The 57,442-nt window shown below is 41.0% G+C and overlaps 2 protein-coding genes, 1 long non-coding RNA gene and 1 other non-coding gene across 4 annotated transcripts; 2 read left to right on the forward strand and 2 right to left on the reverse strand.

Moving 5' to 3' along the window:
- The first annotated feature begins 7,962 nt into the window (after positions 1–7,962).
- Trnai-uau lies at positions 7,963–8,035 on the forward strand. Its single transcript has one exon. It is a non-coding gene; the product is annotated as a tRNA-Ile (tRNA).
- A 13,864-nt stretch (positions 8,036–21,899) lies between these two features.
- Positions 21,900–26,136, forward strand: LOC119723845. The gene is made up of 2 exons (XR_005270588.1): positions 21,900–23,276; positions 24,694–26,136. It is a non-coding gene; the product is annotated as an uncharacterized LOC119723845 (long non-coding RNA).
- On the reverse strand, positions 24,984–46,240 carry LOC119723842 (coiled-coil domain-containing protein 39-like). The gene is made up of 20 exons (XM_038194721.1): positions 45,854–46,240; positions 43,657–43,776; positions 42,558–42,704; positions 40,469–40,627; positions 40,173–40,265; positions 39,275–39,403; positions 38,502–38,693; positions 37,366–37,469; positions 36,413–36,740; positions 35,753–35,917; positions 35,102–35,239; positions 34,174–34,290; positions 33,607–33,746; positions 33,195–33,270; positions 30,442–30,601; positions 29,597–29,775; positions 28,623–28,754; positions 27,737–27,853; positions 27,010–27,113; positions 24,984–26,486 (listed from the first exon to the last, which is right to left on the reverse strand). Exons 1-20 carry the CDS (start codon positions 45,944–45,946, stop codon positions 26,306–26,308), a joined length of 2,874 nt encoding a protein of 957 aa, XP_038050649.1. The 5' UTR covers positions 45,947–46,240; the 3' UTR covers positions 24,984–26,305.
- A 911-nt stretch (positions 46,241–47,151) lies between these two features.
- On the reverse strand, positions 47,152–56,942 carry LOC119723844. Its single transcript, XM_038194722.1, has 2 exons — positions 56,605–56,942; positions 47,152–49,421 (listed from the first exon to the last, which is right to left on the reverse strand). Exon 2 carries the CDS (start codon positions 49,412–49,414, stop codon positions 48,710–48,712), a length of 705 nt encoding a protein of 234 aa, XP_038050650.1. The 5' UTR covers positions 49,415–49,421; positions 56,605–56,942; the 3' UTR covers positions 47,152–48,709.
- Between the last annotated feature and the right edge of the window lie 500 nt (positions 56,943–57,442).

Below are 57,442 nucleotides of genomic sequence, written 5' to 3' on the forward strand. Positions count from 1 at the left end.
GTCATGATCGTGTTCATGACCAGAGTTAAGCATGTTGGGTTTAGAGGCTTCATGCATGTGTGTGGTTGACTTGGTTTTCTCCTTCAACTTGATGATTTTTGTGAATTTACTGCTTCCTGTGCCAGAGGTGCTGATAATCCTCTCATTCAAGGAATTCATATGATTTTAATTTAGCAAATCATAGCCATGAGCAATGGCTAATGAAGAGACCAGGCAAAATTTGAAAATTTATTTCCAAAGTTGCTAATCCAATGCAATCTGTTTCTCTCCTCCATGCCTAATCCTTCATGTCCATGCATTGGTGGTGTAGGCAACTCTAATTAAGTCTAGCCAGGAACGACTCGGGCTATATTGTGCTCATCTATACGCTATGAGGTCACTGGTAGGATTGGAGTTGTGATGGCTTCTTTTTTTCTCTACAAAAACTTTGCTGCAATCTGTTAAAAGGCTTGCACTCTGGTCATGTTGAACTAGCTGTAGAGTTCTTTTCTGGAATCATGAAGCTTTGGCAATAAGTTGGCGTACAAGATTCTTAATTATCACTTGCCTGTGGCATAGGAGAGTGCAACCTTTTAATGAGCACAAATACTCCTACATGTATCTTCTGTTAAAAAAAACCCCCAAAACAGGAGGATATTTGGTTTTCATTTTATATATTTTTAATTAAAGTCCAGATTTATTATTATACATTGATGAGTTTGTAGATTGTAGAGGGAATTTGGAGGTAGGTAAAGATTCTACAAGATTGTGTCGTGTTGAGAGTTGCCATCTTATGATGATAACCAGATTGCATTACCATCAATAAATAGCACCATCAAGCTTTCTGTGATGACTGCTTCATGTTACATTGTTGACCGCCAATGAAAAAAGTACAAAAGGCTTAAAATTATTTCCCCATGTACCCCTCCAGATTACCACCTGAATCGACTAGCCATTCGTTAGCAATTTCTGCTAGATTTCTATTCCAAATGGTGCGATGAATAAAGTGTCTTTGTTGGGCTCCGCACAAATACCAGCCATAAAGGGGACCGATGACCCAGAGTCTAGCGTCAGATGAACCCCTCATGTGGAAAAATGACTACAGATTTTTGGCCGGTTATTAGAAATAATTTCTGCAGATGGGATATGAGCGTAGTGCGACTTGTCAAGGATGTTGGGGTCAAGAGTCAGCAACGATGGGGTCTCTTTGAAAGGCGTCTCAAACGAGTGACGATAATTCGCAGCGATTGCTGGCGTGGCATTTGCATTAATTTCATGGAAGGAGTCCATTCAGTTATGTTGACGATGATAAAGACAGCAGAATCTAGGCCACAGGTCTCGTCCTTGCTAAAATTACCGGGAAAAAAAATCTGCTGTAAGTCAGCCAGACCCTTTTTGAGTTTACTTATAAGACCTACAAGACTGTTTGATCTAGCAGACTTTCAAGCCATAATCAAGTCCAATCAAAAACTTGGAGAGGATCCAACTTGTATGTTTGACATTTGATGAATATCACCAAGTGATACTTCGTTTGTGAGTGACTTATTAAAAAAGAAACAGGAGGAACAACAAAACAAAGAGTGGTTATGCAGATGCCAACAGATGCGAAAGAGAAACTTTGGGAAAGAATGGTGGATGTAGGAAACGGGAGAGCTGGAAAGATTTACAATATATACATAATTATGGGTCTTCCATTTTTAACACTTCAAAGTTATTTTTTTTATTTATAGGTAAACTAGCAAACAAGCAAACTGCAGTCCCCCACTAAAGTTAAATCTGTACAAATGATGACAGTCTAAAATAGTCTCATTTCTTTCTATGATATAGGTGATATTTCTTAAATTGCCTGTAATGGATGTTGCATAGAAAGTGAAGATTGAAATTGAAATTGAAGTTTTCCAGACATCCACTCTTTATTCAACAAATTAAAAAGTGGTGTTAAAAGGGCAAGTGCTGTATAATGAGGAAACTAGTCTGTAGGCGGAATTAACACTTTTTAGCAGGTCATCCTATGATAGCCATAAGTACGTGATGACAGTTCAACTTTTGACAAATCCACAGCTGCTGCACTGCCTGGCCCTTGTGCTCCTGGGGAAAATGAACAGGTTTTCTTGCTTTTGGTCGAGAACAATTTGAAAAATGCCTCTAATCCCTGACTGATGAAAGGCGACGGCTGCAGATGATGGCAAATCATCTTCGTTTGGGCCAGCGAGGCCTTGAACGCACATTACATGTAAAGATAGACGTCAGAATCAAACTATTTTCCATATTCTCCCAGCTGTCAACTTGTCTTACTCTATATCTGAAAACCATAGTGATGCATCAAAGTTTTGGCATTTATCATCATTGGCATTTTTGAATGGTGATTAAGTTGACAGTGTATGGGACCAGCTTGATTGCATTATGATCGTAATTCAATATTGCAATCATTTCAAGAAAAAAATGCATTTTTCTCATGAGTTATATTATTTTTTTGTTAGCTTAAAATGTATGTTTTAGACAGATTTCTTCCAGCAAAAGTTATCCTGGTTTCCTAAGGTTTTAATCACATGTTTAGACACGGGTAATGATTATTATCTCTGTGCACAGGCCAGTGAGGGGGCTATATACACCAAGCAACTTGTACTGTCTGCTGGTTGCTGCATTCTGATATCACAGCAAATAGTAGTTACAAGCACCTGATAATTCTACTTCTACCTTAGTTTCTGTTTTTCAAAAGAAAGTAACCGTAATCACCCCCACAGTACATGAACAGTTGACTCTCGTTAATACAAACACTGTTAATACATATTCTGGTTATAACAAACATAAAGCCTGGGTCCCAACTGCTTTATGTGCACAATGAATAGGACCGGTACTCCACTTAATACAAAATTCTGATATAACAACATTTTGGCTAGGTCCAGCTGAGTTTGTATTAACGAGAGTCGACTGTAATTCATATTGTACATGAAATCTCAGTAATTGTAATATCAAGGATTTGCAGCTGGAGAGCCACAGCTGTTATCATAAAGCAATTGCATGCAATCCCAGCAATTCAGTAGAAAGTGGCCTTAATTGTAGTCTATCTCCACTGTCTATGTCATGATTGTTTGCAGGAGCACCTGTGGCAGTTGTTTTCATGACTGTTCATTCAGGGTCAATAGAACATGGCTAGATGAGACAGGAAGAGATTCAGATTGGCTGAACAGGTTTATTTCCTTACATTTCTGTGATGGCTCTTCTGTGATGCAAAGTTACTGTCAACTATGCATTTTGGATATTTATGCCCTTTTAGAGAGCAGTTCTTCTCACACAAGATGACAAACATTGCACAATACTTTCTTATATGTATGTTCAGAAATGGGTAACTATATCTGGTATTTGGGGGTAATAACAAGGTGCTCACACAAAGTGTAGCTGTGTTGAAAAGACCAGAGAGTCACGGTGCTCTACCATGAACAGGTTACTTCTGAGTTGAGGAGATGGAAACACAAGGGTTCTAAAGCCAAAAACTGGCATGAAACCTAAAGATTCATGGTGTCATGAGGTCTTCTGCATTTTCAGTTTATCGATCTATTTGTAAGGGGTAATATCCTTTTAAAAATGAGTGTTTGGTGAATGCCACGAACGATGCACATTATAGCTTCGGACTTCAGCACACGTATGTTTTACTGGTAAAAGAGTATGTACACACATGGGATTTCTAAATGTACATAACTGTAGATATTCTATTTTGATGAACCACAGATTTGAATTTATCCAGAAAAAAACTTTCACAGAATGTAGTATGTGTCAGAGAGATTTGTTTATCGTTGGTTAGTGAGAGGAGAAACTAGAATTAGCCTAGATTTCTTCAGCTTGTAGTGGTAGTATCACAACTGACAGTGCGCCACTTGATAGTCTAGTTCATTATTTCAAGTGATGGTATTTCTATGACCTGTAAATTACTACTACAATAACCTATTAGGCAATGTTTCATTATAAAAACAGTTTTTTTAAATTTTATTTGATTAAAAAAAGTGAATTTGCACTTAAAGGGAATATACAACATATGCTTTTGCTGTAATTTTCAGAAATGGATGGATTTAGGGGGTTAGTATTTTTTATAGCAAACATTATTACACTGACTTGTTTGAAGTTTTGTTTTGTAGAAATAAAATCATATTCGTGTACTCTGGTTCCCTTTAGCTGGCTTGTACCTGTTCATAGGTGTGTAATCGATTACAAACGAAATGCGGACTAACTAAATATGGTTAACTGGGGGCAGTATTGGAAAAAAGTCAGTTTTTTCCCAGTGCTGTTGGGCCGACCAGCATTGGAAATTGATACAAAAATACCACTTTTCTTGAAAATGACAGCACACCAGGTGCCATGATTTTGCAGGATGTTTTAGACAGTCATTCACTAACAATTCAGTAAGGTATTTGATAATAATTTGATAGTTTTCTTTTTTGATGTTTGCAAATGTTGTATATTCCCTTTAACAACTCACACATACTTGTTCCGTAATTGTGGTCCCATGGTACTATGGGGACGGAAGACGCTATGGGGACAGCAGAAAGTCCCCATATAACTTGGTCCAATTTGCCTGACAATAAAAAAAACTTCCCTGTAACACGGTGATGGCCTGCCCACCCAATCTAGCATGGAGTGTAAACATTAACAGATTTGAGTCCACGGATTGAAACTTCAACAGGTTTTGTTTTTAACAGTCAATTTTAGACTTCGAGAATTGTTGAGTGGAAATTTATTGAGTGCAGTTTCATTTGTAATTAAAAAGATATATATACTTCAAAATTCTCATGTGTTTTCTGATCAGTTTTGGAGAGAAGTACGTCGTCGTTTTTTGTTTTTGAATGATAGCACATGTGTAATTGTGGACATCTTTCAACTAATAGAAACGATGTATATATCCAAGCCAAGTAATAGTGTGTAACCATGGTTCCAGCCATTTCAAAATGTAGGCTTTGGCCCAGTTTTCTGTATACACCCTGGTCACCCTGGTCTGGACAAAGAGACTGGTCAACTACCAAACTGACCGTCCATCCACCAACTGATGACAAGAAAGTAATCAAAAGAGAAATGCATGCAGGCCATTTAGCCCACAGGTCTAAATATTTAATTTGGTGCCCACTAACCTTTGGCTCTTATTTGTAAGCATAGCCATATCTATAAACTGGCCCATGTAAGGAAATGTGCACAGTGATAGCTCATTCCAGATGGGACAGAGATTGAGATTAAGCCTTCAGATATGGTTCTTAATTGTGGCAAGTTGTGGTTTTGTACTTGTGAACTTTAGATACACTTTTCCCAATTACTGGCTCACGTTCATTAAGTGGGGTTCCAACCAAAAGATCCTTATGGGAATTGCAGGCTGAAATGAAATTGAGAAATGAGGTTAAATCATCTACAGCATTTAGCCAAATTGAAAAGAAGAAAAAAAGATTGGCCTACATAAACGAGAGTGATGGAATTCTCAAAATGACTCAAACAGCTTGTACAATTGTAAGAATAATTTGTAATGCTTCAGATGAAAATGATATCCAGTGAGCTTCAGTAAGATCGATTTTGCTATGGCATATGGAATGACATGATTTGAAATAGATTTGTCATCAAAAATGTCAGCAGAGCATATTTCACATTCGGGTTGTTTGAACAAATTTTGTCCACACAAAAAGAGAGAGTGATGAAATTCAAGGGCTTTTTAATCTTACATCTCCTGGGCTTGTTAATAGACACCCGTCCAATATCGTTCTTTGAAGTCTGGAAGAAAGTAACCAGAAATAATGGAATGAATCGGACAGAAATCCTGTGGTCCCATGGCACCTGGTCATGACAATGCCCTGCATTCGCCTCACAGCATGGCGGAGAATCACTCACAAAGTGCAATTATACACCCCACTGCAGCCCTTTATGCCACCCTCCCTGCCGACCTATAAAACACCTTGCCTTAACCCTGACGCCGCCTCCTGAAATTGGGCAGGAAAGAGGGGGAAAAAACCCTGGCTTTGGTGTGACAAACACACCGACTGACACCTTTCTTGTGAAGTGTGCCGATGAAAGTGTTTAGCAGTTCAGGACCAGAGATTGTGGAAGGTGTATAGGAGGTGTTGAGGTTAAGCCACAGCGGTCCTTGCTTGAGAGTTATTGGGGAATGAGTGTTTGGTATTAACCACCAAGTGGGTTATTTCCACAGCTGTTTTAATCGATGGGATAGTGCGGCCGTTGAGTCTCGTAGAATGCTTGAACGGTTGAGGTTCCTCTTATTCCAGGCTTCACTAATTCTCTCATCGATTGCCCTGACACCTCTACATAGTGACACTGAATAACATCATGAACTTGTTCATTTCACTTCATTTGGTATCTGCATCCATGCGCCAGCAATGTCGCTCTTGTAATTGCCACATGTGCCTCAGCATGTACTTGGCTGGCCAGATTGTATACACAACACCTCGGAAGTAATGAAATGTTTATTATACACTCATACACCTCATAAAAACTGACAGCGGCTTGCGTGTGCAATCCGAGCAGAACAACATTCCGGCATCAAAAATCAATTCATCCCAAGTATCACCTGAAATTAAATTTCTGTTGGAGTCCAAGACTGATGACAAGGTTGGCAACTTTATTAAGTATTGGTGGTAGAAGGTTCACAAATTTACTTTGGATCAGAAAGCAACAAGATCAAGAGTTACAATCACTTACCAGTCACAAACATCATCGGATTCTCACATGTGTTGATCGAAGCAAGTATAGCAATACTTGATAAATGATACAATTTGTAATCATAGTTGCTTAGCTTTGCTACAAACAATTCCCATTGCTGTTTTCAGTCCTGGTACTTTTGTATTTGTGGAACATTAACAACTACGGTCATAATAATTTACTTGGATGAAATATTTTAAAGCCAATGTCAGAACTTTCTGATTTCTAGTAAGGTACATGTAGCTTACATTGCTATAGTTGTGGCTCTGAGTATGCCATCAATGTTCTCCTATGCACTTCACTGTAGAAGCTATTTATTACCCACAGGTATTAGCGGATGAGCCCTGAAAGGTTCTATTGAACAAGTAGTTCAACTACAGTGGTCTGATAACAATGCATATGCATTTATTCTATTTTTCTCAGTGATTTTATAGTGGTACATGTATGTCATATTTCTTTGCAGTCAGCTAAAAGCATGAGGTTAGTGACCCATTCATTTCCATAATATCCCATCAACTGATGCAGGAATGTTTGATATATCATGTTCAGTACACAAAATGTTCTCAGTAGCAGTATGGGGTAACATTTTTTAAATTTTAACTTATTTCACCCATACTGTCGTAAACCCACACTATCCCCCCCCCCCCACACCTCCATGTGGAATATTGCACTCATAGGACCAGGTTTCTTTGAAGAGAAGCTACAAATACGTATATTGAAATTTTGTAACAACAACATATTGTCTGTATACACATGCACAAAATTACGATAAAATGACATAATTGTACATGTGTTTTTGTTATTGCACAAGAAATAATGTGTGTATTGTTGATGAGCCATGGTTAGTTTGTCCTTTACTGCAATTAGTCAATATCAGGAACAGCTTGATTGCCTTCCCATTGTTATCTCAATGTATACCTAGTTTGTGTGTGCAGTCTAATCACGCATTGTTCTTCTGTGCACAGGCTTGGATGGGAAATTTATGGAAGCAGCAAAAATCAGACAATAAGGAATGATTGGTGGTGGGATGTGTGGTGAAGACAAGTCACAGACATGTTTGTACATGAAAACTGTCATCAATGGAGACACTGCAAAAAAACTTGTACCTCAAAGTGTCATTTGGATATTTTAAGTTTTGTCCAAGTAAAGATAATCCCTCTATTTATGGTTCCTGGTTGGCATTCATCTAAGCGTTGGCACAAAGGGCACTAGGTTGCCGAACGTGCCATTACATCACATCAACAACTTCATCTAAGCAAAGATGGTATACTGTTAGCAGAGATGGCAACATTGACAGACTGGATAGCTCAGTTGGTAGAGTGCTGGATTTATAATCCAGAGGTCCTGGGTTCAAGTCCCAGTTCAGTCAATATTTCTTTGCCATCCATATTCATTAAATTATCAGCATCCTTTTGACTGTATTGAAGTAATTTGAATTAAAATTTAAGTAACTGCAGGTCCTAACGTGATAGATTAAAGCTACAGTCCATCATTTGTAATTTGTACATTTTGTTCGTTTGAAGCAACAAAAGAGTTCAAAATCTAATGAAAGATACTGAGCAACTAACCTGATGAAGTTTCAGCTAAGCTTCAGCTGTACATTCCGAGAAAAACAGCATTCTAAGATCTCAATTTCAAATCCAAAGTTACTGAATCATGTTTTGAATTGTTTTGAATTGCAGCTATACGCGACGTCGCGCACTGATCCGACGAATTATAACAACCGCGCGCGCGTGTGCGTCGTTCCAATACTTGTGCGCGCTGCGCTGAATAACAAAACGAACTACTAATTTAAATTTTCCTACGGTGCTTCTTAAGAATCACCATTGGAAATGCCTTCTTTCGTTGATTACTTCAAAATGACAGCTTCCCAGAAAGAATAATTTCACAGGGAGTTTAGTCCCCTTACTATCTTTCAACCAAGTTTGTTTTTCAACAATAATTACGCCAGTTACTTTTCGGATGGCTGCAAATGATGGACTATACCTTTAAATGGATTTAGAATAGGTTGGTGGGTTTCTTCGTTGATTGGTTGTTTGGACGGACTACAGTATTGAGTCTTATGGGATGTTGTGCACTTTATTTTGTGCTTTGGTTGATTGTTCCAAAAAAATTATGAAACAATTTTTTTTATAAAATATAATTAATTAAAGCATGCTGTGATAAGATTAATCATTACAGTCTTTGTTGTAATTCAGCAAAACATATGATAAACTGAGACGCAACTTTCACAGTGCTAGTTCTGTTTGTTGCTGTGATATATTGCCTATTTTCTGTCAAGAGGTATTGCAAAAGTCTCTTTCCATTGAGGCAAAACTTAAACCTTAACAGAAATCATTCTCAGAAACTTGCTAATTCGTGTAGTTCAATTCAATTGACAGGCACTACTCCAGATGCAGAGAGTGCCTTTTGAATCTTTGTGTTGGCGTTTGTTGCTCATTATCACATTGAAACACTTTTTGGCTTTTCCGCCTTTCAAATCTTTTGGCTTCTGACCAAAAGGAAATGTGGCACGTGTGATTTGGTTATGTCATTATGCCAATTATCACACCTTTTTGTAGTTTATATTAACTTTGTCTGTCGACAATTGCTCAGTTAGTCCTTTATTTTTAAGGTCATGAGAACTGATTTCAATAGTCTAGCCTGAGGAGTTCAGATCATAACTGGGTCCTGAATGATGATTGTCCTGGTGATTTCCATCATGAGATGCTCCTGGCTGGAAATATTGTGTCCTGATGTTGTGTTTGTTGTTGATTAGAGCAGACATTAGGCAGTTGACTGCTGCACATTTGGAGTCTTATTTCATTAGAATGGGGGCAGTTAGTGGTGGTGGGATGAGGTGTTAAAATGAAGAATGGGGGGACAAATCTGCAAAGTGCACCAACCTAAATTACAACAGATTTTTATTTTACCATGGCTTGAGATGTGGGGCATGGGTTATTAGAAGAAAAAAAAAAAGGCTGGCATCCTACATGAACAGGTTTTTAAAACTGAAAGTGGAAGTGAGAATCGCAATACTTCAACTTCAAGACACTTTTTCTATAACTACGTTGTGGTATTTTGGAAAAGAATATTTTTTTCATACATGATGATTTCCTGCAAAGCATACTTCAACTTATATTTATAATACAAGAGCACTTTATTTGCCTTCATTCACAGGTCATTGACAAAGCCAATTTTATATATTAATTTACATTCATAATGAAAATCAATCGTATATTGATTTTTCGATGTAACTAAATTTTGTAGGAACAAATAGGTATAAAATGTATATTATAATACTAAATGATAAAACTGTTATAGTCCAAGAACTTCAGAAAGAAATCAAATCTAAAATATTCTTAGACTAAAGTTTTAATTTTAGTTATGTTTGAAATCTATTTTCTTAAAAAAAAAGATTTCTAGTTCTCTGACTCCAAAATATAATTATGGCACATTGTATGGTAGGTTTGGCATGCTTCAGCCCATGAAGACATTTTAATCCTAACTGATTTTTGTGGGTTGACCTAAGTTAAAACACAAAGGAAACTATACATTTTTGGAAGTCTACAAATGTTTTTCTAGTCCAGAATCTAAACAGTTTAAGTATTTAGTTGAGTCAAATAAAGGATTTGAAACGGGAAACTGCAGGAAGACTTCTCATAGCCGCCTTTCCATGTGCATGTTTTTCATCCTTTTAGTGTCTTTTGCATGTCTGTTGAATATTCATGCCTTATTGTAAACCTCAAGCCTCACCACACAGACACAAAGCTGACTGAAAAAAGGGCTTATGGAAAGGCGGCCGAAGAGTGGTCATTAATTTGTGGACACGGGTCACTGTTTGTGGAAATAGGTCACGTGTGTTGCCCAGAGTTTCCCTTTCAGCAAAGCCATTGATATTTCAATTTGTATATTTGATAGTCCTGAAGTAACTGGATGTGTAGAATCCATTGATTGAGTTCCTCTTTGTGTAATGTCAATCCTTCCAGCTGTGACATTGTTAGCAGTAGTGGGGTCCTCACTACTCAGCCTAAACCCACACAGAAACACTGATCACTTATGTTATCTTGAATGCTAAGTCATTGAGGTAAGAGCCTCCAACAAGGTGCTCAGCCGAGTGGAAAAACGCTCAAAATGCACTTTCCCTCCAAAAGCTTCCTAAGTATAAACGAGCATAATGCCTGGATAGATTATCCTCCTCCAATGAATATATTAAGATCCCCTACTAACAAGATCCCAAACCATTATTCTGATTCGGGGAGGCACATTGAGCCAGTGTTGTTTATGTCCACGTGTCACGCACCCAATTGAGTACCCGTGATCCCATCTACCAATTGGATTATCCAGGCTATAATACCAGATGAGGAGCAACCAGAGGTTCTCTCGTCCAGCGCCGTTCGTTATTGCCGGAGCTGAAATGAAATTAGGCTGCATGGAAATGGGATTGGATTTGGCAAGCAGGCAATGCGCAAACGTCTCGACCTTGCCGCTCAGTCCGGTTGGTCTAGCCCAATCAATTTAAAACCTTGATGGAGACAGGATCTTATGCTTGATGGCAGAGATGGCTGGCTGTGTCTTCTATCGTTGTCAAATTGAATCTTCACTTACTTTCCTGATACTAATTTCCCACAGCACATGTGCTGCTGGCTTTTGTGCTGCCTCATCCGCTAACTTTCACTCTCTTTGTCAGGTTCTTAAATGCTGTGATGGGATTTTGTGAAATCCCTGTGTTTTCAAAAACGCAATTGAATACTTTGCATGTATTTTCTTTCACAAGGGAGACATTGATCACAGCAGGTTTGGTGATCCATTTATGTTTGCTGCTGGTAACCAAAGTGATGCTTACTGCATTTTGTTAATTGGGCTTTCTACTGTATGAAATTGTCAGCCTCCCGGTAGGTCCCCAATATTGCTTACTTTCAGGTCCTGGGTTTAGCTTCGAAAATAATTAAATCTATTTTGCTTATGCTTGTGCGATCTCGTTTCTGTTGTTTTTTGTGTTTTGTTTTTGTGTTGATTTTGTGCGTTTGTGTGTGCTCTAACCTTGCATACTCTTTGTGGACCAGTGAACAAAAGAGGTCCACAGGATGCAGGAAGTGTGAACGTTGTGTGGACTTGCCCACGTCCACACTAGGTTTCCCCCCTGTGGAAAACAGGTTTAGCGCCATTTTGGGGTTAAGATTGTTTGTCGCAAAATGAAGAGGAACACTCAAGGAAATCATGATAAAAAATAATGGGTTGAAAGAGTGTTCACAGTGCTAAAAACGATTTTTTCCCCAGTTTTTCTTAATTACATGAATTCAAAGGAATGTCCACAGTAGGTATGGAATGTAAATATGTGTGGGCAGGCCGTCACTGCGTTATGGGGGAGTTTTTTATTGTTAGGCAAATTAGTTATGGGGACTTTCTGCTGTCCCCATAGCGTCTTCAGTCCCCATACCAGGGGACAACACGTGTGTATTCCCCACAGTTACAGAACAAGAATGTGTATACATGTGGCTTTACTACAGAGGACAAACACACAAAGGGAGAACAAAAGATCCTTTCAGTCCTTTGTTGTAAACGGTCCTCGATCCTATGGTTATGTGCTTAGTCTATGTGAGAGTGTTAGATTACAGGGACAAAGGGAAACACAAAGCATTGTCCTAGGGCGTATAGAAATTCATGACTGTTGGTGTGTGTGTGCGTATTCATGGTGTAAATCGAGGACACACATGTGAAGCATCATCGAGTAATTGAGGACAGGTGTCATATCAGAGACGACCTCTATTAGAAAGATGTACAAAACCAATGGGAGCTAATGTGAAAAAGAATAAACGAAAAAATGATGATGAGGAACAATAACAAATCCTTGATTTACACAATAAACAGACGTGTGTGTATGGGGGAGGGGGGGGGGTCGAGGGGGCCAACTCTACATGTTAAAAAAAGTCACTTATTCCACAGGCATAACAGATATACCATATATGATTGTACATAGACTGCACGGGGCTATAAGTAATTTGGGCGATAGTAACAGACACACACAAAATGTAAGGTTTGAAGAAAGGCTTGTGCTGCTTGAAAGTATAGACTTTTGAAGGGGCCTTTGAACTGACATAAATATTCATGTTTGTTAGTAATAGCCAAAAGGTGTCTTATCGCAAAATACATGTCATTCTGCAATTGACTCTAATTAATAAGGTTTCTCAATACAGAGGAATTGTTTTAAACAGCAATGTGTTTGTTGTTTTTCACAATTTATGGTCATTTAATTTTCACTTGTATTGATTTTTTTTAGCAGCCATTATGTGTTGCATCAAAGCAATTTCCTACAGTCCAATAACTATAGGACGAGGCTGTGAAGAATGGTAGCTGGTGGGTGATGTTTGCAGCCTCGATGCCCAATCATTGTGGTCACTGCCTCTTCATTGTGCTCAGACGATGACATTTTGCAGACAATAAACAAATAGACTGTCCCTCCCAATATTGCAATTAGATTCTTTGTATGGCAGCACTGTGCATCAGCCTGTGTCAAGGGTACTCTGCCCTTCACCGGCCCCAAAACACCCTCATAATTGATGAAAATGCAGATTTTATTTACTACAAAAGCACATCGCAATTTTCTACAATTACTCATGCAGGTGTAGTTGCTTGGCTGAACAATTGAAAGGTCTGAGCCCGATCCATACGTGTTAGCTTAGCACCATTGATCACTCAAATGTTCCAACTGCATACTCGTGAGACACTACTCAACCACAATCAACCTGTCATATTTTAGTGAAATCATTTGCAGAAATTGCATTGTTGACCCATCATGGTGGGGGGGGGGGGGGGTAAATTTAACAACCATGATGTCAATACTTGTAATGATTTGCAGTACAGTGTCTTGTACATGATACCTATTACCACCAGTCTGATATTGATCCACACACCAGTATTTCACTCATGCACATATTGGAAATAACCAGGGGCTTGTTGTTAGAATTGTATGTTTGTAGGGTCAGTGAGGATCAAAACCTGTTTACCAGCCCCCCCCCCCCCCCCACCTTCCCACCTTGCAAACTCTTCGGCCTCAGGGACATTGCAAAAACCTGAGAACTGGCTAATTGTTGAGTATGAAGTCAAGTGTGTAGTGTTATGATATCTTCACCCACTAATTGGGTGTATATTTTGTATATTTCTATGTTAAAGCACAGTCACTTAAAAACCCTTTTAGTCGGGGACTTGTCCATTACCAAGAAAAGGGCATCTGTCACCCGCATAAAATGTGATATTTGGTGGTACAAGCATCGCGCAAGATGACACAGAATGGAAGCTTGCGTCAATCAGGGCAGCGCTCCCACAAAAATCAAAGCTGCTTGGCCTGTATTGGTTTTTCACAGCGCCAAACATACATGGTACTGGATGCTTCTTTTGTCGTGGAATTCTCAAGCTTCCCGACATTTGATTAATTCTGGAAGGGAGAACAAATTTTTAAAACTGTGCCTCTTTCCTTGTTTGTTAATTCTTCAAAGCACGCTGTCAGAAAATGGGCCTAAATTGTTTCGGTTCATGAGCGAATCTTAAATCAATATGTTGGTAATGCATTCACTACGCGCATGTATGAGTATGACACCAAACAGTCATTTGAATAGAGCAAAAGCTTGACGTCATCGAAACGGTCTTGTAGCAGATGCTCCCGACGGCTTTTGTTTTGCTTCTGGCTTTTAGCAGAGGGGGACGGGGCAACTTTTTACCTCATATATTTTACAGCTGAAACATCCCTTAATTAGTTTTTGATGTTGTAGATTGTTTCAAGTATATGTAATCTTCAACATTTGCCACATTAAAGTGAATGATCTTTAAATTTGACACAATCGATGTACATGTACACCTATGCGCAGCATTGCAGTTGAGTACATTACCATGACCATGATTATGAGGATGAGTACTTTGCTATGAGTATACAAACACAAGTACCTTGCGATGAATATGAGTGTGAGAACAAGGCAATTTTTGTCCATAACAAGTATGTTTACGAATACTTTTCCATGAGTACAAGCACATGTCAATGGGTATACATGTTCCCAAGGTCTTTTTGTAGTCAAACTAGCCTTTTTGCATTCAGACTATAGGCATTAAACATAGTTGACCAACTTTGAGAGGGAATTTGTCTCAATGTGTCAATATTTGATGATATTGACCATTGCTGGGCAAGTAGTTGAGAAACAATTTACTATTTGCCCAGTCCACTTTGGGCCAATTTGTTTGGGATGTATAATGTAATTTTATGTGTTACAGCTTAATTTGTGCGTGTGCTTGTATGACTTTCTGCTTACAGCAGAACATTAAATGTAACATCATATGTTATATAAACCTTTAGTATAATACACAAATCTGTTTAATTCTGTTTTTGCCATTCAGTTTACCAGTCCTTGATACAACCATTCATCATTTTGTGATGTGCAATTAGTCCTCTGGGGTCTATTGATTGTTTGCCATTATACAGCAGAATGTAGCCATTGATTGTCACTATTATATTGTTGCTTGTTTTTACAGCATGAGATCAAAGTTACCTTCAAAGGAATAGCCTATGGAAAGTTGTTGTAGCTGGAGAGAATAGTGGTCATTGGTCTGGGTTAAGAGACAGACTCAGTCAATGTAAATGGAGTGTATTGATAAATCAATGGTGGCAGCATTTGCAAAGAGTCTCCTGATTTACAAAAATACAAGTTAATGGAATCATGTATGTGTGTGTGTGTTTGTTCTGAAGTCTGCTTTTTGAAATTATGAAATCATTTCAGACACGGAGTGGAAGAATGTTGCACTAGAAACATTTCAATGCTGTGTTTTGGGTTTTTATTGTTAATGAATATTAAGCCTTGAGCAAATTCATCACAAAAATGGGCATATCACTGCTATTATTTAAGTTGTTTAATCAAACTTGCTTATTGGCAGCTTGGAGTTGGAGTAACTTTACCAAAAATGGATGGAGGAATAATAGCAATGAGAGTATCAGGTAAATAGTGTTGTTAGCATCATTGTTATACACTACATGTGCCAAAAGACAAATGGCATAAAGTTGGCAAACAAGTTGCAAACTAGTCTAACCCACCAGCCTTCAGCACGTGGCTCATTCTGAGTTTGCTATTCTGCCAGTTGTTTGCCCAAGGCGACACATATTCAACACCTTGAAATGAAAAGGAAGAAAATAATTTTGGAACACCCTACAGGGATGCACACTCCGATGTATTACTGGAGAGGGAAAAATCAACCATGCCGGCTGAAATCATCCTGAGCGGCTGTCAATAAAAGCAGAATCAGCAGCCGTCATGGTAGACGGTATACAGCAGGTCTTACTTCTGCAGGAGATGGGCAGTGAGATGAAGCAATGATCAAGTGGGATTTAATTGCCGGCATTTCTGGATTCTGTGTGTCATAATTCCTAATCTATAGCGTGTAAGGATACTTGCCGCAGGCAGCAGTGTGCTGGGGAGAAAAGAAGTGGAAGAAAGGTGTTTGTGGAACGTAGGATTAGTGTGTATGGATGTAACATTGCCTGCCAGCTGGGGCTGGCCTTGCATACGGCTCATTGAATACACTGCAAATGTCGGCTGTACTTTTGCTGGAGCTGATCCGCACTCCTTCAGTGGGACTTGTACTTTTGAATCAGTTCCCCCTTTTCTCTTATATATCAGTTCTTTTTCCAGGTCTGTATGTCATCCATAGTAGTGAGTCCTACTTTACTTTTAAATGTTTGCCTCCAAGTCAATTGATTAAAATACAAACCAAAACTTCCTTTTGTTGGACCTGGTTTCCACCACCTATTAACATTTATTAACTCTTAACATTTTCTGTTTCTTATGTTCCCATCTTCTCCATCTTCCCTTGTATTAAATAGGAGTTGAAATGTTGTTACCCTATGAAAATACTTTTGTTTAAACAAGGTGTATTCGGTAATTCTTTAATTGTGTTTTTAGGATTATGTTTTAAGCATGACTGTACCACTCACAACCCAAACCACTACAGTCCTTTCCCCAGACCTCCATTGTTAGATCGATCCTTTGTAATGTAGCTAAATGGGGCATTATCCTGTGCCTCATCTTGCTGTCTGTTTTGGCAAGCCATTATCTGGCCAGTCTTAATCTGCATTCAGGCGGAAGTGCTACCACACAATAATCATTAGGACGTTATAATGGACAGCACACTGCAGAGGCCAATCAATCTCAATCATAAAACTCTGTGTTTTGACAGACCAGCTGGGTATACAGAGCCTTGGAAATGACAGATGATACATGGGGTGGGTTGGGAGGGGAGGGGTGGGGTTGCAGTTAGAGATCATGGGCTTGAGGGAGGGGAGATGTGCATATTTTGGTCTGTTTGTCGTTGATGGTAATTGCCAGAATCAAATCCAGTGTGATGCATCTATACGCCCACAGGTCTGAGAAGCAAAGACTTTTTGTGGAAGTTTGTTTGTTGTAATACAATGCTAGTCTTTGACAGGGTCCTCTTTCCACAAATTGTATTTAGTGATGCACTACGCACATATATAGGCCTATGTAATCTACGCACTGCTGCTACAGACCCACTGATTCAGGTGACTAACCACAATGTACTGTAATCCTAGCAACTCAAACACTGCAGGTTTTATAGGTCTGTCATAAAGTTTGATTTCTCTAAAATCTCCAACTGCATTTTGTGAAATAACATCACACAATATTGCACCACAAGGCAGCAAGACAAGGAATGTCTGTCTTGATCAAGCTTCTGTTTGCATTTTGAATTCACCAAATGAATTTGACCCTCCATTATCCCGAAGGTGAATTCAAGTGAGTCTAGTGACTTAACACTCGACCAAAAAACACCTTTCTCAAGATATGGTCTACCGGTTTAAAATAAGAATTGATTAATCGGTTGTTAAAGAATGATTTTTTTCCACCTAAAGTAGCTTGAATTTCAGTAGCAGCTGACGTCATCATGATGGCATGGTAATGCACACCATGGGATTAGGGTTGATGTTTGTTTCAAGTTTCAAGTTAATCCAATATGCCATTGTGAAGAAACTTTGTAGAATAAAAGTGATTTCAGCTGTATTATACCAGCTTAGGTCATTCAGGCATGCAAATTTTCCTCGGATCTGCTGATTTCCTCGTTTTTACTTCTCATAAATACCATTTCAAATTGAAAAACACTTCACAAAGTCTTGTGTGGTTTGGAGTTTCCTCGTTTTTTCTAAATTCCCAGTTGCATACCTGGTCATTGGTCTATAGACATGTAAGTGTTAACTTCAATACCTTTGCCACCCCCTTTAGAAATCTCCTGGATGCACCACTGGTGTTCTCAAGGAAAGGTATTGGGCAGTACCACCCCTCTCCCAAAACTGGCACAAACATACACACACAATCTAGCTCCCATACATTTTGATTACAAGTTTCAAAGAACAATTTATAATCCTGCCAAACTTTCCAATCAGTGTCCATAATTCATCCCCCTGCCAAATTTGCAAAATTTGGAAAAATCTGGTTCCTCAAAAATGAATTATTTTTCCTAAAGAATTCTCTCAGTCCCACAATATCGTCTAGGCTGGCACTAGCCACCTCTTATTAGTCTGTCCAGTAAACGTTCGTGTTGGCAGAGTGGCTGTACAGCCATGCACACAATACTGAGTGTGTCTGAGTGTCGGAAGCATGCACTAATGAATTATCGGATGCACTAATTGAACAGGAAATGTATAATGAATTAATTGATTAAGCAGGTGTTGTCAGTCAATAGGTACATTAGATAAAAAGGAAAACATCAATTGTGGACGTGATTTGGAAGGGTTTGTGGTCCTCTTGTCAATGAATTGACCAGATGAATTGACCAACTCACTGCTGGCTTCCGCATTACTTTGTGGCTAACAATAGCGCATTATATCCTGGATATTACACCCTGCTGTGATAATTCTCCTTGATCGGTGTATATAGTGGCTTACTTGAAACAGTGCAGTTCTTACCATCTGCTTTGAGTGACTGGTACAACTTCAGATGTCTCCACAGAATTTTTACCACAGTGTTTTGTGGTGCCATGTAAAATATAACATGTTTTCTGCATAAAACAATTCAAGAAGCCTATAGGGGAAAAAACTACAAAAATATTATGTCAAGGAATGAGCTTTCACTAAATCTGGTGACATCACATTTGTGGAATAGTATTCAAGTATGAAAAACATTTCTGCAAAATTGTTTCAGTTGACTTTGTTCAAAGATTGGTATTTTGGCTTCAATGCTATTAAGATGCAACTGATGTTGTAAGTGTATTTCTCCCATTTAGCCCATTTCTCAGAAAACGTACTAGATTACAAACAGTGTCAATTTGCCTTGCAAGTGCAAGCTGTTAACTAATGTGACTGCACTTAATGGTAGTTAGGAGTACAAAGAAAAACCATTAGCAAACACCACAGGACCTGCAATGCTGTAATACTTTTCTGATGTAAATCTTGTATTTATTTATTACATCCCAAGTTTATATTTACAGTTAGTGAAAGTATCTCTCAGAAACTTGTCAGAATTTTAGGAATTGTATCTCCTGAAATTGTGATGCACTTGGCAATCTGCGAGATGTGTATAGTAACATCCAGACCCACCTTATCACACCAGGGTTATGAGACTCATTAGCAATAAACCCAGGAAATAGCCTCATAAGACAATGGTTTTTGGCCATGAAGAAAAGTAGAGTGCCACATACGAAAACAAGAATTCTTGTCTGATGAGCATTGAATATTTTGCCACACGATAACAATAATCCTGAAATCAAAAGTAACAAGTTTTTCATTCAAGTCTCCATTTGATGTCAGTTCAGTGGAATCTCCTGTGCCAAACCTGTATCTATCGATTTAAGCTTGGCCATGTTTCTATCATGATCTTTACTTTAGCTGTTGGTAAACTGCCCTGCAGACCACAGCTGGGCTAACGGATGACTGGCCTGTGTAATGTGTAGCCATCCATCCCATGCTCATAACGCTATAATTCACTGCACAATCACTAGATTCAGTCTAATCAATTGATATTTCAGATTGTCAGTACGCTCATTTCTTGCCTTGACCTGTGGTATTTAGATTAGTAGGAATCAGTTTTGGTGGGAATTAAGTTTGGAACAAGCTGAAGTTGGAACGAATCTTTGACCCTGTCTGATTATTCTTCAATCCAGACTCTTGTGGAATTAACACTATCAGAGAAAACCATACCTGCAATATTCATGTATTACTTTGTCTGTCCTACAGTTTTCTCAATCAGTGTCTGTAACATTTTAAACAATGCATTTGATTATTGAGTCCCATAATGGAACTTGCATACAGACTACAGTAGTACATCACCTTTGAAAGTGATTGCAGTTCATAGTTTCCAAAAGCTGCTTATAGAGACAGTATGAACTACAAACAGTTTGTTTTCTTGACCTAAAGAAAATAAAACAAACATTTCAACAACAAAAATGTGAACATTTCTAGATATGAAGGGTGAAGGTGTTGCCAACATCTTTTATTAATGGATTCTGATGGACTCAGAACACCAACATTTTTTGCATGACAAAATTGGTGGATTTTGGCGGATTCATTCCTACTCGGTTTCCCATTGTGGTTTATTTGTAACTTGAGTTCACTAATGTTCATCTGGATCAAAACTTAGATATTTCAGTCGTTCTGAGGAAGGGAAGGACAATGAGTTCCATTCCCTTTATATATTGTTCATAAAAATTATTTCAGAAAAAAACCCAGAATATATTAAATGAAGCATATGTTTGCTTAACTGATTATCTTATTTTCTAATTGGATTTTCAATTTTCTTCCAACCAAGTACTGATATTTGATTATCCAAATCCAGAGATTAACTCCCTTTCTGTGTGTTTTGCAAAAATACATGTTTTCCCTGTATATCTGCATTGCCTGCCTTTCTGCGCATTATTCCACTTATTTGATTGTAGACCACCAAGGTTGGTTACTGCCAATCTGCAGTGATCACAACTTATTGTCACAAGGGAAATTAACGTCCAGTAGACTGACTGGCTTGAAGATATGAACTGAAGCAGATGGAAGGTTATGATATGAGCAGTGAGGTTGGGGTGTTTCTTAAAAGCGGTCTTGTGGGGAGTCAAGTGAGTGTGGTGTCCCTTGGAAGCTGTAATTCAATTGGGGAAACGGATCGGTTTCCATATTACACTACTTGAAGTTAGACTCCATTACAAGCTGTGAATTCCTCTGCGGGAGATTTGGTTGGCTCATACAGTGTGTTCATTAATAGCTACAGAGGAAGAAAGACAGATAGATAGAGGATGAGGCACTTTGATGGACATGGTCGTCGCCAGGATTTTTTCTAGACGGGGGCAAAACATTTTTTTCCAAAAAATTCCTGTTTTTCTCAACATATTCTCGATTTATCAGTTTTAGAGGGGGCAGGGACATTTTGCCCCACCCCACCCCATTAAATTTACACCAATATGACTTCCCGCCTCTTTTTCTTTTCTTTTGTCCTTTTTTTTTTTTTTTTTTTTGCTTTTCGGGGGGGGGGGGGGGGGGGGGGGTCCTCGCAATGCCCATGTTGATGGACAGAGATTTATACAAGGGGAGAGACAATGCCGGGGGGTGGGGGGGGGGGCAAAAGAAAAGGAAAATAGGCATGGCGTTAAATGTTAAAAAGATTTTGAAAGAATTTGCAGGATTAGATGGTATTCATATTTGGCCTGTTTCAAACTAAACTCTATATATAGCCCACTGATCATAGACCAAATTTTATATTGTATAAGAGTCTTGGGTTGGATAAGTTTGCCAATCTGAAAGGCTTATTGTATGCAGGTTTTGTGTCTGATCAGTTTGAATTCTTTGGCAAGGTGATCATCCAATCATATCCTTCCATTCTTCTGTTGTAAAGTCTAAATTGGATCCCACATGCAATGCCAATTACCTCAATCCACTGCTAGCGACATACACAGGCAGAAAGGAGCCATCTTGTTACTCCGATCCTGTTAGGGTGTTTGTCTGCAGACCATAATTGCGTTATCATGGAACAAGGGCAGCATTTGGGCGGATACACATGCAGTAAAAAGGCCTCGCACAATATGAAAATTGGCGGATTAGATTCACCTAATGATATTAAACCACAGTGCCCGCTGATTGAAAAAAGACTCAAGCCTTACCGGCCTGCACTTTGGATAGATAGAAAGACAGTAATGTCATTATGTACGGATGTTTGTTGTACTCATGGTCGCCTAGTGAAATTAAGCAAGTCAGTATCATATTGGATTGATTCAAAGAGAAATATTGCTGCTTATCAAATCAAGACCAATGCTTGATGTAGACTGTGCATATACATGTATAGTATAGTAAGTAATATGCCAAGTTCATGGGATGTGTGCTTCAGCAACTCTTAATACTAGCTTTCCTTCTTTGCTTTACCTCCTTGCATTATTCACGGTACTTCGGGTACATTCTTTGAACATGTATTTCTTGTTTTCCATATCGCAGATACACACTCAACTTCTCACAGCATTTACAGTATTATTTGAGCAATATGACCATAACCCGCTCTCAAGTGTGTGCTAAACTATTACAAACTGCGAGGGCGCTGTTACCAAATGAAGTAGTTTTGGTCACATTATAAGTCCAGTCTTGTTATAAATGTCTGTGAGACCTCCCAAGTTAGCAGACACTTTTCTTTTTTGTTGTATTGACAAGTGCAATTGGCAGTTGGTCATTTGTATGCATCTAGGTACATGTATTTTCACTTGGAGGGTAAAAATGTTTGAAATTTGGTTGAGGTGAAATGTCTGAAATTCGCACTGTTATTGAATTCCAGACATTTCTTTGAATGGGCATTTAGGCCTCTGTACAAATTTAAACATTCTGTTGAAGAAAGAAGAGATTTGATACATTCTGAGTTCATGGTGTTTTACATGGATGAGTGGATCCATTTTCAAATAAGGAGTTGCTTACCCATACCTATCAACCTGATTCCAGGAAAACTTTGGTACATTCTATAATTAGCTTAGAAAGAATATCTAAAAGAACAGCAATTCCAAAAGCTGCATTGCACACACTTCTCTAGTATTCAGAACTGTACTTCTCTGTCGCATTCTTCCTAAACAACTGCACAGACTCATCAGTCTTGTCCATAGTTCAAAGTATAGTATCCATTTCATCTCAGTGCTTTCTGTCAGGTAAACTTAATATCACAGCATTCTAGTAAATAGGGCAGAGTCCTATTCAAGGAGCCTGGACTACAAATGGACATGATTATTCGTATCAAATGGCAAGACTGTGATTTCAGTATTGTTCGTTTGATTGAACTCTTCCTCTAACAGTCAGGCACCACCTGCACCATGGTTTTGTTGCAGTCTTTTTTATCAACTCAAGACAAACGGCAGAGTTTTGTCGGAAACGAGACCATTATTCACAGCAAAGCGTATATCCTTTCATTTGTTTTGTCAGGCTTTGTTTGGTCCCGTCAGAAGGAAGACTACAGGAACTGGAAAGCTGAATGGATCTGTTCTCTTGGGGCATTCAATTCACCAGAAATTACAACTGTGTGTTAAATGTCAGAGCTGTGATGTGATACACGTCTTTTCTCTGAGCACTGAATGGCCAGATTGTAGGCAATGGCTCAAAATAGCAGCATGGCCAAGGTGATGAGAGTCTTATAGTAAGTTGAACAAAACCTGAATGAAGAGAAGAAGGTGGCTAATAAATGTCAGGGGTGGGCTGGGGTATCCGGAACAGCTGGCAGGAGAAAAAACAAAGAAATGCTTTCATGGCAAACCATGCTCAAAACTCAGTTGAGTTTCCAACTATCATTTTTAGTACTTTCAAGTGGTAGAGATTTCAAAACTGCCCCAATTTCTTTTACATAGGATGTAACTCCAACTACGAATGAGTCTTTTGAATCCAGTTTTTTTTAATCCTTTAATTCTTTCTCAAAAGAAGGTTAACAAAATTTCTGTTGCATCCTGAGGAACTTACACTTCCATTTTTTTGTTTAAAATCACTGCACATTTGCTTGTAGGAAATACTTAACTGGGACAGATTGTGGAACCAAATATGCCAACAGCATTGAACAAATATAATGACTACCGTCATGATTAACGAACAGGAACAATCTGAACGGTGGTCAATTCTGCACGTAAAACAGACTGTGGCAAAAAACTCCAATCTAAGACAATTTGAAGAGTCAACAGCCGGGAGGGGGGTTTAGTCAACGATTTCCTCCACAGTTACCAGTGGGCAAGTCAATACACAGGAGACAAATTGTGTTTGTTCAGAATCTGGTTGCAAAATCCATGCAAACAAAACACTGCACTGAATCAGACAAATTTAGTGTCAAGCTGTTCTATTGCTCCATCTTTTCATCTCCAATAATCCATCTTTTTTTCTTTATGGTTTATAGAACTCACATGAAACAAATTGTGTTGAAGTAAAGAAATGAATTTGTAAAGAAAAAAACCCTCAACAATTTAATTTGAAGGTACTGTATTGCTTAGTCTGCCAAATCAGAAATGTCTTCAGTATAGGCAAATTGAAGGTTATGTTGTCAATTTCAGTTAAGTTCAATAGTATCAAGATACACTCAACCAAAAACGAAAGTCCGCCATTCCAATACTTTTTGTCCAACTCAAAAACTACTGAGCACCTCTCCCTCAAGTAACGACTAATCAGTACAGAAATTCCTTAGCAATCCAGCAAGTTGTGATCCACACTCAACTTACAAAAGTGCAACTTTTTTTCCGGTATCATTTGTCATCAATTGCATATTTTCGTACACATTATCACTGTTTGGGCCAAATAAAGAGTATGGCTGGATTGCTAAGGAATTTCTGTACTGATTAGTCGTTATTTGAGCAAAAGACGCGCAGTAGTTTTTGAGTTAGACAAAAAAGTATTGGGGGGACTTTCTTTTTTGGCTGAGTGTAGAATGGTCAGGGCATAATGTTTCATTCATCAATTCATTTCACCTACTATGAAAGATAAAAGATATATGCAGGAAGTATGACTAAATTTCTTAACTGAAAAAATGAGGATACTGCAGCACTTATTCTCAAAAACGCTTTCATTTTTGTCAACAGATACTTCCATATGTGTCTCCATCATGTGGCACAGCAGGCCAGGAGTGGTGATTTCTTGTCAGGATTTGGGGGGGGGGGATGGACCTTCAGCTTGCAACATTTTGATCTAACTACAGGGGACATTATCACACATTTTGTATGCAAAGTGTAGAGTTAAATTTATGTGAAATATGTGATCGCATGGTAGGGAAAACGTTGGACGATTGAGCAAACATCGCTTATGAGAAGTTGCCATTGGCATCCCCAAGGCAAAACAAAGTACAGAAATCTGTTTTCCTGTGGCAAATGACGTGCCAAATTCTTTAATTTTGTAACCATACAGTCTGAGTCAACTCCTGTATCTATTATTTGGAAGCTAGTTCAGATACTATCGTGTCTAAGTGGATCCATTGGAGTGGTATACTACATGCTCAGAATCACGCAAATTAGTCGCATTTATAAACCTTATACATGTATCTATACATTCCTTAACTGCACATCAAATATGTATGTAGTTAGAAAACATCTCTATTTACAAATGAAACAATTTAAATTACAAAGAAATACACAAACTTCAATAAATGTACATTTACAGTTAGAATTGGTACATGTTTTTCATTCAATGGAATTGAACAGTTTTATCTTTAAATGTGTAGCAAAGAAAGTTATTTATTATCCAATATGTCAATTACTACATTTATGGTACCTTTCTATTTTACCAAATGGAATCAAGTTAAAATGAATACTTTTTCTCTGATCACTAACAAGAATATCTAGAGTCTGTTTTGTTTGTTGTAACAGTTGTATTTACGTACATGTGTTTAACAAGTACTGATATAATAAAGAGTGAAAAGTATTTTCTGCAAGAATTTCAATATTTTTTTTTGAATCCTAATAAATAGCACTCTGTTTGCATGAAGCCAAGCCTGTGTGTTTTCATTGGCCCCGTTCTTATCAAAACTGTGCACTTACAGATGAATGGGCTAGACGCATTTACAATCTTATCAATTTAAACAAAATGTTCAGTTTTTATCTCCAGTACGTATGGCTGATAGTAATATCCACCATGACTCCCCCACTTTACCATGTTGTTTTCCCTTCCAGTACGTATGGCTGATAGTAATATCCACCATGACTCCCCCACTTTACCATGTTGTTTTCCCTTCCACAGTGGAGTGCTGTGGCCTAGTGGCTGGAGCATTCAATTTGTGGTCCGTGGGTAATCCTGCAGGTTGTGGGTTTGAGTCCAGCCTGGGGTTATGGTGCGTGTGCCCTTGGGCAAGGCACTTTGTCACCCATTTCTTCTCTCCACCCAGGAGTAAATGGGTACCTGTGAGGGCAGTGTTGGTGACTGTGAGAGGTTGATTACGGCCAAGGGTGCTGAAATGGCTGCCTACTGGCCATGTATGCTCCCTAGGGAGTCGAGAAGGTTTCAGGAGTGTTTGCTCGTTGAAACAGGGAAAATAATAATTGTAAAGCGCTTTGATACCCCGTTGCGTTGTAAAAGCACTATATAAATGCCTGTTATTATTATTATTATTAAAGACTGGCAAAGTTATTCCAAGTAATCTTCAGGACCTTGTTCAATTATCGACATGTACCCTGGGACATTTCTGTCCAATGGCAGGCTTGCTTAGCGCCTACTGCTCCGCCCACTACGCACACTGCCCTGACTACCTCCAGTAGCTGGCCGTGAGCCTGATCTACCTGGGCTACCTTGCTGAGGTGACTGAAGACCACCTAGATCTACTGTGTGTATGGCTCCATTACTGCTGGCACGACTAGATGGGCTACTACGCACTGAGGAGGGGGTCCTACGTGTGAAACAAAATGGTCAAATGTGAAACCCAATGCTGCAGAAATAAGCGAGTCACAATACATGTCTAGAATGCCAACCTGGCCAGCAATGCTAGGCAAGCAATGGTAGATTTCAATTCACATGATTCTGTAGCAAATTCTTGGAGGTGTTCATGTGTGAACAAACCTGCCAGTGACATTGGTAATGTTTGCCACAGGTCACCTGATAGTCATACCAAAGTTCAGTCTTTTCACAAGGGTCAGATTTGAACAAGTCTCTGCATCTGTTATGCATCTAGGGGTTTGGCAATATTCTTGGTATGTTAACAGAGTACATGCGTCACATGCAGAGGAGAAAAGAGCCCTAGAAAAGGAGGTCCCTACAATTTAGGGTCTGATTTAAATAAATCAAGTCCATGCAATTCCTTTTAACCGAGGGAAAAAGGGGGACTCTGCAGTAGTCTGGCATGCTTTGTAGTGGTAAGAGCTGTGAAGGGAGGGATTGTAGTGGTGAAGCTATTACATATCCTGACTACTTACTTAGGTGATCCAAGGCTTGCACTGCTGCGTGCACTATATGCTGAGCCAGGCCTGGAGTAACCTCTAGCACTGCCTGTTGGTGTAGGAGGTACTTGCAAACCAGCCTGGTACAATAACACATACAAACACGAGACATTGATTCATTGGACTAGCATGTGGGTGTTTGTTCATTCATCAGAATTAGAAGCCACCATTCTTGGCGTATTGATCCATTCTTGTAAGGTTCTGCTCGTATCTTAGGCCACCCTTTGGTCAAAGGAGAATTGAGTACGAGCAAACATCCAGCACATATGTGTGGTATTACCTCAGTAACGGCTTCTAATTCTGTTTGCTGAATTAGTCTACAAGTCTTATACAGATGGTATTCAATGAGTTAGGCATGCACTCTTTCCTGGGATCAACTCATTCCACTTTTTTTCAAGATTGAAAAAAAAACCCATTTTGGACGGATAAACAAGACCTGATGATTTGCATGGTTGAGAAAAAAATGAGTAAAATATTTTGCACTAGTACCAGCTAGGCTTATCTCTTTTGTGAGTTGTACAGTTGTGACAACAACCAGTTAATGTTTCAAAAAGTGAGCTTTAATGACTTCCGTACTTCAGTACATTTTTGCGGGTAATTACTGTCTAGTAAAAGAAGTTAGGAACAATCTTATTAGAGAAAATGAAAATGAAGAACAAGAATAACACATGAAACAAAGTGAATTGAAGCCCATGCAGCTTACCTGTGAGAAAAGCATGTGTGTGGTAGGGATGACATCGGGATGACTGTGGATGACATCACCAATCTGCTTGCTGATATTCTTGTTGAAGTCTCTCAGCTCACGCAATCCAAAATCTTTCTGTTATGACAAAGAGAAGAACAACCAATGCTTAATGTTTAAATACTTTCATCAGCTTTACTCTAGGGAAAATTCCATGAGAATATGGACATGGCTGAGAAATGGAATATTTACGAAATCTTCAAAACTGCAAATATCACAGCCTCAAATGTGGTATCAAATGAAAGGGGACAACGAGAACCTTCATTTGAGTGATTTGTCTTAATTGCTAAGATTATAGATTTTAGGTAGTCATTTTGGCACCTTGTTTTCACATGCAAAATGTAAGTGATATTGTGAGTTTTTAAGGCAGAGAGAAAGGTTCACATTTTATGACTGATTATTTTTTAATAATTGAAATGGTAGTGCCTTACACCCTAATGATGTAAGGACACTAAAACGATTTTTCCATCAGTGCACAGTATGAGGAACCTTTCAAATACAGGTTTTTAATAAAAAATCTGCCATGTCCTTTTTTTGTACCCATAAAAAAACTTATTGCAAAACCAACTGTTCTTTATTTCGTTGGCCTTTTTCACTTAATTTCAAGGGATTTTCAGTGAGAAAAAATCCACCCTCAATGCTTTGACTTTATACAATAACAGCACATAGTGACGTAAGAACCCCTCTAAATGTGACGTATCCTTTATGATATATCATTGGAACCTGGCACTTGACCAGGCTGGTGACCTTGGACTGAAGTGTGATTGGTTTGTAAGGACTTGTGAAGACTTGACAACACTGAAATCCATCTAGTTTGTAGATGAGAGTATTCTTGAGAGAGACCCACCTCTTCATGAGATTCTCCTTTAACCTTCTTAGCTGTCCGTACTTCCCTGGCATAACGAGCCATCTGCTTAGAGACTCTCTCAATCTTAGCTTTCTGCTCTTCATGCTCTCGTATCATCTGATGCTGCTTGTTCTGTAGAGTCAATTAGTGGGACTTTACTAAGTCAAATTGAACATGAATGATACTAATGAAGAGGCTAGGAAATGAAATAAGTTCAAAACCAATCTTGATGATGGAGAAGTCACTCAAAGCTTTAAATGAAATGAGAAGTAAAGGAAGGGATATCTGCAAATCGTCCTAAATGGGGTAGAATGATTTAAATAACCATTCTAAATTTTAATCCATGAAACCTGTTACGTCTCGTCATGTTAAAAGCTTAGATACTGAAGAGATGATGAAGTATGAAAGCAAAACAAAATTTACTCCCAAATTTTCAAAACAGATTTTGTGCTTTGGTTGCAAAGACCACAAGATTCTACCAAAAACGACACTCAGGAGATGAATCTTTGAAGCCGAGGTCTTTTATTGTGAAACACATATCAAAGCTGACAGCAGCAATATCACTGTGTGACTTATTGGGTTGTGTATAGAAATTAATCATTTCACTTTTCAGGAAAAGGTCTTTGGCTTTCTGAAGACTTATAAAACAATATCACTCCATCAATTAAAAACCAATCTATTTCCTGCAAGCTTTTCTAGCAACTGGCCAAACTCATCCACCATGATCCTTAGGAACTCACAGCATCTCCATCTTAAACCTCAAGAGCCATAAACACAACTGTTCAATATATTTCCCGGTTACATGTAGGTTCCCATTAACTGCAACATTTTGTCATCATGATCTACACTCCTTAATGCAAAACTAGACGCAATGTGGATGTTTAAGCTCAACAGCAATTTGGCTAGGATGTGCCTTTGCTCATCCTACATCATTGCTTGCAACAGTTTGTCAGCACTGCAGTAACTTGCCCTACCTCTTTCTCTTCCACCATTTCTTCATATGCCTTCTGATCTCGCAGCAAGTTCTCCATAGTATTACTCATAGTCTGTAGGTCATCCTGCAACTCCCTGATCTGCCGTCTCTTATACTTGTATTTATCCATGGCTGCACGCAGCTGTTCATCTAATCGCTGCTTCTCCTCAAATTCTTCACCTGGTCAATTGGACACATTCATTACTAAATCATGGGATGACATCTTTTGTGTGCTGCTTAGGGACAAGTGGGTGTATTGAATCCCAATAGCTGCGTGAAAATATTCCAGGGTTTACCCCACCACTCTGAATGATTTGTCCATTTGAAAAGTTTGTCCAATAAAAAGACAAGATCCACAAGACTTAATGTTTCCTTTATATTTACTTGTTATTCTACAAACAGAAGCATTCACAAGCTTCCCAAATTAAAAAAATTAAGGGGTTTTGTGCTTTGAATAGACCTGAGACCTAATGACGTAATGGCTTTGTTTACATATGCACTTTCCTATTGGAGCGAAGTCAGGACGCCAGACAGTAGGGACCTTCTACTACATAGGAAAGCGCACATGTAAACACAGCGTGACATCATTAGGTCTCAGGCCTATACCCGGAAGATAACAAATATAAAAAGAAAATATATACAATTAAAATCCTTTCCCAAATACTGGTAATGCCCACTGAACATGTAATTTAGGAGCCTTGCGGCTAAATCACTGTATCATGTTATCAGTTTTTAAATGGCCTTTGTAAGAGGCACAAAAACAATTGAAGAAAGCAAACCAGCTAGGCCAAGATTGCCCCTTCCTATCACAAGTCACACCCCACGCTGGCTAGCTTGGCTACTTACTAGATTCAGTCACCCTGTTGAAGCTCTTGCGATATGTCTCATTGCGTCCGTTCATCAGTCTTAGTGTATTCTCCAATGCTTTGATCTCTTTCTCTGCTTTACGGATCTTAGCATCTAGCTCATCCCCTTTACGTTGCAACTCCTCCTTCTCCTGTGCTGCCTGTCAAGTCAATCAGTATGTTTCATGATATACACGGCTACATGTGATTTGACCAATTTCAAGGTGCTGCTAAGCACATGGCGTTCATCTAACAGAAGTTCAGTCCATGTCATGGAGACTGTATTAAAGCACTAACTGCAGCAGAAAGCATGCTAACCTCAAAGGCTAAATACGCTGAAAATAGCATCACATTGGAACACCAGATGCATCAATTGTTGACTGAGCACATCTATACCATAGAACATGTTTTAAGTGTTCCTGTTTATAAATAGTGAGCACAGATTTCCTGCTAACATTTAACTCACTCCCTGGTCTAGTTAACTACCGTAATTTTCGGAATTTAAGCCGCGCGGCGTATAAGCCGCAGCACGCAAAAATCTGCAAATTAAGATTTGAAGTCGGCGTATAAGCCGCACCGGCGTATAAGCCGCACCGACCGCTGCGGTTTCAATTTTGTAAGGCCTCCAAATTCTAGTCAAAATGCTCTGAACCAGTTCCATTCACACTACAGAAGCTATTAAAAGGACCACAAAAGTTATATCAAATCATTTACAATTGATACTTTTACAAACAAATATGGGAATTGATGAGAAATAAACACCGGGAACTGCTGCTGGCTGCCCCGTCATAGCCCGGCAGCCTGCGCCACGCACGCCGGTGAATGACAACATTTTCCCACAGCACGTGAGAGAGTATGAAACCCACCGTGTGTTGTCTGACTGGAGCGCTACAAATCTTGCTTTGTGGCAACAGATGCTGATTTGTTTTGTCCTAAGAATAAACAGGTCCGTTTTTACCTCAAAACTTATCAAATTGTTGCGATTAGTTGCGAGAAAAATTCAAGTTTCGATCGTAACTTTCTTTGGAAGTAGTCAAAACGAAGCCGACATTTTAATAGACGATTCCATTAATTTTGTAAGGGGTGATTTAGTCCCTCTTTTGAGTTTTACATCGTTTCTTGAATACATTTCAAGAAAACAAAATATATTGTGACGTTGAACAACTGATTATGTAATAAAAAAATGTTTCGAACGCCATAAAAATTGTAGTGGTCTTTTTTCTTTTTTTTTAAACAGCGAAAATATTGGTAATTATTGTTCCCAAGAAAGAACACCCCTTTGTTACCACAAATGGTGTGGTCCGCTGTTGGGAAAGCATGCCTGCATATCGCTGCTGCACTGTACCAGTATCACGTACGGCTGGTGTCGAAGACAGCTTTCATCACCGTACTTTTTTACCGCTCGGTACCTTTACGTGAGACGTGGTTTCGGTTTGTTAATGACTTTCTTAATTTATAATTCATTTCAGCAACATATCTCTTCTTATACCAGTACATTAAATACACATGTGAATTTCATTTTTATTCTTCAAGGCTCGGCGTATAAGCCGCCCTGTGTATAAGCCGCAGTAAACATTTTCATGGGCAAAATCAACGTATAAGCCGCGGCTTATATTCCGAAAATTACGGTAGATACAATCAGTGATTATCAGAAGAATATAAACCAGATATATTGTCGACAATGTTCATACAGTTTGTTGATAACTGATGGCTGAAAGGCTGTAAGGCGGGTAGAATCCAAGCCCACAGAAGGGGTGATATCTCCAGCAAGGAGCTCGAGAATGGAATATAGGGTAATGTAGAATTACTTGTAGTCCCAAAAAGAATACTGTGCTCAAATTTTCAAAGTATGCAAGAAACTTCTGTTGGGCCTTGACCTCAAAACTCAGCTCCAGTCATGCATTGGTAGGTAGGCGATGCTTGTAAACAAGCTTGTACAGTTTCTAAATGGAAAAGACTGCTTTTCCAATGTCTTGATTTTTTTATAGCAGAACTACTGGCAATATAACTAATACATGTGCAGACAAACACACAAATAACTCTGACAAACACTCGGGGGGTGTACCAAATTGACAGACATGACAGTGACAAGACAACTCTCATGTTTCTCACACCAACTGCAGATAAACCCTCACAGAAGTGATACAGTTTTCCAAGTTATCTTGCAACATTCTAATGAATAACTGCCCACAAGTAACAGAAGTACAGTCTCTATTTTGATCTGGGAGTAGGTCTCTCTCAAAGACGGCCATCTCTGTAGAACTGCAACTGCGTATTTTACGCAATCAAGCACGCATTGCGCAGTGTTGAAAATGTTCCAAGCACGCGCGCTTGTTGCTCGAAATGTGTTCAAAATACGACGCAGCCGATGCGCGTTATGCAAGTTGACGCACTCAAAATGCCGAGGCACGTGGCTCGTCTGTAGGAAATGACGTCATTTGAGAGAAACCTATTCATAATGGATCCATCCAAGTTGATCATTTCTCAGCTACTGCGCAACCATGTATGTGAGAGTACCTCACTCTTGATAATCATACCTTCACCTGTATTATTAACCTGTGATTCAGCTGCAGGTGTCAATGGACAGGTGGACCACCCAAACCATCTATTCCAACTCCTGACTGACTTCATGCCAGTCACAAGGAAATAACACCATCAACCATCACATACCATAAACATCTCTTGATATTGAATGAAAACACCAAACATACAAGGAAGTAATACTCACTACTCCATACATGACCAGTCACTTACCCTGATGACATAATATGCCTGAGACCTGTCCTCTTCACCTTCAGGTGGAGCCATGGAAACCATCAAGATTTCATATCTAGTCAAAATCAGTATCAAATAAATAGCAAAACTCAGCACTTTCTTCACATAGTGTAAGGTATTAACCGGGTTGCAAGAATGCCAATGTTACCACCAGTAGGGTGTTTGGCATTTCAGTGCCGTTTCCATTTGTACATAAGCACTCCTCCTACATCAATATTGTAACAACTGCCACAATGTTCTTGGACGTCCAGTGCAGATGTCGTATGTTGTTTGATTTCACGGCACATGAATCAATGTTTCAAGTGTCTTCCCTTTGTTCCTTCAGTATTTACTGCCCAAATTTCACAACCGTCAGTATTTCTGCTTTCTCTGATACAATTCCTTGCCCTACCTCTTGCGTAGCTTGTCAATCTTTGTAATGCGTTCATGCAGCTCAGCGCTAACAGTGCCACGTTCCTCTTCAGCTCCCTTTAGTTGCGCTTGCAACATCTCCTTATGAATTCCTATCTCATTGTGGCGTTCTTTCATTGCCTGAAGGGTTGGACATAAGGATAAATACATGCCTGAAATTAATGCACAGATATTGCATTTAACACAATTTTTTCAACTAGAAAACTGGCACACACAATATACCCAATTGCAACCTGTTTACATGGAAAGTATCACCACAGCATCAAGTTCTCATTGACAAACTGAGACAAAGAAACCAGCTGATAAGCTCGATATTAGCATATAATATGACAATATATCAAGCAAGAACGGGGACAAACAATAATAAAACAAAAACCTCCCAGTCCATGTACAACAATGAAAAAATAACTCTGTCTCATCAGGGAAAATAATTCTGTAATAAGTTCATCTGGGTGTCCAATTGTTTTAATTGAGGGAGGAAGCTATGAAATATGAAATATGACAACAGATATTAATTTAAAAAAATTTGAAGGCGGAAAATTCTGACCGTTTCCAGTTGTAGTCTACGATTCTCCAAGGAGAAGACATCATCAGCACGAGAATTCAGCTGGTCTCTCAAACGCTTGATCTCCAACTTCAAGATATTCTCCTCTACCATTTGGTCCTGTCAAAAATCAAACAATGAACAAAAAATAATACAAATTGAACACAAAATCAAAACTTAATGTCTACATTGTCAATCTGTCCTTGGAATGAAATGTTTTGATGAACTAAATCAATTACACTTTTGATTTAATTGAACTCATCAGCTACAGAACACCAGTCTACCAGTGCAGAGCAATGTCCTGTATGGATGTAAAGCCGACAGGAATTCTTTGTTGTTCTGTTGTATTTTAAATTAATTTCAGACTTGCATTTCATGTCAAAAGTCAAACAACTGTTGTCACATCACAGTCTAATGTTCAAATGGGCCCATGCACTTTTCCTTCATTCTTGAGTAGTTTACACAATGAGAAAGATCTCAATCACATTATGTGATCCTAAGCAATCACTTCACAGAATTTACTAATAACTACATGTAATTTGCATAAGATTTCTTGAATTGAATACCTTGTTTTTCAAAAAAATGCCTTTTCAGAACCTTTAAAATCAGATCAGAGTCAGGGCAGGCAATCTTGATCTGGATCATTAACTAGAAAATTATGATCGATGTCAGGATTCCAGTGTGTGAATACTAAATCAGTTTGCTCTCTATAGGTAAACCTGGGGTGAAGTGCAGTGTGCAAAGAACCTACATGAGTTGCAGCTGGTACCCTTTGAGAGCTCAGATAAGGGCTAAATAGTCATCATTAGCATTTTGTAACAAAGAAAGTATAATTCAAAGTTTCTGGGTTCAACGCCCTACCAGATCAAAATGTTTTATCTATTAATGTTGACTACAATCACAATGATGGCAAAAGGTTGTATTTTCTGACCTGTTTCTTGAGTTTGATGCGTCTTAGTTCTCTCTGAGAGCTATCATTATGCAGGTTGAGTTCCTCTATCTTACTGGTCAGGTCAGCTTTCTCTGTACCACTCTTGTCCAAATCTCGCTTCACTCGGCGTATGTCATCCTAAAAATATGAAATCAAGAACACAGATCGTGACATTTTATTTGATAAAAGACAACACATGGAAATAAGCATTCTATATTTTCAAACTGTTCAAAAGAAGAACTTCATTAAATCAATCACAAAAGGAAATTATGTGCATATGTAATTATAAAGTTGAACAAAGAAAGTGACTGGAGCGGGATTTGAACATAAGTCCCCTTGCAAAGCAGAATTTATTAGAAGATCAAACAATCACTCCTCCATTTGTAAATTTACCTTTGGGTAATTTAAGTAGCCTTATGACAGAAATATACTTTCACAGAAGAAATTTTGTATTTTCTGAATTAGCTTTGAATGAGCCAAAGTCTGTGACAAATTTTGTGTGCCCCTCAATTAAAATTCTCTCATATTCTCTCCAGAGACAAAGAGTCTGCGATGTATTTATTAGTAGCCTGTGAAGGAATCAGTGATAACTGAGATGTTTTTACCTCAACTGAACAAATCCCCTAACATGATATAGTAGAGCCTTCATACCTGGAGTCGTTTGAGCTGAGTATTGACTAGCTGGTAGGTATTAGTTCTTTCCTCCAGTACAGCAGTCAGTTCCTTGATACGAGCATTCAGTTGATCCATCTCCTCAGTACTACGCTCTCCCTGGATGCGAGCAATACGACGCTCCAACTGCTGAACAGTGAAATCCTGTAAGAGACATCCAAACCATCAACTAATGTCAAATTGTACAGACCTAATCCATCAGTACTGGAATACCTGCAGTCACAGAAGGAAACCTAGGGAGTAAGGCAGCTGGCAGGCCACTCTACAATCCTCCAAACCATGTGAGATTTGCTCATAAAATGGTTGGATTTTTCATGAATTCCTCCCCAAAAAGCTTCAATAAATGCAAGAGAAATCTCTTAAGATAACCCTGGGCTTATGTCTGCTTCTTTTGAACATATTTTTTGCAAAAACAATCCTACTTTCTTTTACATCCCATGCTACCATCCCTCGCTATGATAAGCACCAAAGTGTAGGCAACCGTAACGTTTTATATCTTTTTATAATAAACTTTAATCAAGGAACATTCTGCTACAGTATGAGGCAGTTTTTCATTTGTAGAAAAGCTCCTTCATGAAGTCAGGTAATGAAATTGAATACAATAGTACAAAAGGAAAGTAGCTCATGTATTGTAGTGACCTGATTGTAGATAATCTCTTGTTGCTTGAGGGAGTCATGGTCTAGCTTGTTGATGCGACTACTCAGGTTCCTGCTAGCTGCCCTAGAGCCTTGGATCTCAGCCAGAGTGTTCTTCTCAGTCGTCTTGGCTTCAAAGAGCTCCTGAGCCTTCTTATACTGGAGGTCTCGCAGTCTCTTCAGCTCCTGGTCTAACAGATGAAGACTAGTCTCTTCATCTTTCAGGATACTGTCCATCATGGCAGCTCTCTCCTCTGCTGACAAGGAGGCATCTGTGATGGCTTTGAGTTTGGCCGACAGTTCTTGACGATGATCCTTAGCATCCTCTACCCTGATAGCATGGAAAGAGTAAACGAAAAGATTTCTATAAAATACCATTGACAGGACTTCTGCTATAGACTCCCTGCAGAAGTACCCCTCCAAATAGAAAGTTGGGGGACCACTGGGAGGAACATTTGAATGCATTGCTGATGGAACCTGACGCTGACGTAAATATGCCACAACACCATACCTGCACAAACCAGTGTGTGCACTCAGCATGTCTCCCCAATGGAAGCTCTCACAAGTACTGCTGAAGTGCCATCTAGTCTCTCCAGCCTCTGACAACAGATAAGAAAATGTTGCATAGATTCCGTGCCTGAACAAGGTGGGGCGCTTTTTTACCAATTTTGAGAGCCCAGTGGATGGGGCACACCGTATGCTTGAAGTACACACAGCAGGTGTTTATTCTGAATGTGCATATCAAAAGCTCTAGCATCTTTGTGTGAGCGTCAGGTGTTGTTGGCAATGCATTGGGAATGTCATTCCTAACCGTCTCCCCCAACTCCCCCTTCCTTGCCGTTGAGGGGGTACTAATGGATGAAGCTCATACATGAAATCACTATTCAAGTAATGACATGTGAATGAATAAGCTGTCAGAGTTTGAATGGTTGGTTTAGATGTGTGAGTCAACTGACCTGTTCTTCTTGTCATCCACATCTTTCTTCAAGTCATTGACCTGTCGTCTCATACCCTCCAGGTCTGTTGCTGTTCTGGCCACAGTAAACTTCAAAGTTTCAAGCTAGAATAAAACATAATGATTGCAACAACTTGACAATTTCATGCAATATCAAAGTGATTATGATTACTGATGGATTGCTAGATCAAATTCCATTACTGTGCTATTTCTGTGTAATTGTCTGCTACCAAAGGTTGACTAAGAGTGAGATGAGAAATTTAACCTTAACAAGAATTTTGTTCACTTGTGATTAAGTTTCACGATCAAATTGTTTTGTGGGGGTTATCATGTGCATTAAGCGTCTCATATTGGTCCCTGTAAATCAAAGGCAATATTATACATTATTGATGATTTTAGAGATTTCATTTTCATAAGCTTTTGAGAGATCTTTCACTTATTCATTCAGGACCAATGACAGCAATGCTCCATGAACACTCTTGATCAGATGCCATTGGCCCACACATGAGCAATGTAGGGATCACGATGCACATTCAATCATTCACATATTTTGCTCAGGCCCAGCACTTGTTAAATCAATGTTTTCTAGTAAGTGGCACAAAGCTGTTTGTAAATTATATGAGTAACATAAGTAGGCATGAAATATTTCCGTATTCACGTGACAGAAACGTAAGATGGATATGGCACTAACTTACCATCGCTTAAAGGTACATAGTATCATTCACTTTTTGTGCATTTTTTTTTTCATTTAAAGCAACAAAATCTTACAAAGGGTACATTACAACTAACTTATTGAAGTTTCAGCTCAGTGGATACCATACATTTTGAGAAAACAGAGAAAACTTATGAACAATTTGTGGGGTCTCGTAATTGCATTTCTGTTGCTAACGCCATAAAAACTGTGCCGGTGGGCACATTTGTTTAAACTATCTTTTTTTCGAAAGATGTTTCAGGTAGAATAAGCAGGGTATTTGTACCAGTCCATCTTCACCATGTTCACTTGAGCAAGGATTTTCTTGTTAAATTGGTAGTTATGTTTCCAGGTGATTGCAAATGTTCCTGTGGCCTTTTAAATTACAACTGTCATTTTGTCACAGAGTAAGAAAAGTTCCCTATAGAACCAATACTGAAGTCTACCTCATCCTGAAACTGAATGCGTTGTGTCTCTGCATCTCTGTAGTCTAGTCGTAGCTTAGCTGCTGCCCGATCTGTCCCTTGCAACTTCTTCTGTTGTTCCTGGTTGTTTTCAATCTCATTCTCTAGGAATTGTTGCTTCTCCTTCACATTGTTCTCATGCTCAAACACTTCTGCCTTCACTTGCGTCAGATTCTAAGGTGGTTGAAATATAAACAATAAATTTACTGTAATTCAACTCATCATTTTTCTGAGCCTTCCACTGATGTGACTATGTTTGAACTTTTTCAACAGATCAATATTAGACTAACCCTAACGGTTCTGAATAGTCCAATCTTAACGTAATTGTTCACACACCGTAGGGAGTAAGGGTACTTTTCAGATGTTAAAATGATTAAGCTAAACCTTGACTCCCATGCAACCTCCCATAGTAGAGTTAGTGGAAAGTACGTTGTTGAAACAAAGCTTAGACATTACGCCCCATTCAGCTATGGTTTATTATGGTGCAAAATTTCTGTGTCACATCTTCATGAAAAAAAGGTTGAAAAGGGTACAAGACGCTTTGAAGGAAGGTGACTATTGTTCCAACTGCACTAACAGCATGTGCTGAAACTGAAATGGTTTCCAAGAAGAAATCGGTCTAACATTCTTTCAATTTTATTCAAAGGCATCTTCATGCATCAGTAGATTTTGCATTGTACTTCAGATTTGATTGTCTGCAGTAACCAATCTTGAGATAAATCTTCACCATGTCTTCAAGCTGAGACAGTACTCACATCAGCTAGCATATCCATCTCCTTATCTCGTCTCTGCATCTGTTCAATAGTTGCCTCCCACTGTCGGATCAACTCTTGACGATCATTGTGTGCCTTGCGAAACTCTTCAGCTGTCTTATCCAACTCCAACTGCAACACAGACAGTAGCATTACAATATGTTGCTATCTCAACCTAATTGCAGGATTCGTGTCACATTACCTACTACACTTTCTCAAAATAAGTAACTACAAGTATGTAAAAGTAAATTTATACACTCTTTATGTTGCAATGATTCTGTCACATTATAAGATAGAATTTTGCGTCGGGGTGATATAAATCAAATTAGGTTTTGCCCTTCACCGACGTTTAAACACTGTATACTCAGTGTGTTACCTCCCGAGTGAAAGTTGGAAAAAATCACTCGGGTGGGAATCGAACCCACGACCTCCTGCTTTCTAGTGCAGATGTCTTACCACTCGACCACCGAGCCGGTTCGAATCTAATGTCCATAGCAGCGGGTACCGCATAAACTATTATAAGATGGAATTTTGCGTCGGGGTGATATAAATCAAATTAGGTTTTGCCCTTCACCGACGTTTAAACACTGTATACTCAGTGTGTTACCTCCCGAGTGAAAGTTGGGCTTTATCAACAGTGCATCACGGGGACACGTTACCATCTATTTGTAGACAATAACAAATGCTATTCATCTTCACCTAAGTATTTCTTATTCCGCTGTAACATCCCAGGGCATTAAACTGTGCTTTAACCTTTATCAATTCATCATTAACTTCAACCGGTATTTCTAGTGCCATGGTGTTAATGGAGAATCTACAACATGCCTTTTTGCATTATTTTTTTTACTCTTTATTAGACTATTTTCCCCCCAAATATTTGTAATATCTGCTCTGTGTGTACCTGTGCAGTCAGTGTTTCTGTCATCTCATGGTCTAGTTGTTTCCTCTTCTTATGGCTTTCGTCAGTCATACGTTCCATACGCAGTGACAATTCCTGAATGAAGTAACACGTGGTAAGAAAACTATACGGTAAAACAACATGTGGCAGACAAAAAAAATATGGTAAAACAAAATACATATAGACCATAGAAGTACATTCAACTCAACTATTGATCAGTTCAGTTTGCATTTGTAACCCATAGCTGTAGAACCCAAATAAAAGTTTTGTAGATTCAGTATTGTTTGGCCAAGGATTACCTTGATTTTAGCATCATCCATCTGAGTATACTTGGTTAATGTCATGGAGTCTTCATCTTTCCTGGCGGATTCCTCCAGCCAAGCCTCTAATGCCTGCTGATCCCAATTCAACTGTGACTTCAGCTCCTCTAACTTCTGAGTGTTCTTGAAGATGGTGTTCTGATCACAACAAGTGAATAACATACAAAGGAATAAGCACTGGGATGAAAAACTGTTTAGTATCTACAAGTCTATCAAACGTATTCACCCAGAATAAAATCTCTGTTTTGCTTGTAAAGTTTTGCTTGTAAAGTGAACAAACTGTTTCTCTAGTGTACACATATTTTCAAAGGGATAATTAATGTTAAAACACTGAAAAGAGTCCTTTGAAAACATTGCCTGTTTTAAGGTAATCCATCTGAAGATCCCCAAAATTTCAATATTTGCCTTGTTTTTTGCCTTGCTACAAGCACGTAATCCTAGCTCCCAAGAATGTGTGAAGAATCATATTAAGATTGGAGATTCAAGACTGTTAGGGTTAATAACGCCATTGAATTATGAGCTTTATTGACTTCAGATGGGCACCACAAACCAATGCATACAAAATAAGTGACAGACAACATATAGTCGGACATCAAGTGCCATAATATTTGAAGTAACAGTTACAAAAAACCTCGACTGGAATCACAACTTAACCCTAAAGGCCTTTTCACACTATCTCCGTTTGGAACCTTGTTGAAACCAACCCGGATCCAACCCGGTTCAGCCCGAGTTGTTTTCGACGCAACGTTCACACTGTTCTTTACGGGAACGGCCGCTACGTGAACCGTGTAACGTTCAATCCGGCTACGGCCCCTGTGTAGTCACACTACAAATTCTCAACATGGATCGCATTCGGCATGGGGCACTGTGATGATTTTCTCAATCCCATAATACATTGCGACGCACGCGGCTGCGCGCACGAGGCTAACGGACAGGCCGGTGTGCAGCGTGTATTTACTACTCTGTGAAATACGGACTCATTGGTAGTACTGCGCATGCCTAAGTATGATAATTAGGAGAAGGATTTGTCACGTGAGAGGGCTTGACCAATAAGAGAGTAAAGCAATCCGATTTTCATGGGAGTCTGATTTCCATGTATGACACCAGCGCAGCTGTGTGCATTAATCCCAAAATGGCTCAGGTCATTTCGTTAGACGATTCGTTCTATTTAACGTTAGAAATGTACTTTTTTGGGGTACATTTTGCGGACCTAATACAAGCCCAGACTCGGTAAAGGATGCTCCGTACTCCGATACATTATTGGATGATAATTAGGGAGCGATTGTTTTGTGATCGGTGTTTGTGATGGCGATGATGGTGTATGGAAATATGCACATTGTGTCAGATTTTTGGTAGAATGTCGGCCTCAACTCAACACGGATCGGCCGCGAGTGACTCAACTCGGGGCGGTTCACACTATCATTTTTGACACGGTTCACACCGAAAAATGCAATCTCGATCCGGGTTGAGATTTTCAACCCTGGTCCCTCCCAGGGTTGATTTCGATCCGGCTAGAGTTCGCTACCCGGGTCGGAACCGGGTTGAAAGTTTAGAAGTGGGAAAAGGGTTGAAAAAAATCTCGGGGTTGGAACTGGTTCCAACCCAGAGATTTTGGACAGTGTGAAAAAAGGCCTTATCTCCCTAGCATGATTTACTAGGAACCATGCCCATCCTGGCAAATTCCAACACCATATGGGAAACTGTACACACATATTTCTTACTTCTGGAGGTGTGCCAACCCAATGTAAAAGACTGTCAGTTTAGGGGTACTGTACCCATCCAGACAGATTCCAACAAATCATGCTGTTGGGGTTTGATGGGTTGAGTTCTGTTAGGGTTAATCAAGGTACGAGTGAAAGACATCAGTGTCTTGACAAACCTTAAAGGAGTACTTGTAATATAAGCAACCTCTAACACTTTGTCGTTTCATTTCATTTTTCAAACATACATGACCAAGCCATATTTTAAGAAGTTCACATTAATTTGATTAATTGTTAAATTTGCAGCTGATAGAACTACGAGTATACAACCTTGTTACCTTAATTATCTTACTGCTCTGCATACATACCTCATGAATATTCCTGCGTTCCTTGATATCAGCCAGATCATTTTCCAGTCGTTGGATCTCCTGTTTCAAGCGTCCACACTCACGTTGAGCTACCAACATCATGTGTTTCTCTGTCTCCAACTCTCTGCCTCGAGCTCGATTCAAAGCCTGAAATTGAGAATAAAATACAAATATTTTCCTTTGGTTATGTGCTTATTTATTGTGGCACAATATAAAAGGAAACAGCTTTAGAATTAAGCCACTTTTAAAAGATATGGGTAAATAGGAATCATCTTAATGGGGAAAAGCTTTGCTTGTTGAATAAACATGGTGTAATTTGTAGCATATCACAAAAATGTGTAGAAGTGAAGAATATGCAGTTTATTATACAGTGTTTGATTGTATGATTGTCATGTAATTTGTCAAGATGTCCTGATGTATAAAATACACTTTATATTGTATACACTTTATATTGTAGTTGGTGTTTTAACGTCAGTTTATTCTATTTGAAACTCCAGAAATTCAGGATTTTGACTGTCTCAAATTCTAATACAGTCGACTCTCGTTAGTACAAACTCTGTTAATACAAAATTCTGGTTATAACAAACATAAAGCCTTGGTCCCGACTGTGCATTTATATGCACAATGAATGGGACTGGTGTTCCTCTTAATACAAAATTATGATATAACAAACAATTTGGCTAGGTCCGAACGAGTTTGTTATAACGAGACTCGACTGTACTATGTTTTCTTTTTGGAACCAAAAAGTGCCATTTTCTCCAACGTACCCTCACCAGAATTCACGATCACCATTGTTAATATTTATACCAGGTATGATTTCATGCATCAAAAGTAGTGTTTATAAGCAGGACTTTGACCTCAAGCTTGGGGGTTAAGATATTGGATACTTATAAAAGGTTCCTTGTAAAAATAGTGGGACATCAAAATCTTTCAGAAATAAGACAACTGAATAGGAATATTAGACTCTGGTATAATCCATTGTTTCTAGAATTTCAGATGGACTCAGAGTTGACATTAAAATACAACTACTCCGACCCAATGATAACAAGTGTGTATTAACATCAAAAGCTCCTGACTAGCATGTGATTGAGTTGGTTACCTGAGTCTGATTGAGTTCTTGTTGCACATTCTTCATATGTTCAGACATTGCAAACACCCGATCCTCATGCTCAGAGAGCTCAGCTTGATATCTGACTACATCCTGTTGCTTGTGCTGGACCTGTCCATTGAACAAACAGAAGAGAAATTACATCAGGCCTTAAAGTGAATGATGCTAACTACACTTACCAAGTTGATGTGGACTAGAAATTTATATAAATTCTATGTAGGCCTATAGCTTAAATTAGTGCTGCAACTGATCCTCAAAGTTCGGTTCGGTTCGGTTGCAGTTCGATTTTTTTTCTCCGAACTTCGGTTCGGTCCGGCTTCGGAAGTGCATACATAATGTACATGTCCATGGTACAATGTATTGGGCTACAATAAAAAGCAATAGGCCGTTCTCCTGTTTGAACAAACACGTGTGCACCGCGCACGTCTGACAGAAATAGGCACCGCAATTTCCACATGCTATACAACAAAAGTTGAAGTATGAATCTTATTTTTGCTGTGTAAACCAAATACCGTTATAATTTGACTATGACATTGAGAAACGAACATCGTAAATTGCTACCATGTTGTCATTGTCTTGCTTTCCACGACTGCTTTCCGCGACAACGCACCAGATGAATATTGAACCCACTAGTGGCGCCTGAAAGCGGTGTGGTACCCACATACATCGCACAATTTTTTTTCGATAATCATCACGTGATGCATTTCATTTGCATAATTGACCAAACAAGATGGACGACAGCCATTGGAACTGGATGTTTTTATGGACAAGCCGCCGAAATCGTCAACATTTTTCAAATTTTAGTTTTTTTTGTTCTGTTTGAAGTCGATTATTATTAGCTTCGTGAATGACTGCTGAATGGTATGAGTTATGTAAATGGAATTTGGGGTGAGATTATAGAGGTGAAAAGGGACAATTTTGGGGAGGCCATTCTGGAAGGGTCTCTTAAGACCACACTCTCAAGCCGTAGTTATGTCTCCAGCGTTACATGTGAATTCCTGATGAGCACGTTAGCTGGAGTTACTCAAGCTAGTTCAAATGCAAGATTTGGCATAAAAGCAGATTAAAGAAAGCTTCATATGTGAGTACTTACCACACTAAAAAGTAATATTCACAATGTGTCACGGAGGGACGATTTCACTAGTTTCAAAATGACACCGCAATGTGGCGTAGTTTACAAGCCACGTTCAGGGGTCTAGAGTTACTCAAGCTAGTTGTAGTCCAGTAAATCATGTGGTTTTTTTTTGCAAATCGGCCACATTTATGGGGCTACCTGCATGCTACTCAACTGCTAGCCCCACTAGTGTGGCCGTCGGTATGCTGCGCTGAACCTAAGGCCACACACCGTGGTCCGCGCACTACTGAGGACATTTTCATAAAAATTGCAGGGAATTTCTTAAATATGGTTGTATTCTACGATGTCCCATCTATCACTTCTGGGATGCTTAGGTGTAATGATGTTCAATTTTCCGAGATATTCTTGAATCTTTCTGGAGCCCATATGCACTCGTGAAGATCCGGTGATGGCAGCCATTTTGAATGTGACAAGAGACGACCTCAAGCTGTGACGTCGCGTTTATGCAAATCGCTTGTCGAGCGAGGGCGTGAGTTGCAAATGCGACGGCTGTTTCCTGTGTCGTAGATCCTGAATAGAGATCAGTGCACGTGGCCCCCAGACGATAAATGCATGGTACAGGAAACAGCCGTCGCATTTGCAACTCGCGCCCTCGCTCGACAAGCAATTTGCATAAACGCGACGTCACAGCTTGAGGTCATCTCTTGTCTCATTCAAAATGGCTGCCATCACCGGACGTTTCACGAGTGCATATGGGCTCCAGAAAGATTCAAGAATATCTCGGAAAATTGAACATCATTACACCTAAGCATCCCAGAAGTGATAGATGGGACATCGTAGAATACAACCATATGTAAGAAATTCCCTGCAATTTTTATGAAAACGTCCTCAGTAGTGCGCGGACCACGGTGTGTGGCCTTAGGTTCAGCGCAGCATACCGACGGCCACACTAGTGGGGCTACTCAACTGCTAGCTTGAGTAACTCCAGCTGACATGTCCCATATTCATTCACATGTGAATGAATATGGAACATGTCAGCTGGAGTTACTCAAGCTACTCAACTGCAGAACTGTGAACAGTAGTAAAAGAAATTCATTCTTCAAGCTACTTTACCTCTTCTTCGAGCATCTTATTCTCTTGGTTGGCTACGGGAACCTTCATCCCACCGTCCCATTCCATCTCGCTTATAACACTTTTCACGCTCATCTTGCCGGTTCAGTAATCAGTTGTTCGTTGACGTTTATCGACGTTATCCAGTCGACTGGTCAAACAGACTTCAGCGAAAAATGCACTTAACTGCAAAAACCTACATGTAAAACAGGTTACTTTTAGATGGATTTCTTGTTTTGCGGATGCTTATCTATAACTGAATATAATTATAAGCAATAATAAATGATTTCAAAGTAAAAACACTCAATGCAAGTTCATTTTACTGGCGAAGCAGTCACTTATTATGCGTTGTTTGCTGTGGTTACGGTATTCGCACTTTTATTTCGGGGCTGACCTTTCGTTGGTCCCTAATACATTCATACAACTTGGACACCACAGAAGCCGCGTACCATTGATGTATTTCATTTATGTACCCCTGGAGGGCGCTGTCCAGAAGGACTGTATTTTGCGTTGAGCACCGTGCGAGGCGCGGCGCGGCGCGGCGCGGCGAGGCGGCACCCGCACCACAGACAAATAATTTGCGCACCGGCACGTGTATTACAGCCGCCGCTGGGCAGCTGATCCAAGAGTCTGTTCTCCTTTGTTGCTATTAAAAACCCTGATAACTTTTTACATGGTACTCAAGATTTCTACAGGCTACTTCATCTGGGGCACGATAGGTACCCCTCCCAATCTCCCTGGCCCTATAGCCGAAACACGGCCCACGCGCGGTATGATATTGTGGCGGAACCGGGGCGCTAGCGGAACCCAGGGGACTGACCTTGTTTATCCCAGGACTCCAACCCACACCTATTATCCCACAAAAATATTTATTAGCCTAACGAACGGGTGAGCGGCTACCCAAACGAAAGGGGGGACAATTAACGAACGGTGGACTAAGCCTAGGGGCTGTTCGTTTGGTGGAAATATACCACCGTTTTGTGACTGAGTAATTAATTGAATGGAACTAGAGCAACACAGGTAGCGACAGTAGGCCTCAAGGTGAATCAGGTAACCCTCACGGCAGACCTAGGTAACCCTCAGCGAACCTGGTAACCCTCGCAGTGATCCTGGTAACCCTCACGATGAACCTGAGTAACACTCGCAGTGATCCTGGTAACCCTCACGATGATACTGAGTAACCCTCACAGAGACAAGTGATTCCAAAGACGATTATAGATGAGATTTATTCAAGAATCTTAATCACCAATGGATTTGTTCAATAATCACTACAATAATTTACACTAATATACAATGAACGAGGTGGTAAATATTATGGACGGAAATATCTCAATAACCCTCACTCGTTACCTCCAGGGTCAACTGCACCCTTTTGAAGTAACTTAGTCTAATGTAATCCTTACGTGGTCAACTGCACCACTTAACAATATAAACAGGAAGATGAACTTTATGCGGTCAACTGCACCGTGTGTATTAACTAATACAATTATAATGAAGTAGCACTAATAACCCTCACACAGGTTGAACTGTCCCTATAACTCACACAATAAAGGTAACCCTCAACCTGACTCAGCGTCGAAGCAGGTTGAACTGTGTAATTGCAATAACCCTCACCCAGGAAAGGTAAGCCTCAACACGATTACACAATATAATCTTTATGTGCAATAACCCACACACACAAAACCGGTAACCCTCACAAGTGCTCAGAACGCGGCACAGAGTAACTCGTCAGGCAAGCTATTACGGCAATGATCGCCTCAGTCATAAAACCCCACCGAATGGTGTCCAACCCACGACAAGCAATCGCAGCCCCACTAGCCTCTCAACCAAGTTCCACAACTCCTAGCCACTTATGTTCTAGCACTAATTACCCAGACAAAATAGTCAGTCTTAATTCCCGACTAAATCTTTGTCACCAATTCTCCAAGATAATAGACAGTTAATTGAGTCAATAACAAAACCTGAGAGACTCCACCAACTCACCGGTCGCACCAAGGATGTCGATCGGACGTTGTCCCTAAATCTGAATAACCCTCAGGATTTAGCACGAAATCGCAGGAATGAGTCACAATGAGGTCTCCAGTTACAGCACCGTCGCCATCTTGGAACGAAGAGGCTTGGCGGTGTCAAACACCGCTTTATAAGCGCCCCGATTTGGGCAATGCGCGCTGGTGATTGGCTTACGCGCGTTCATGCATTATTGATGCTCAAATCACGCCATATATTTCATTGCGGATTGGTCTACGCGCGCCATTAATATTAATGACCTACGCGCGCATACATAATTCATAGATTAGACTAGTCTGTAGGCACCCTGTTTCGCCACACAGGCCCCAGCAAAGCTTAATCCGTCCCGGATTAAATAGCTTAATACAATTATAAGAAACAGGGCCCATATATGTATACAATCATTATATAACTAAATTCCATGTGTGAGGTTTACCCACATGACAAGTGCCGTGTGAGACCGACATCCTTAATACAATTATAACAATGAAGCGTCCATAATATACAAGTTAACCACCGCTTGAGGTTTACCTAACCTCAGAAGTGATTTATACAATGATAAAAGATGTACACATTTGAGGTAGTTTACTAATTTACAATAATCAATGTCTTTGGAAATATACATGTTTTATTTTAACAAGCCATACGGTTGTATGGTGGTCCGCAACACTTTATAAAAAATCTCTATAAAAATAGACAAAGCGAAATCCTTTAAGCACAAAAAATATATAACACTTTGGAAAACACGGTGAGCTAATAAGTAGAATCATGCATAATTAAGCAAAATCACACAAAAAGTACACAAATTTCAGAGTCATTAATGTTCATTAAACTTCTTGTACTCCCGTTGTCCTACTTTGGTACTTCGTAGATATTGGCGTCCACCGCCTTCTTGTATTTGTGATGAGACACCTCCTCGTGTACCAGTTTCCCATCTAGGTAGGTGTTGCGGAATATGCGTTCCTCAACAACGGCCTGCCGCATCCTCTTCACCGGTGGCTCGTCGACGGCTTCCTCCAGCTCAGATCCAGCCTGTGTGATTGGGCTGAGAGGAGGCATAGATTCAGGGGTTCTGGACGTCTCTGCACCTCGTGCCTCCAACAGTTGGCTCAGGTACGCCTTGGGCTTTCCGGTGAGACGGATGATGGGTGATGATGTGCGCCCTACCAAGGGTGATATGGGACAGGGCGAGAGCGAAATAACCGCCTCTCTAGACGGACTCCTCGGCGGCCGACTCGCCGTAGCTGGGGCCGGGGCCTCTGCTTGCGGCCCGTGCCCCCACTTCCCAGGAAGCAGCTTTCTGTTGATGGAAACCGGCATCTTGATGCCTCCTTGGCGTCCCTCCATGATTCCGACTTTCTTGAATTCGGGATGGCTAACCACGCTCTGTGGATGACAGATGCGGACGTGTCGGGTTAAGTTGTCCCTTCGCTTGTCCCGGTACTCGCAATGCTCGCAGCACAGATACACAGGGGGGCCGTGCACCAGCTTGCGATGCCTCCAGAGGCCTTGCTTCGTGTTGAATGTACGCTCACACAGGAAACACTGCAAAGTCATCCTCAACCTGCCAACAAAAAACAGACAAAATGTTTGGTTAGTATCGCTCTCTGCTTGAGGTGACTAACCTATCTATACCTAACTGGAAGTCGATGTTCCCTACGGGGGTACCTTGGGGTCCTCCCAGGGCTACTTGTCACTTCCCCTTCCCCATTACTTATTTGGTCAACAGTTAGATCCTCAAGAGGTTCTTCACTTAGATCAGGCTCTACACTCAGCTGTTGCTCATGACTGAGCGTAGCCTCCGGAACCTCGGACACAGGTTCCTCAACAACAGCCACTTCGTGGCTAACTTCAGTGCAATCAGAAGTTTCTTCTGGTGTCACCAGTTGTTCCTCAGCCATGTCAGGCTCATACTTCCACGGTTTTAGGTTCTCACCAGTGTATGGCTTGAGCCTATCCCCATGAACTACAAAAGCCTTACCACCAGGCTTTATCTGAATACGGTAGGTAACATCGGATAGTCTCTTAACCACCAAATATGGTCCTACCCATCGCAGTTCGAGTTTCTGAGACCTCCCCTTCTTCTTGGCTTTGTTGTACAGCCAGGCGAACTGGCCTTGCTGCAGGCCTTCGCCATGTACCCGGCGATCGTAGTTTCGCTTCTGGTTTCTAGCACTCTGCCTCAGGCACTCCCTGGCTCTGCCATGTGCCTCTTGCAGATTCTGCCGTAACCTCTGAGCGAAATCCGTCGCCGTTGTGTCCTCTATTGTAGGACCTTCTACCAACAAATCTACTGGAAGCCTCGTCTCTCTCCCAAGCATCATCATGTTTGGAGACTCGCCAGTTGACTCTTGGGGAGTGCACCGGTAGGCAAAACTTGCATACGGGAGGCACTCGTCCCAGTCACGCTGTCTCCTCCTCGGTTCGATCATAACTGCAACCATGTTGACCAATGTCTTGTTGAAGCGTTCAACCATTCCATCGGACTTTGGGTTGTACGCCGTGGTCCTCGTCTTGGAAATTCCAAGGACCTTGCACATTTCCCCAAATACGGCCGATTCAAAGTTTGTCCCCTGATCGGAATGCAATTCCAAGGGAATGCCAAACCGACAGACAAAATCACTGACAAACTTGTTAGCCACCGTCTCTGCCTTAGCATCAGGCAGAGCGTACGCCTCCATCCATTTGGAGCAGTAGTCACCGACTACCATGACCCAGACGTTGCCACTATCGCTCCGGGGCAGTGGCCCCAGCAAGTCCACGGCCACTCTCTCCATGGGCTCGCCCACCAAATACTGTTGGAGTGGAGAAACTCTCCTTTTCACAGGAGATTTCCTCCTCCCACACAGCTCACAACGTCTGATGAATGACCTCACATCCGCTGTCATTCCCGGCCAATAGTATCGAAACTTCACCTTGGCCAAAGTCTTCTTGACACCTAGGTGACCGCTAGTCCGACCACCATGTAACTCCTGAAGTACAACCTCTCTAAATTGCTCAGGAAGTACTAGTCGCCACCTACACAACTTCCCGTCGTCGGATTCCCAGTTCCTATAAAGGACACTGTCCCGCACCTCCAACTGATCCCACTGGGACCAGAGTGTCTTGTGCGCCGAGGACGCGGCCGATACAGTCTCCCAACTGGGACGACTGCCCGACTCCTCTTTTGCCCGAACAATCCACCCAATACTAGGATCACCAAGTTGTGCTTCTCTGACTGCATTCCTAGGCAAGTGTGGTTGGGCAAAGATGCCCCTCACACTCGCCTCAGGAATCGGCAAGTCAGAGTCAACCTCATGGTAACCCTCACTGGTCTTGGTCACTTTGGCATCATCCGATGCCCCGACGGTCGCTGTCGCTTCATCAACGTCGGCACGACCGCACTGCTTGCAGGTCTTCCGGGACAACCCGTCAGCATTTCCATGCTTACGCCCAGGCCTGTGTTGAATTGTCACATCATACTCGCTGATCACCTCGAGCCACCTCGCAAGCTGACCCTCGGGGTCCTTAAAATTAAGGAGCCACCGGAGAGCAGCGTGATCGGTTCGAAGCAGAACCTTCTGACCATACAAGTACTGTCTAAACTTCTTGAGGTAGACAACTACCGCCAACAGTTCCCGCCGTGTAACACAATAGTTCCTCTCTGCCTTGCTGAGTTTACGACTCGCAAAGGCGAGGACCTTCTCCTGCCCCTCATGGACCTGAGACAAAACTGCCCCTATTCCATCTCCACTAGCATCTGTATCTACGATGTAGTCACTATCTGGAACAGGATATGCCAAAACGGGTGCAGTCTGCAGCCTCTGTTTCAACTCTTCAAATGCCTGCTGGCAGACATCTGTCCAGCGAAACTCTCGCGACTTTTCAGTCAGCGCATGCAGAGGCGAAGCAACCTCGGCAAATCCCCTGATAAACTTCCGATAATAGGAAGCGAGGCCTAAAAAGCTTCGAACTTCCTTGACACACTTAGGTGTTGGCCATTCCGCCACGGCCCGAACCTTTTCAGGATCGGTAGCCACACCTTCCGCCGACACAACATGTCCCAAATAGCCCACTGATCGCTGAAACAAAAAACACTTACTAGGCTTCAGCTTCAACCCAGCTTGCCTCAACCTGGAAAAAACAACCCGCAGACGCTCAATCTCTTCTCTCACAGTCTTGCCAAACACGATGATATCATCTAGGTATATCAGCAGGATGTCCCACTGAAGACCTGCCATCACCTTCTCCATCAACCTTTCAAACGTCGCAGGGGCGTTGCAAAGCCCGAAAGGCATGCAGCGCCACCTGTATAAACCGTTCCTCACCACAAAGGTTGACTTCTGGCTGGCGTCCTCATCGAGGGCAACCTGCCAATATCCGGATGCCAAGTCCAGAGTGGAAAACCACTCTGCACTCGCCAACGCATCTAGCGTCTCGTCGATACGAGGAACAGGGTAAGCATCTTTAATTGTTACCCTATTCAGACCTCTGTAGTCGACACAAAATCGTTTAGTCCCGTCCTTCTTCCGGACTAACACAACATTCGCAGCCCAGGGACTATCAGATGGTTCAATAACCCCTCGCTGCTGCAAACCTCCAACTTGCCTCATTATTTCCTCCTGATTACACAGGGGATGGCGCCGGGGCCTCTCCTTGATTGGCCTCGCATCGCCAGTACTGATGTGGTGCTTAACCACATCAGTCCGCCCTATGTCACCCTCACCAGAAGAAAATACATCATGAAATTCAATCAAACAAGCCTTCACCTCCTCGTGATGCTCCCCACTGAGGTTGACTTTGCTCCGGTCGTACAAATCGTGCAGGTGAGACGGCATGTCACCATAGACCTCACACCCACGATCCTCACCCGGAACTACTATCGAATCGACTTCAACTGTTGCAATAGTGCCCACAGTTGTTCCCCGCCGAACAACTCGACTCTCCTCATTCGGATTGAATATCCGCAGAGCGAGAGACTCGGGTTGTGACTGAACCAGCGACCGGGCTAGAATAAGCCCTCGCTGAGCCAACTCGCCCCCACCTTCCACAGGCTCAATGATTGCCAGCTGTCCCAATGCCTCAGCGATACTGCTAACAGTACCAGGCACAACAGCCTCATGGCCCGCAGGAATCTCTGTGGTTTCGGCCACCATCACCCTGCCAACGAACGGTTCTCCGGCACCACTTGTGCATTTTACCCGGTCCCCGTTTAACCTCAACTCAAGGCGTTGGAAATCTAAGTTACCTCCAGTGGGTAACAAGAAATCCATGCCCAATATGCCGTCATACTTGACATGAGCGAAAATAACACGCACTGGGTAAGCAGTTTTACCCAACTGTATGTCCACCCAGGCAGCGCCCATTACAGCCAGAGGACTCCCATCAACTTGTTGAATGCTGGACTCTTCCGCTTCCAGCACAGGCCTCTGTTCCTTGGCAATTCTATGGTAGACACGACTACTAATTAGTGTGTCGGTCGACCCCGAATCAACCAGGAACCTACACCTTGCTCCCCTCACAACACCATTAACAAACAGCCCATACCTAGGCCGAGTACCACTGCTTGGCCGAGTGCCTACTGGCTCTCTGCCTTCTGGTCCTCGCCTACCGGCGGCTTTGTTTGTCCCCGACTCTTGTCCTCTCTTGGGCCCTCGGAAATGCCCAGCCTGCCCGCGGGCCCACCGGTCGGCTGGCTGGCGTTTCCCTGTGCCCATTTCTCCTTACGAGGTTTGGTACATTCCCGTCTGAAATGACCGACCTCACCACACTTGAAACATTTCAACCCACCAGGCGTTTTCCTTTCAGGCTTTGGTGAATGCCTCTGAGGAAAACTCGCCTTGTTGCCCTGAGCTAGACCTTGCTGGGTTAGCCCTGTCAGGAGCTCAACCACTTGGTCTATTTTCTTTGTCTGTTGACCGGCATTTTCTTCTAACTTTAGAAGACGCCTCTCTGTGTCAGAGTCGACTGCCCTAGTAAACTTCACAGGTTTAACTTCGGCCCTTCTCTCACACTCAACCTTCTCAAAATTCTCGGTCTCAAGGGCAGCACGTATAGCTTCGTCCAATGTCTTTGGGCGATCGCGATAAACGCCTTCCCTAACGACCTGACTAGTCACGGCATCAACGAAATGATTCTTCCCCAGGCGCTCCCGTGCCTCTTCGGGGATCTCAGGGTAGGCCTTCAACGTTAAATCTCGGATTGCCTGGCCCAACTCCTGAAGTGTTTCTTTAGGCCCCTGACGTCGGTGCCTTAACTCCACCAAATAATTTTCGGCCTGTCGTCCAGGACCGAATCTCTTTGACAACACCTTCACAAGTTCACTATAAGTGAACTTCTTCGAGCCATCACCGAGAATACGAAGTGCTTCACCCTGGAGACAAGCGGCCAAGAATTCGGTCGCTTGCTCCTCACTCCACTGATTCACCTGCTTACACGCCTCAAAGTGGCGGTAATAATCGTTCCACAGAACCTTACCATTATATCGGTCGGGGGTAATTGTAGGCTTGCGAGGCCCACCACCGTGAGGTTTACCGCCCACCTCATCACCCACCAACCGTGACTCCCTTTTAAGAGGCCATGGGCCTACTCCAGGTGAGTCAACCTCATCGACAACCTTGTTGGATTTCCCCACAGCGGGACTAGTTGCAAAACTCAGCAACTCACTGTGTAAAGCTCGCTCCTTTTTAGCACAATCTTCCTTACGGTTCAAGAAGGGATTTGTGCAAGGACCTCGCGTGGGAATAGACCTCAAAGGTGTACTCTCCGCGTGCCTTGCGTCCCTTGGAACCAACTTGGGTGACATGCCAACACTGGAACGATCGCGTGCCACTGAGGCATACCCCGAGGTATCCTCCGGCAACTTCCAACTAATCTCAGAATCAACCTCAACCAGAGGCGTAGCCCGACTCTTAGGGGTAACCTCACTCACAATCTTTGGCTGTGCCCCCTTTCTGACAGCCTCTAACTCCGAAGAGAGACGAGCCCTCTCCCACTTCAGCCACTGAACCTCCATTCTTGAGCGGTTAAGCTCATCATGGACAGAGCCTTTGTCCCCCTCAACCGAGGTGACACCACCGCCCTTACTCATACTGACGTTTCCTCTTGACTAGGAAACTCAGTCTCCACCAGACTCACTACACTTGGCCACTGACCACTCGGCGATAACGGTACCTCACCAGTAAATTCAGGCTGCGGGACTACTTGTCCAGGGCCTCCCAAATTTACCAAAACCTGCGTACCGACTACCACCTGGTGGATTCTTAACAGGATTGGCAGTTGCTGTCTCGCAGTATTTCGCAAAGATCGCAACTCCGCTCGAATCCCCAACAGAATCCGCACATCAACCAACAATACAACAAACAAAACAATACCCAAAGCAGTAACGACCCAGGTTAACATAACCCGCTAACCTCGTCACCAATAATCCTCACAGTGAACCTCAATGAGGTCCACTCATTAACCAAAAAAAAATCAACTACTCTTTATTTCTCTTTATTCCAAGTTCACAACTTACAACAATTGAATTTATACAATCACAAAAGATCCCACTTCTGACACCATTTGTGGCGGAACCGGGGCGCTAGCGGAACCCAGGGGACTGACCTTGTTTATCCCAGGACTCCAACCCACACCTATTATCCCACAAAAATATTTATTAGCCTAACGAACGGGTGAGCGGCTACCCAAACGAAAGGGGGGACAATTAACGAACGGTGGACTAAGCCTAGGGGCTGTTCGTTTGGTGGAAATATACCACCGTTTTGTGACTGAGTAATTAATTGAATGGAACTAGAGCAACACAGGTAGCGACAGTAGGCCTCAAGGTGAATCAGGTAACCCTCACGGCAGACCTAGGTAACCCTCAGCGAACCTGGTAACCCTCGCAGTGATCCTGGTAACCCTCACGATGAACCTGAGTAACACTCGCAGTGATCCTGGTAACCCTCACGATGATACTGAGTAACCCTCACAGAGACAAGTGATTCCAAAGACGATTATAGATGAGATTTATTCAAGAATCTTAATCACCAATGGATTTGTTCAATAATCACTACAATAATTTACAATAATATACAATGAACGAGGTGGTAAATATTATGGACGGAAATATCTCAATAACCCTCACTCGTTACCTCCAGGGTCAACTGCACCCTTTTGAAGTAACTTAGTCTAATGTAATCCTTACGTGGTCAACTGCACCACTTAACAATATAAACAGGAAGATGAACTTTATGCGGTCAACTGCACCGTGTGTATTAACTAATACAATTATAATGAAGTAGCACTAATAACCCTCACACAGGTTGAACTGTCCCTATAACTCACACAATAAAGGTAACCCTCAACCTGACTCAGCGTCGAAGCAGGTTGAACTGTGTAATTGCAATAACCCTCACCCAGGAAAGGTAAGCCTCAACACGATTACACAATATAATCTTTATGTGCAATAACCCACACACACAAAACCGGTAACCCTCACAAGTGCTCAGAACGCGGCACAGAGTAACTCGTCAGGCAAGCTATTACGGCAATGATCGCCTCAGTCATAAAACCCCACCGAATGGTGTCCAACCCACGACAAGCAATCGCAGCCCCACTAGCCTCTCAACCAAGTTCCACAACTCCTAGCCACTTATGTTCTAGCACTAATTACCCAGACAAAATAGTCAGTCTTAATTCCCGACTAAATCTTTGTCACCAATTCTCCAAGATAATAGACAGTTAATTGAGTCAATAACAAAACCTGAGAGACTCCACCAACTCACCGGTCGCACCAAGGATGTCGATCGGACGTTGTCCCTAAATCTGAATAACCCTCAGGATTTAGCACGAAATCGCAGGAATGAGTCACAATGAGGTCTCCAGTTACAGCACCGTCGCCATCTTGGAACGAAGAGGCTTGGCGGTGTCAAACACCGCTTTATAAGCGCCCCGATTTGGGCAATGCGCGCTGGTGATTGGCTTACGCGCGTTCATGCATTATTGATGCTCAAATCACGCCATATATTTCATTGCGGATTGGTCTACGCGCGCCATTAATATTAATGACCTACGCGCGCATACATAATTCATAGATTAGACTAGTCTGTAGGCACCCTGTTTCGCCACAATATTTTAGGGGGGCTATCAGGGGTGGATCCAGAAATTTGTGCCGGGAGGCGTGCTGAAATATAGACCGTTTTTTTTCTCCGGACATGTGACACCCCTCCATATCTCCTGAATTCCTGAGATTCCGGTAACACAATGACCAACAAAAAAGAGAGGGGGGTGCCTCTGTCATATAATCATGCTACATACATGTATGTTCATAGGTGAGATGAGCTGCCAATGCAATGTGTTGTTGCTTATGCACAGCTTTTTGAAACTGTGGTTGAGTTTAGTGCATAATGTAGTACATTCTTTCTTTGTTTTTTTAAGAATAAATCATTTGTTGTTGATCACACGAGTTATTTACCCCGTTCGATGTTCTCATCGACCCGGCGGACGAGTTTAACCAAGCAGCTGAGGTGATTTCAGACTACATCCGCTTTTGTGAAGATATGGTAATTCCTACAAAAACAGTTAAAGTGTTTTCTAACAACAAACCGTGGATCACTTCAGAAC

Source organism: Patiria miniata, unplaced genomic scaffold, assembly GCF_015706575.1.
Source record: "Patiria miniata isolate m_02_andy unplaced genomic scaffold, ASM1570657v1 HiC_scaffold_17, whole genome shotgun sequence".
Classification (NCBI taxonomy): domain Eukaryota; kingdom Metazoa; phylum Echinodermata; class Asteroidea; order Valvatida; family Asterinidae; genus Patiria; species Patiria miniata.

What these genes read in the sequence shown, in the direction of transcription:
- LOC119723842 (XM_038194721.1), bottom strand. Translation starts at nt 45,946, where the DNA reads ATGAGCGTGAAAAGTGTTATAAGCGAGATGGAATGGGACGGTGGGATG. An exon ending in TGGATGATGCTAAAATCAAG is followed by an intron (nt 40,266 to 40,468) that starts GTAATCCTTGGC and finishes TACTTCATTCAG; the next exon opens with GAATTGTCACTGCGTATGGA. An exon ending in AGATGGATATGCTAGCTGAT is followed by an intron (nt 38,694 to 39,274) that starts GTGAGTACTGTC and finishes CAACCACCTTAG; the next exon opens with AATCTGACGCAAGTGAAGGC.
- LOC119723844 (XM_038194722.1), bottom strand. Translation starts at nt 49,414, where the DNA reads ATGACTTTGCAGTGTTTCCTGTGTGAGCGTACATTCAACACGAAGCAA.